The sequence below is a fragment of the Hibiscus syriacus genome, unplaced genomic scaffold (genome assembly GCF_006381635.1).
Source record: "Hibiscus syriacus cultivar Baekdansim isolate YM2019G1 unplaced genomic scaffold, ASM638163v2 tig00117000_pilon, whole genome shotgun sequence".
NCBI classification, from domain to species: Eukaryota; Viridiplantae; Streptophyta; class Magnoliopsida; order Malvales; family Malvaceae; genus Hibiscus; species Hibiscus syriacus.
In genome coordinates this window covers 121,893-187,965 of record NW_024063516.1, presented here as the reverse complement: position 1 = coordinate 187,965, position 66,073 = coordinate 121,893, and the positions used below count along the sequence as shown (strand labels likewise).

Here is a 66,073-nt window from a genome sequence, read left to right as displayed (position 1 = left end):
AAGTGAACACTGTTTAGGTTTTGGACAGCATTAGTGCTAACCCAATTAACTTTTTCAGTAGTGCTGATCCTTTCTAATTAATATTACTATAATTTGTGGTGATGCTCTTTTGATGTGTTTTAAACTTAATGTATGATCGCGTCCTTTTATTATTTTCTTTCAATCTAATGGTTCCTACGTGTTTACAACTGTAACCTTCTATTCTTTGGACTCAATTATTTGCACTTGTTTAAGATGTGTAGGTGCCAATGTCATTGTAGTCCGACATCATCTTCTGGCCATGCATGTAATACCCCACATTTTGACTAGTGACTAAAATGAAATTTTTGAAATTTTGTGGCTAAAGTATAAAGTTTGAAAAGCTTAGGGACTGAAAATATAATTTTAAAAAAATTATAGATTTTAGCTAGTAAATTAATAGTTTAGCTTAAAACGAAGATTTTTGTGGTAATCATATTTTTGGTACGAGATTTGTGTTAAAAGTAGAGTTTGTTATATGGGTTAAGGCCCGCGGGCTACCCGTATAACCCACGGTCCGTGCGGGCTTCGGGCCTAAAAAATAAAGCTCGTTTAAATTGAGGGCTTTTTAGCCCGGACCGTTAAACATGTGGGTTTAATGGGTATACCCGCGGGTAGCCCGCTTAATTTAATTATTTTTTCCAATTTATTTTATGTTTTACGGAAGACAATTCACGTTTTATGTGCATTTTAGCCATAGCCCAATTCACGTTTTATGTGCACTGAAATATGAAGCTCAATTCACGTTTTAATTTGATAATATCCAATTTTAAAGTTTGAACGTATTAATTATACATATGGTAACGTAATATGATAACATAAGCAAAAAGGTTTCCATCTTTTTATATACGTATTTACCATTTTATAATTAATACCATCAATATATATATATATATAAATAAGGCATAAAACGTTTATTATACTCCAATAATTAATCATAAGAAAAACTATATACATATACGTTAAAAAACAGGAAAAAAAACAAACCAAAGTATTAAACAATGTATAAATATAATAATTAAATTAAAAAGGTAAAGTAACATAATATGCAAATAATATATAAAACTTGAGGCAGTGATAAAAAACATACATAAAATTGGAGTGCAAAATTAAAATAATAAACTATATTTGAGGATTATGTTGCATTAATTCAAAAGTGGGTGGAGCCCTTACACGATTAGCACATTAAAACTTGTCATGGTTGCCTTAAATCCCTAAAATATGTTGTTTTGTATGACTTATATTATATGTACGCCGTTATAAAATTTTAGGAACCATAGCCTCATTTTTTTTTATTTCCCTTCTCTGTCGTTTCTCTCTATCTCTCAAACTTCTCTCTTTTTTCACATAAACAGTAAACGGGTTAGCCCGTTTAGCTAGCGGGTTAAATGGACGGGTCGCGGGCCTTAGAATTTAAGATCGTTTATGATTGCGGACTTTTTAAACCGCTCCGTTTAACCCTGCACCGTCAAAACCCGCGTGCTAAACGGGGCGGGTAGCCCGTATACCCAGCTCTAATTAAAAGCTATAAAGCGATAAAGTTTGGTATTAAAATCGGATAATCAGATTGAACCGAAATTTTACGAAAATTTGAAGGAGGTTAGAAAATGGTTGGAGATATTATTTTAATATTTTAGACAGAGAAATTTGGCTCATAACAGTGTAAATTTTCAGATTTGACTGAATAGTAAAATTTTAGTGACTAAAATGTAATTTTTGAAAATTGCATGGCTATATTAGAAATTTAAAGCCAAATTGATTTATCTTTGACTAAGGAATATTTTATTGGAAAAAAATTCCATGGAATTTGGTAATTATTAAGGTCCGTTAATGGTATTTTTAAAAATTTTCTTTAATTGAATTTTAAATTCAATTAAATTAACTTTATGTCAAGTTTATTATATATTAAATACTAGAACTATCAAGAGAATTAAATATTTTTCATCCATTTTCTCCTTAGGCTGAAAGTTCAAGGGTTTCCAGGTTAAGAGATTTATTTTTAATTTTTGAAGTTACATACTTGATTTTTGGATTAAGCTATTAGATAGAGAATTAATCTACATGAAATTCTCTATCATTTGGTATAAGTATTTCATAGTTAAGATACTTATATGTTGAAATTGAAAGTTAGGGTTTATGTAGGGTTTATGGAGATTGAAGAATTGATGAAAGATTTTTATGTTTTTGATGTTGTAGATTAATTTTAAAGCATGTATGGTGATTAATTTGATGTGTACATGTTTTGGCCTAATTAGGGTTTTTGGAAATGTTGGGATCTTGATGTAATTTGATGTTGTTATGGTTAGAATAGTATGCATTTAATATAAGAAAGTTGAATTCATGCTTGAAATTGAATGAAAAAGTTCACCCTAAGTACTTAGTGATATTCGGCCAATTGGGGAAAATTAGGGAAAATATTGAAAAAATTCCCTATGGTTTAGAATTGATATTAGAAGTGTTATAAGTGACTTGGAGATCAATTTGGAACCTTGAAAGTGAAAAAGGGCTAGTTTTCAAGTTTTAAGGATTTTGGGACATTATTGTATAAATGTGAGATTTGGAGTATTCAATGATAATATTTAGTATTTAGATGCTGGAAAATTAAGTTGGAAAGTTATTTGGAACCAAATTGAAAATTTGGTAAGAGTTTGGGTTGGAATTCGAAAGGTCCTAAGAAATAGGGACTTGTTTGCAAGTTAATAAATGTAGAAGTATCATTTGCGTAAATTAGGACAATTCTGGAAATTCTGGAAGATTGCTGAAATTTTTGTTTAATTATTAATTTTGAATCAAATTACAAGTTTACAGAGATTGGAAGTTGAATTGACAAAGTTTAAGAAAGTATATGATGAATTTGCAAGCTTTTGAATGTTTAAGTATTGATTTGAATACTTTATGGAGGTACTGGAAATTTTATGTTATTAATGTGAAATAATCATAATGGTGAAGGATCATTATGAAGTTAATAGAAAAGTTAAGGTGAATTCTAGAAAGAATTCATAATTAGTGGTTTGATTGTGTAGTTGGCAAAAATTAAAGGGTTGATAGTGAAAATAAATATTCATAGGGTCGAATGAGTATTTTTGAGAAGTTTGAAAGTTACGATGGAAGTACGATTTAGATTTATGTCGATTTAAGTATCATATTTATTTCTATTGATTTTTTATATTTAAGTTTAGATTATGTTAGTTCAATGCTAACATATAGTTTGAATATTTTATGTTATTATTTAATGTCGTCAATCAAGGTAAATTTAGTGATTTAAGTAGCTTAAAAGGAAAGGAAAAAGTGTGCGAATCGAGAAGATTAATGTGGAGAAGGTTCAATAGCGAAGCAAAAGTGAGTGCATTTAATTTGTGTTTGTGTTATCGTACAAGCACTGACTTGTGATGAGCCAGTGATAGAGTTACTACGGTTAGAAGTGGCTCCTAATATTGTGTAAATTGTGATTTTAACCTAAAGGTTCATTTATGTCGTAACCGTCTTTCGGTTGGGCCCTGGAATTGGGCTTCGACTTGAAAGATTGGAGTCGCCACCGACCATTTTAAAACGAATTTAGGTGGGTCAGACACCATCTCACCTGATCTGCGTTTTTACCAGAAATGTGTCGGGTTCAGGAGTCGGTTAATGTCAAGGATTAGCACCCTTGAACAGCCCTTTCGGTACCAATTAATTTACTGGTTGTCTTAGTTGCGAAAATTTGAAATTTAAATTTAAATTTAACAGACCTGATTCAAATTACTTACAATTGATTGATTTGAATACCCTTAAAAGATAAAAACGTTAGATTCGTAGCGGAGGATAAAATCGAATTAGGATAGCAAGTGTGCAAACGTGAGAATAATAAATAAAACAAGAAAAAATGAAAAATAACAAAACACGTAAAAAATAATGAAAAAATAATAAAAATATACAAAATGAATAAAATGTTAAAAAAAAGACACAAATAAAGGGAAAAAATTAATGGAGTAAAAAATAAAAAAAAGGTAAAAGGAATTAAAAAGGAATAAAAATAATGTGTACATATAAAGTAGTATTTACTAAAATAAATAAAAATAATAAATATATAATATTAAGTAAAACAAATAAAAAAATAAAGATATACATGATATTAAGAAGAAAAATAATAAAATAAATAAAGTAAAGTAAAAATATAATATATATATATATAAATAAATAAAAACAAAAATAAAATATTAAGAAAATATATATAAAAACGTATAAAATATAATATTAAGAAAAAATATATACATAGTAAATGGAGAAAAATTAATACATCTATACACACACACACACACACACACACATATATATATATATATATATATATATATATATATATATATATATATATATATATATATATATATATATATATATAAATATATATATAGGGGACGGAATTAATATAAAAGTAAAATTAAAGGGTAAATTTTAAGGTAAATTAAATATTAAGATTGACTTAGGGGGAATATTAAATACTTTAAAAAAATTAACATGTCTCGGGAGTAGATCTAGGTTCGAAACTTCGAAACCCCACCTTTTTTTGGTCATCGGCGCAACCCACGCTTTGGGTTATTCAAACCAAATCTCAAGAAAAATAACATGTACATGCGAGAATGAACGAATTAATGTAAAAAAAGATTCTACCTTTTATTTCCTTTTCGAATCGTTTACAATAGCTTTGCCTTTGTATTTTTTCGTGCTTTCCTCTCTATCTTGTATGTAAATCGTGTGTTACAAATGAAGAGGATTACATGAATTTATAGTGAAAAAAACTAATTATTTTTAGAATCCTATTAACAATAAAATCCTAATGCGACTAGACTCCTTACTCGGTTGTTGCACGATTGTTGGTATGGTTGTTGCTTCAAAAGATATGGTAGTGGAAGAGTCCTCATAGGAGAGAAACTCTTGCTAGTTCTATCTTTTAAGAAAATGGGTGTCTACAGCTGCCCCTCTTTATCCTTTTTCGTGGAACGAAAAATAGGACAAAGATAAAAAGACACAAATTTTCGTTCAGTGGAGTTGAAGAATAACTCCATGTCGAATTGAATTATGGATGGCTCATTCGTCGCGAAGTCGAGTCCATCTTGAAATGATTTGAATCAGAATGTGGCTTCTCATTGTAGTCCACTTTGGTCTTCTTCTCGAATTAAAGACCTTGTCTAAAAATTCGACTGGAAAGTAATCTCTTGACTCCATAATGTGGTTGATATGCCCTCGAGCTTAATGAAACCGAACTCGAAAAGTCTTCGTTGACAGATAGCTTTTCTCGACTTAAGTTATGTTGACGGAAAAAAGCTTATTGCTACTAAGGCACGACTAACCCAGATCTTCTTCTCGGTTTGAAAACCTCGATTGCAACCGGACAGTAGTGTGATTGAGGTGTCATCGAGCTGAATAGAATCAAACTCGACAATTTTATTGACAGATAGCCATTCTTGCCTTGAGCTATGCTATAAATGATGTGCCTTGGAGCTGAGCGTAGTCGAACTCGAAGGTCTTTGGTTGGCAGATAACCCTTATAGCCTTGAGTTATGCTGTAAATGATGTGCCCTCAAAGCTGTATGTAATCGAACTTGAGGGTTTGGTGTTTCAAGAGAAACATTTTCAAAGGTTTTTTTTGTGTTTCAAGAGAAATTGTATTCAAAGATTGAAGTTTCAAGGGAAACTGTCTTAAAACTTGTTTCAAGGGGAACTGATTCAAATATTTTATGTTTCAAGGGAAACGTTTTCAAAGTTTATGCTTAAAGAGAAATTGTCTCAAGGGAGACAAAATATGCTTCAAGAGAAACTGTCTTAAGGGAAACTATCTCAAGAGAGACAAAATTCATTTCAAGGGAAATGTTTTCAATGTTTATGTTTCAAGAGAAATTATCTCAAGAGAGACAAAACTTAGTTCCAAAAGAAAATGTCTCAAGGGAGACGAAATTTGTTTCAAGGAAAAGATGTTCAAAGATTTTGTTTCAAGGGAAACTGTCTCAAGAGAGACAAAACTTGGAAACTGTCTCAAGAGAGACAGTGGTGAGCACGATTCCCTTCGTCGTGAAGTTGAAATCGTGGATGACCCATTCGTTGTGAAGTTGAGCCTTGGAATTGGATATCCTTCGTTGTGAAGTTGAAATCCTAGTAAGTTGTATTGTTCCGAGTCTAATATCCTCCGCCGTGAAGTTAAAATTGGCTCTGGAACTAGGAAATTGTTTGTTGACAGCCAGCCGCCCCTTTCGCTGTGAAGTTGAGCTTGTGCTGTCTCGAGTCCAATATCATTCGTTGTGAAGTTGAAATTGGCTCCGAAATTGGGAAATTGTTTGTTGACAACCAGCCGTCCCTTCGTTGTGAAGTTGAACTTGTGTTGTCTCGAGTCCAATATCATTCGCTGTGAAGTTGAAATTGGCTCTGAAATTGGGAAATTGTTTGTTGACAACCAGTCGTCCCTTCGTTGTGAAGTTGAACTTGTGTTGTCTTGAGTGGCACGATATCCTCCGTTGTGGAGTTGAAATCGTAGATGTGTGGGTACGATATCCTCCGTCGTGGAGTTGAAATCGCAGGTGGCCCTTTCGTCATGAAGTTGAGCCTTGACTTGGATATCCTTCGTTGTGAAGTTGAAATCCAAGTATTGTATGTTGCGGGTGGACACGATTCCCTTCACCGTGAAGTCAAAACCGTGGATGACCTCTTTATTGTGAAGTTTGGCTTCGAGCTAGATATCTTTCGTCGTGAAGTTGAAATCTACTCTCGAACGAATTGTGTCGCTTTGAGTTCAATATCCTTCGCCGTGAAGTTGAAATTGACTCTGACTGAAACTGGAAAGTTGTTTTGTTGTCAGACAGTCGCCCCTTCACTGTGAGGTAGAGCAACCATCATGTGCTTTTGAATCGAGCATCCTTCATCTTGAAGTTGAAACTTGACTCTAAAAGCTGCAAAAACTTATGTATACAAAAAATGATAAATGCGGTGCTCTTAAGTATGTCTAAGATGCATGTAACATGAATTAGTTCTGTTTTATCCCCTGGATGGAGTCTCGTGCTTTGTGTGCTTGTTCCTTCATATGGAGGAAATACCTTCAAAAGGTCTGATAATTTGCATCAGGATGTTGAATTCCCAAAGATGCCCCAATATTCGATGTTGAATCTCAAAAAATGCCCCAACATTTGATGTTAAATCTAAAACATTGTCCCAACATTTGATATTGAATCTTCAAAGATGCCCTCATTGTTCCTGATTTCTTGCTTCAACATTGATTCTAAGCATGAATTTTGTTTTTGAGAGCCACATGTCATTTACCAAGATCCACTCTAGAGAGATTGTCTTGTTTTGAAAAAAAAAATATTTTTCTTTCTCTTTTATTTTCAAAGTTCTGAAAATATCAAAAAAGAGTTTCGAAAAATGTTTAATCAAAAGTTTTGAAAATATTGCCCCTTTCACGGTTTTACAATTGAGACAAATTATAAAACTAGAGTTTGATGGATATCAAAGAATTAATTACATTGTTAATCCTTCAATAAATTATAGTTATTTGACACGTGCCAAGATCAAATCTATTTTTGGGAAATGGTTAAGTAAGGAAAGGATAAAAAAGTCTCAAGTTATTGTGTTTGGTCAAAGGTTTGGCATTTTTGTTTATTTGATGCTCAAAGGTTTGATGGGGGTAGCTTGGATGCTCATATATTGGAAGTGTTCTCCAATTCCCAGCTTTCATAGTCACGCTCAGATTGTGCGATGCCTTATCAAGGAATTTGTGCTATCGCCTCAGCTGCCCAATTTTTGTATTCGAGTCGCCTTTTCAGGTTTTCAACTTGAATCCTCCTTTGGTTTCAAGACGTCATTCAGTAATTTATGTCTTGAACCCCCTTTGTTATTTTTCTCTATCATATATTAATTACACTATTTTTTGCAAATAAAGATTAATCCTGATGGGCGGTATGAAATATGAAGATAGTCTCTTTTGTTTAAAAATCCATGTATGATTAGAAGGGACTTTTAAGGCATGTAACGTAGGTCATGGTTTATGGTTATAAAATAAAGGAATAAAAGGTCCAAACAAGTGTTTAAGGGTGATTGAACCAAGGATCAATTCATTCTGATGTCTTCGATCATATCTTGCTCAATTTGAATATGCTCGTATGTGTCTCTCTCTTGATGCTCCATGATCTTCGAGTAGAGTGATGCATTAATTCAGAAATGATTGTGCTTGATCAATCTCATTTGATGCTCTATGATCTTTGAGTGAAATGGTTCAGTGATTCGGAAATGATTGTGCTTGATCAATCTCATAGTTTAAATCTAGATGCGTCATTTGAATCGAGAGAATCTTTGCATATGCATCTTGTCTTCTTTTTTCTTCAATTTTCCTTTTTTTTCTTTTTTTCTTTTCTCTTTGCTTTTTTTTCTTTTTGTTCTGATTGAATCTTTGCACTAGGCATTTGGTTCACCTTTTGGTACCTCATCTGAATCAATGTCTTCACTCATACGAGCAGATTTTCTCCACCTTGCCCCCTAGTGTGGAGGGTGATCCTTGGTTAGGGTTGAATCAGAAGAAAAAATACTATAGGCTCAAAAGGGGACACAAGGGATATATATTTTCTCCTGTTGTGAAAGGGTAAAGAAAGAAAGTTGTTCATCATTTCATACATGGAAGCTTTCACAGAAGAGGTATCCACAGGGGATAGATTTTCAGGATTATTTTTATTCACATGAAAACAGTGTAATTAATGCATGGTAGAATTATTTCGAGTGGATTCTTCTTTCTGCTTCTTGCCCCCAACATGTCTCAATGTTCAGGCTCCCTGCAAGATGCCCCAAGTTGTGTCTTAGAAGAATGCTCATGTTCAAAGGAACAACTCAATGCCTTGGGTTTTAATGGTATAAAAATGTCAAATTTGAGTCTAAAAAGACAATGGTGTGACTTTATTGACTCAAAGAAAGGTATGAGTGTATCAAAAAGATAAAGGCATTGTTTAAAAAAATTCAAAGGGAGGTAGTGTCAAAATTTGGTCTTTTTGGTAATGACCATGAGTTATTTTGGGTAAAGAATCAAGGTATTTTATTTTGGGGTTTGAGACAGGATAAGAACGGTATAATCTTACCATATGTCAAAAATCTATAATTCTTAAAGAATTAAAAGAATCCTTAATTCATTTAATAGTCGAAGAACTAAAGATTAAAATTTGTTCAATTGCTCCACCTTAGAAAGTAGCATAAATTCAATCGTTTAAAAGATTAAACAAACATAAAAGATCAAAGGCGTGTTCAAAAAAAACAATCCTCTAAGTGCAAATGGCATATGCAATGCCCCTTTCTTCGGCTGTCCATGCCCCTGAAGCCATCAAGTTTTGGATCTTGCGCTTCAGTGCCTTATAGTTCTCACAGGAATATTTGGGGGTTCCTATGTGGTAACTGTAAACAGCTTCAACATCGTAGCCCGTAGGAGATGGGGACTCTTTTCTCAGATCATCCTGGCAGGCTTAGTCATACAATCAACTGATCAAGTTCCCACTGTACTGATTTCAGTTTTTTATTTAATTGTTAAAATCTTGCTTCCATGTGGTGTTATGTGGTTAAGACCACTTCATCGAATCCTCCATGAAGAAATTTCATGTTTATGAAAATGCTTAAAAATGAAATGTAGATGCAAAATGCAAAAATGCATGAAATGTTCGAGGCATTGATCCAAAAACATGTTTGTTATTATAAATAATCTTTATTGGGACAAAAGTGTTTTATCTTTTAAGAGACAATAAACATATTTAAATGTACATCCGAATTAAATCCTCTAGACCCAGAACAGGTTGACTAGTCATTTGTCTTCATCTTTCGCCGGTTGAATAACATGTTGAACCGCTCCGACCTCTTTGGATGAACCGTGAAAATGTTGAGTTGTTTTTTTGTACTGGTTCCCAAAAGTATCGAATGACTGCATCTTTGGCTTTCATCCTTTTCTGAATCGGAAACTCCATTGAAATCCTCCATCAAAGGGATTATCCGAAGTTCATTTGCTTATTTCTTGAATTTGTCGGCAATAACTTGCCATCTTGTTCTTGTTGTCTTTGAATGGATTCTCGAGGTTAGTAATCTTTTTCTCGTCTTGCCCCTACCACCTTTGTCAACCCATTTTTGAAAAGTTAACTTTTGATGTATTTGATTGTGGGCACCACGTCTTCTTGATCGAATGTGACACATAGTTGCCTTGCAGATTGTCCTCCTTTTCTTTCTGAGTCTTTTCTGACTATAGTCGGACCCCTGCGTTCTTATCTCTTGTATTACAACCCCTTTTTCCATTAATGCAAATTATTTATGGTTAACGAACAAATTTTTTTGGTGGATCAACACCTCTTTTGAATGATACAGATGATTGAAATAAAAATAAAAGAGAGAAAAAATGAAAAGCGTTAGTAAGGTAAGGATAATAATCAAAACAATCATGAAAATAAAAGTCCTACCCTACATGATATCTACCCCACATGCTTATTATTCCTACCCGGTCATGATCTCCCGCAAGTTGATTTTGAACAAGTCCTAACCGCATAAATTTCTAGTTCACATGCTTTGAACAGAAAGTAAAGCATGAAACAAAACAACCTAGGATTTGGAATGAGGTTTTGGGGTGGGCTCTAATTCTCTATAGCCTCTCGATTTAGGTTCTAAAAAATGGTACCCGAGTTTTCCTTGCCGGTGCCCCCTTGGGCTTACCAGACCCTTAGTCCTAGGCCCATTACAAGCTCATGTGGACTAAGTTAAACTCGAGAGGAAACATTCCCTTATACTCATACAGAGAATAAATTCACACGAAGTCATAAGGTATATGAATCCTGAAGGTTACTTGCTAGGCCCATATGGAGAATAAATTCCCACGAAGGCATCGCTTTCGCCCCCACTTAAAAGGGTTCGGAGCTCGGGTATAGAGCCTGAGATGAAAATTTTGAAAAATCTGAAATCATTAAAAAACGTCAGTACAACTATTTATTTGAAAAATAATCAAATATAAACAATTAGAATCGAATAAATAAATTAAAATTTAAACTTGTAATTTTCGCTAAAAAAGACAACCAGAAATTAATTTCGGTCTGACTCACTTACCTGTCCCCAGCGAAGTTGCCAAGCTGTCGTAACCGTCTTTCGGTTGGGCCCCGAAATTGGGCTTCGACTTGAAAAATGTGAATTGGAGTCGCCACCGACCATTTTAAAACGAATTTAGGTTGGTCGGACACCATCTTACCTGATCTGCGTTTTTACCAGAAATGTGTCAGGTTCGGGAGTCGGTTACGGTCAAGGAAAGATTAGCACCCTTGAACCGTCCTTTCGATACCAATTAATTTGTCATTTGTCTTTGTTGCGAAAATTCAAAATTTAAATTAAAATTTAACAGACCCGATTCAAATTACTTACAATTGATTGATTTGAATACCCTTAAAAGATAAAAACGTTAGATTCGTAGCGGATTATAAAATCGAATTAGGATAGCAAGTGTGCAAACGTGAGAATAATAAATAAAACAAGAAAAATGAAAAATAACAAAACACGTAAAAATTAATAAAAAATAATAAAAATAAACAAAATGAATAAAATGTTAAAAAACAAAGACACGGATAAAGGGAAAAAATTAATGGAGTAAAAAAAATAAAAAAAAAGGTAAAAGAAATTAAAACTGAATAAAAATAATGTGTACATATAAAGTAGTATTTACTAAATCAAATAAAAATAATAAATATATAATACTAAGTAAAACAAATAAAAAATAAAGATATACATGATATTAAGAAAAAAAATAAAGTAAAAATATAATATATATAAATAAATAAAAACAAAAATAGAATATTAAGAAAATATATATAAAAACGTATAAAATATAATATTAAGAAAAAAATATATATATAGTAAATGGAGAAAAATTAATATATCTATACATATATATATATATATAATGATATAAGATATATATAATATAAAAAATATAATATAAATAAAAAAAGAGGAATATAGTAAATAAATAATAAATATAATTAAAAAAAATATATATATATATATAGGGGACGAAATTAATATAAAAGTAAAATTAAAGGGTAAATTTCAAGGTAAATTAAAGATTAAGATTGACTTAGGGGGAATATTAAATACTTTAAAAAATAAACATGCATCGGGAGTAGATCTAGGTTCGAAACTTTGAAACTCCACCCCTTTTTGGTCATCGGAGCAACCCACGCTTTGGTTTATTCAAACCAAATCTCAAGAAAAATAACATGTACATGCGAGAAATGAACGAATCAATGTAAAAAAAATGCTACATTTTATTTCCTTTTCGAATCGTTTACAATAGTTTTGCCTTTGTTTTTTTTTTGTTCTTTCCTCTGTATCTTGTATGTAAATCGTGTGTTACAAATGGGGAGGATTACATGTATTTATAGTGAAAAAAACTAACTATTTTTAGAATCCTATTAACAATAGAATCCTAATGCGACTATACTCATTGCTCGGTTGTTGCACGTTTGTTGGTGTGGTTGTTGCTTTAAAAGATATGGTGGTGGAAGAGTCCTCATAAGAGAGGAACTCTTGCTAGTTTTATCTTTTAAGAAAATGAGTTTCTACAATTTATTAAGCTTACAAAATTATGAAATTAAGCTAAGGATGCTAATTACGGAAAGTTGACTAAAAATTAGAATTCGAACAATGAGTTTAGAAATTCACCTTAAATTATACATAATTGATTAGGGGATGATCTCTATACAGTTAATTTCGTATATCAGTCTATGTTCGTTTGAAACATACGGTGACTAATTTGGCATGCCATTGTATGTTGCATTAAGAGTCGTAGGTACATTTGACATGCCATTAAGTGCATCATATCTCAGCTTCAGTTATGATTCGGCATCATGTTGTGCCTAGTGCGCACCTTAAACTCATGTACCTTATATTCTCTTACATATACATTGGACTATATCAGTAAATGTGAAAGTTATGACAATATATGAAATAAATGAACATAAAATTGAAAAGAAAGTATTGAAATATGTTCGAATGAAAAGAACAAAAATTATTTATGATATTAAATGTTGACTTACGTGATTTTTGATAAAATCATGAGATGATGATTTTCATGTTTTCAGAAGAAAAAACGACTTGACTAGCTGGGTTTGAAGTTTTAGTATTTTTATTTAAATTATAGTTGATTGCTTATATTTTATGGATTTTATATTTTAGTTACATTTCTGCCTCACTAAGTTTTACTTAGCGCGTGATGATTTTTATGCGTAGGTTCGAATAAAGTAGAGGTCGTGAAGTGAAAAGCTTGCCCGCATCTTATGCAAAATCAAACATACCGATAGTATTAATAAGACATCCTAACTTTGACTTATTAGTGGCATGTACATTATATTTGTTGGGTTGCTTTATCAGATTTATTTAAAAGGGTTTGTAATAATAATTAGAATTATTTTCTTTAGTTTTGTCTAATTTTAGTATTAATCGTATTTATGGGTGAATAGTATAAATATTATATTTTAAATGATTTAAAATCAAGCGGTGTTAGAAAGTTGTACTTGGATATAAACAACATTGAACTGTCTAATTACCGACTGAAATCATATTAGTTTTCAATGATCAAACAATATTTTATAAACTAATATGATTAAGGGGAAAATTTAAAGTAAAAAAGGAAATTATTAAAAAAATTAAACATTTAAGTTCAACATATAGGCTATGGGTATTACAGTGTCTGTCATCGTTACTCCTACCATCAAAAGCAAAAGGAAATGAACAACCGAAAAAGAGGCTTAAAATATATGAACTGATGTCCATTTATCTTTGCTTGAATATCTAAAAGCAAATCAGATAGGAAGTTACTATCTTGGCATTTGAAAAAGAGAGGATGACGATTGGGCTTATAAATCTCAATCTTATTCTTTATAAATCTTAGGTCATAAATAAATAAAAAGTAGGATTATAGATGAATGCAAATGGATAATTGTTGAAGTAATCATGTTTTGCTGACACTATAGATTAATGGACACCCATTCTCTTTCTGCGGTTTTTACTTTTTACTTTTATTCCAGCATGCAATTAAGAGAAGCCCATTTGAGTTTGGATTAATGAATAGTTTAATTAAAATAACTATTTGGAATTTGAATTAATCCAAGTTAAAAGAAGCCAATTTGAGTTTAGATTGATGAACAGTTTAATTTAAACAACTATTTCGAATTTGAATTAATCCAAGTTTAAAGAACATCCCCTCTCTCTTTGCTTACTCTTAGAGATGTCGCCCTACATTACAAATTACTTTATGTACCTAAATTCACCCACTTTGTAGGGTGCCTTATGGGTGCCTCCAGTTTAATTGGTGTAAACTCCATTAGCATTTCATGCAACATGAAACGAAAAGAAACAATGTTTCGACCTTCATAACCATTAGGTCATAATTTGTTTTTGGCTTAATACAAAAATAAGTGCGGTTTGATGTCTAAAAAATTTTTCGTTTAAAAAAAATTGGTGTTTAACGTTTTATCGGTTACACTTAATTTATTCACAAAAGAACCCCAAACTTTTAATGAAATTATAAAAAACACTCAAAAAAATAAAATATCTCATTTCAACCCGTTATCATGGTGGAACATCGGAGGAGCGACAACGAGGATGGGTTTTGAACGGAATTGGACGATGGTTCGAATGGAGGTGACGGGTTGAACGAAAAATAGCGAAAGTGACTTAAAATATGACGAAACTTCGAATACTTCTCCACGGAAAAAGGCGACAGCTTATGGCGAAAGGTCGCCGGGAGTTTGATCGAGAGTCGATGCCTGTATCGATAATGGTGGTGGTGATAATCACAGCTAAACGACATAAAAGAGGGAAGTGGGGAGGAGAGAAGGCACAGGCTTAACAGTGATTTTTAACAGATGACACTTAAAAATGTATAACTTTAAAAACATTATGCACCAATTTTTAACTAAAAAATTTTTAGACACTAAATTATTTTTGGAGATAAAATTCATACATTTATTTTCATATTATTAAATTTTTTTTTAAGATATACGATCTTAACGCATAAGCAGTGTACGATGATAGTGTGGCAGACAAGTGTGAACAGTTTTGCAGATGTGCCATTAACAGTTCATTGAATAGTAATAGCAGATATGCCTGGTGAACAGTACCCACGGATTTTAAATTTTGGGTAACAAAGCTTCCTTTTTTGAATAAAATGTTGGATTTTTAGACGCATGAAACATCTATTTTAATAGATTTAAAAAGTTTATGACATGCATAATTATTATATTTAATAGCCCTCCCTTTTTAACGATTTATTTAATATCGTTTTAGTTCAAAAACATTGATTATATAAAAAAAAAATTGATACACGACACGAGCAGATTAACGAATATCGGAGATTTATCTATAACTAATAACACGTGCTAAAAATGACGAATTAAAATCACTTTGAAATTATTGTTGCAAATTCAAGGTTAAAAGTATTAAATGTGCCTTTTTCAGGTAAAATTTTGTAGTTTTATTGTGTACCCAATTAAATCTTTAAAATATTATTTTTGATTGGTTAATATATAATAACGATTTAGCCCAAATTCAGTTCAAGGTTGAAATTAAGGTTATTTGGAAGGAAAGAAGAGAGAGAGAAAGGACAAAAGAATTACTCTCATTTGCAAACATGAGGGGATGACACCATAAATTATGACATGTGGAAGGAAACAAAAGACCCCAAACAAGTGAAGAAAACATAATATATAAGAGACCAGATTACACACATCCACATAGCCCTTCACACCATATTTGATATCTTAAGTCCCCATTTACAGAAAAAAAAGAAAAAACCTCATAGATTTATCCCCTAAGCAGTTTTCACCCGCTAGTTGCCAATTCTCTGACATCATCTTACCAAGCCAAGTTGTCAATAACACTAATATTTTACTCATATTAATGATGATAGCAATAAGTGAAAGGGGCAAATAACCCTCTTTTTCAACATGAAACAGCACCCACCAATGTAAAGACGTCCCTGGATTTTGACCATATTTTTTCATCCATTTATAAGTTCGATGATTATGGATCAGTAGTATTCAAAGATGTCTGGAGAGGCCATGATGGGTTGGTTAAGATAAGGCAGATTGAGAGGGTTGTTGAAACTGTGGTCACCACTTGCTTCAAAGCACTGATCGGTTTCATACACCACGGTGGGGGCGTTGATATAACTCAGGATTTGGGTCAGAGACTCGAGTCTTTGACTCAGTTCCATCATCTGAGCCCTCAGAACCGAGTTGTCTGCCTCAATGGACAAATAGTGGTGGGTGGTGAAGTTGATGCTCGTGAGAATTTGGTTATTGTCTTTGCTTAGCTGAGCCACTTGGGCCGTTAAATCATCCAAGTGCTGCTGTTTTCTCTTCCGAGATCTTCTGGCTGATTCCCTGTTTGATTCCTTCCTCTTTCTCTTTCTTTGATCCATCACGCTCATCTGATGCAAGTACTCCTCTTCGGACCCAAAATTCTGAAGCTGGGAGGAGCTTGTGGAATTGGAGTTTCCACTGGACGAGGCCATATTAATATATTTACACCAAAAACAAGGCTGAAACTTCAATAAAGATGAGTAATATTTCAGGATAACAAAACCTCAGAGGCGGCAGGACACCGATACTAGCTAATCAGTATGGACAGATAGTTATATATGTACATAAATAGTGAAAATCAAGCAATTACAGAAAGCTTATTCATGAGAAAACATAGAACCAATAGAGGAATACAACTGAGAAAGATTGAACGAGATGGGTCCTGCGTCTGAGGGAGGAATTTATCATAAATCCGGATCGGAGGATTTCACTGACAACTGGAGACATGAGTCTCAAGCAACAACAACAACTTAAGCAGCATGAAGATTTACAGTAGAGTGGAATAAGTAAAACTTATTTTTGGTAGAAACTATCACCAAAAAACAAGATATTCTTCCTTTTTCTGCTATAACATAAGAGTTGACTTTATGGCAGCAGGACATTAGCCCTAAGGAGGAGAAGAAGAGCGCCTAAATTCTAGAGGGGGGAAGAGATGAGAAGGAGAAGGGGATTTTTGAGAGTATTGGTAAGGGAATTTATAGCCGAGTAGGGGAAGTAAAATGCGAATAAAAATTGAAAAGAGCATTGGACAATCTTCTTCTTTGGGATTTGGGAGTTGGTGGAGGAGATGAGACGAAACTTACACCACCCTTCAATTTAGGCTGCGTCACCAACACATGCACCATACAAATTTATTTTGTTACTTTCATCTCCTTTTACTTAAGTCTCTTCACTCATAATTGTGTACTATAAAATCATTCCTAAATAAATTTTATGGGACTAATAGTATATATTCATATTTTTATGATATATATCATACTAAAAAAGATATATTTTCAATAAATATAAAATTAATACATATTAATAAATCTAAATCACATGAAAAGGAGATGAAATGACAAAGGAACAAAATAGACTTCTCTTCTCTATTTTACAGAGAATATCATATTAAATAAATTTGTTATAAGATTTTAACAGTCAAATGATAGTACTGTTACAAATAATGATATAACTAAAATTCAAATTGACTCAATAAACATATGATAAAGTTTAATTAGAAACTTTGATTCTTGATTTCATAAAATTTGAGTTTATTTTTTTAAATTTAAACGAATAAAAAGAGAGAATTAATGAAGAGGAGAAGTTTGCTGACATTATTGGTCATCGAATGGTTACCGCCAACAATAATGGTGGTTTGATTAATATCTTATTTAAAGTTTTCGTTTATAAGAAAAATAATTATTATTTCTAAAAATCAATAGTGACTATTGACGATAAACATATCTGGGAGAACTCTGAACGATTGCTCAGGGTTCTCATTTTTTAATTTTTGTAATTGGGGTTTCTATTTTTTATTTTTATAATTAGGTTTTTAATTTTTTAAATCTTATTTTTTACATTTATAATAGAGGTTATAATATTATTTAATCTTACTTTTTATTTTTATAATTAAAGTCTCTAATTTTTTTCAATCTTTTTTTCACCTTTATAATTGAAACCCTTAATTTTGTAATCTCACTTTTAACTTTATAATTGAGGCTTTTAAGTTTTTTCAATCTCATTTTCTACATTTTCAATTAAGGCCCTTAAGTTTTTTCAATCTCAATTTCTATCTTTATAGTTGAGGCTCCTAATTTTTTTAATCCCACATTTTTAACTTTATAATTGAGGCCCTCAAGTTTTCTTAATCTCACTTTCTAACTTCCTAATTGAGACCCCTAAGTTTTACGATCTCAATTATACCTTTATAATTGAGGCCCTATTTTTTAAATCTCGATTTCTACCTTTATAATTAAGGCATCTAATTTTTTAAAATTTCATAAAATTATTAATTTCTCATCCCTTTCTTCATCTCTTGTTAATTCAATTAGAATTAAATCTAATCATATTTGTCTCTTTTTTTTACTAATCTTATTTTTCAATTTACCAAATATTCTTTAACTCTTAGTCTTCTCCAATCTCAATCTAACGATACCATAATATGTTATTCTTTATTTTTTTTAAATTTATATAATAAAGCTTCATATCATAATTTATACACACATTCAATTTTTTACTCTCTTAATCGTATTTAAAGTGTTCTCTTAACAAAACAATGAAATTAATGTTCAGATAAAGTTTAATAAATTTTCTACGATATTAAATTAATTGTTTAAAGTAATTGAATAAAATTTTCTTCAATCAGAGCTTATTTTTTATTTTCGCTCAAGGCGCCGAAAATATTCAAGACGGCTTTTACGATAAAAACAATAATAACAATACATCTTTAATTTTTTTTAGCTGTTTTCTCTTCTTATTTTCTTTTTCCTTCTAAGTTTTGTAGTCTTTTTGGTCTATTAAGAAAAAAATATTTTTTAAGCAAACGAGATTAAAAAAGTAAAAGGAAAATTATTTTTTAATAAAATTAATTTTATGTTACAAATATATGAAAAACAATGAATTAACGTGTCACGTCAAACTTTTATTATCCGAAGAATAGATGGTGATGGTTGAATGGTCATTTGTTATCTAAATAACATTTGTAACAGTTTTATAACTTTTTAAACATTTGTGGTGAAAAAAGAAATTCGTCTAAACCTTGTATAGTTTACCATTGTAAAAACAATGCTAACCTCAACACTAATAGGAGGTGAGATCAAGAGAATATATTTGTCAAAAACAATTTCAAGAAACTCATAATATCGATATTCGGTTGAACCAAAAGGTCATAATTTTGGAATGTTATTGCACATCTCCAGAAGAAAAGGCCACCTTTTTTTTAATTTTAAATTGCTTATTCAATACCCAAAAAGTAATAATCGCCCCTTATTGAGAAGCTTCAAGACACCAAAGCGTCGCGCTAAGGCCTGGCTTGTAACCTAAAAGGAACCGTCAAGGTTTTGACTTCCTTTGTGCTACTGATTTTGCTTTGAAGACTCCAGAACCTGAAACCGCATAGTAGCAAATAATGAAAAAACTTAATTAGCAAGATTTTCCATTCCAGGCCTTAATCATAGTACGTATTATCTACCTACCACAAAACCAAATTAAAGCTCCGTGGCCCCAGCCTTAATAGGAAGCCACCCCAGTGGGTTGATGACACTAACACCAGTTTTGTTATGCCTTTTAAAGTTTTAGAGCTCCCAGAATCTATACTATTTTTTACTATTTTCTTCTTCTTAATTAGCCCAGCAGGAAAGATCACAAGCAACTAATATTTGCTAGAAAATGGAACACCAAGTTTTTTTTTTTTTTTGGGTTTAATATACCTAACAATTACCAGCTGCCAACTTGTTATGGATAAAAGAGATCATTCTTATCTTGTTCGTCAAAGAACAAGGAAAGAAACAATGATCTGTTTTCATCCGGTTGATGGGAAGAGATGCAAGAGGCACTGATCATTACAATTGATCCTCACAAGTAGTAAACCTTTTGCAGAGAGTTAATAGCACTAGCTTGAATTATCCTTAGTCTCCATTCTGGTCTAAAATATAAACACATTATGGAGAATATTCGATTCAGCTAAAACTCCAAATTAAATTCCCTAATTGATCCCATCAGGTTTCCCCCCTTTCAGTTGAGGCCATGTCAGACTGAAAATGACAACTTCCAATCCCATGCTTTTGCTTTGGTGCATTCAAAGTGGAAAAGGGATAGTAAAACTTTTTTTTTCCTCCTCCAAAGGCAAAAAAAGGGAACCCGAAAGTTCTAAGATGCTTACCTGTTTGTGCCCCATCATAATGCAAAACACACTAATCCAATCCCCCCTTATATTTAGTAGTTACACTTTATACTGAGAGGTGTGATTAGTAATAATTAATAAATTAGAGTTCGACCCATCATGTTCCTTATCAGAAATATTTTTTGGGTAGTCCTTTTTTGTTATGACCCACAATGATCTTCCTAATACTAACATCGGTTTGCCGACAATAATATGAAACATGTTAACAGCTGACAATAATATGTTCACAATTAGTATGATTTTCATAATTTTTTATAATTTATTTATTTTCAATGGAAAATAATAACATCAAACATGCTTTACATATGCGACACTAAATTGGTTCGATTGTCTACAGATAAAGCTCGTTCAAATTCAACAGGAGGGACATGAAAAATATGGAGACCAAACGGCCATGCCATGTTAATTTCGTCATGCAGTCTGCAACTCGGTTGTGTTCCCTTGGGGCAAAAACAAAACGGACCTCCCAATTGTGGTTCACAAGATCAAGAATATGGTGCAACATGGGGTAGCTCTCCCACGACCCTCGCCTAGATTGAAGAAACGATATGGCTTCCTTACAATCCGATTCCACAATAACCCGGCGCAACCCCATATCCCACGCCAATTGCAGTCCTTCAAAAATACCCCAAAGTTCGGCCTCCCAAGCTGAACAAGAACCGATGGATTTGGAAAATCCTGCCAGCCATGCTCCTTCATGATCGCGAATAGCACCACCGCAAGCAGCTAAATTAGGAACATTTCGGCAAGCACCATCTGTGTTCACTTTGAACCAATCACGTTCCGGAGCTGTCCAACACCCCGTACGATCCGCCAACCTGGACTGAGACCGCAGAACAGCTTGCCTAGACGCCAGAGCAGTTGAAGTTTCTGCTCGTAATCTCTTGCATTCAACCAGAATATTGTTTTATCCATAATTTTTATTGTTTATGATTTTGCATAAAAACTTTAAATTAATGTGCGTCGTGATATTATATAATTATGTTTTGATGTATATATATAGTTTGGAAATATATAAATGCATCGACCAATACAAAAATAAAAATCATATATGAATTACAGCTGAGAAAGAGAGTGGAAAATTACATTCTTCTATTTATAAAATTATTGTGGAAATACAGCATCAGCTATGAATCATCTTTACGTGAAAACTAGCCAACATTGGATGGTAGAGATGTACCTACGTGGGAACTCATACGTTCCCAACGTTTCTGGGACCATTATATACTAATTTAGCATCGGAATTCATCATTTATTTACCTAATCAGGCTGATATATTATTATTTTTTTTGCTTTTTTCCCTATCTATTTTACAATTTACATTTTAAATTTAGAATGTCTTTTGTAATAATTTTCACCTTTAAAATTTAAAATCAATTATTCAAGTTATATAAAAAATACTATACCAATTTAATTAGTTAGTACACATAAATAGGGTTAAGCTTGATTTTCTTTTATGTGAATAGAACTTGTGAGAAAAAAGTGAAATAAATGCTTCCATTGCCAAACGGCCATTACTAAATTCAAACAGTCTTCCTCCTCAATTGTCAAACAAGATCAGGCAGAGATGAGATAGGGAAATGAAGGTCGGTTTTTGTAGGGTCAAAACTGACAACACTTGTCTACTTCAGCTTTTCTACGAGGGGGTCCCTAAACAAACAAGCTGCATTTCTGATTTCCCATGCACATGATTTTCAGATGCTTACCTTCCCCCCCCCCCCCCCTTAATTTACTGGGGCTCTAGCTTTTTTAATCTCAACAACTTGCTGCCTGCCGTTTGGTCCCAGACTCTTTCTTTTCGCATACCAACTGACAGCACGTTAGCAGATGGATACCTTCTTCATTTATACATAAAAGAAAGGGCAAACTATATCAGTGACCACTTAACTATATCACCTTTTCATTTTGGTCACTGTTTTTGAATTTTTGTCAATCAGATCACCCAACTATTTAAATGCATTCAATCAGTCCACTTGACATTAACGGTCAACGGAAGTGCTGACGTGGTAATTAATAAAATCAGTACAATTACACATTTGACCCTCAATGTTTATACATTCGATCAATTTGGTCATATTAATAAATTTAATTAGATGATGACATGTGTCGCTATCAGATTAAATGATATTTTACTTTATTTTGCATCTAATCATGTGGTGATACGTGTGACCATCGTATTTGATAAGTAAAAAACTTTATAATATAATCTACTTCTAAGGAGGATTGAACCTGTAGCAAATTAAGGCACGTTTGAACCACTTATACATAAAAAAGGGTAAATTCTATCAGTTATCACTTAACTATAACCCCTTTTCATTTTAGCTACTATTTTTGAATTTTTATCAATCAATCACCCAATTATTTAAATGCATTCAATCAGACAACTTGCCATTAACATTCAACAGAAATACTGACGTGGTAATTAATAAAATTGATATAAGTACACATTTGACCCTTAATGTTTATACATTCTATCAATTTGGTCATAAAATTGATATAAGTACAAATTGACCCTCAATGTTTATACATTCTATCAATTTAGTCATATTAATAAATTTAATATCCAATTAGATGATGACATATGTCACAATTAGATTGGATGATATTTTATTTTGCATCTAATCATGTGGTGACATGTGTGACCATCGTATTTGATAAGTAAAAAACTTTAAACTATAACCTACTTCTAAGGAGGATTGAACCTATAACCTGGAGAAAATGAAGGCACGTTTGAACCACTAAGCTAAGCCTCCCAATTAATTAAGTTTTACAACATATCATATATAATCTGTTATAAATAATGAGAGAATTTAAGAGAGAATGCAAGCACTTTAACTCTTAAACCAAACCCTATATTCAATTAAATTGATGAAATTAAAAATTTAATTTTCAAAACTATAATATGTAGATAAATTTTATTATATTAAATCAATCGATAAAAAAATTAATTTATTAATTTATCATTAAATGTTTTATCTTTTTATGTACTTTATTTATATTTCTAATATTTTTGTAAGGTATACAATTTTCTGATAATTCAAATATATTTGTTTATATTTTTATTATTTTTATATTTATATTATTTTAATATTTTATTATTAAATAACATTCTTTTATTTTTTACATAAGAAACAAAATCATTAATATCAATTAAAATTTAAAATATTATTTATAAAAAAGTATGTCAATTTTTATATTGCTTTTAACCCTAAATTACGATTTTAAATATGTTAATTTTTTATATTATTTTAAAATTTATCTATATATTATAGTTTAAAAAATTAAATTTTAATTTTATTAATTTAATTGAATATAGGTTTTGGTTTAAGGGCTTACATTCTCTTTTAAATTCCCTGCCATTAATTATAACAGAATATATATGACATGTTGTAAAATTTAATTAATTGAGAGGTGTAGCTTAGTGGTTTAGATGTGCCTTAATTTGGTCATAGGTTCAATCCTCCTTGGAAGCAATTTATATTTTTAAGTGTTTTGCTTATCAAATAAAATAAAATTAATAATTAAAATTAATAAAATGTATAAATAGTGAGGAGCAAATGTGTAATTATACCAATTTTATTAATTGCCATAACATCACTTCCGTTAACTATTAACCGCAAGTGTATTTAAATAGTTGAGTGACCTGATTGACATAAATTCAAAAATGGTGGTCAAAATTAAAAGGGGCTATAGTTAGGTGATCACTTGTATACAACAACAACAACAACAAAACCCTATTCCTATATGTAATGGGGTAAGGAGGAGGTAGGGTAGTAGGCTGTCCCCTAACGCCATGTTGAGAGTAGCTTCCGTGGAGGACCTCCGGCAGTCAAAAAATTAAAAATAAAGATAAAATACCATGCATACTTAAATAAATAAATAAAATACGTAGTTGAACAATCTTCATATGCAGTCCTCATATGCACGTTTGTAATGGTAAGTAATCCCTGCAAATAAATCCCTGCATAAAAATATCTGCATATAGACAGAAACGTAAGACCCGACCAAAATTATAAAGAGGAAACATGTTGAGCAGTATACACAAAATTCAACGATAGCAGGCTTCGTGAAGGGATAAAGTCAAATGGGTTAGAACCTAAACTAAGGCAACACTACTCCGCTACCTCAGTTCTAGGCCTTCATAAATTCCAATGACAGAAACGTATAAAAAGTATAAGTAATGAAATTACTACAAAGGCATTAAAAGAAGACAAAGATGATACACGGATGTGACTCGCCCTACTCGGCTACCCTGGTCTTAAGTCGCCATAATTTCCTATCAGAGGTCATGTCCTCGGTAAGGGCTAAATCCTTCAAATCAGATCTCAAGCAGTCTTCCCATTTCTGCCTTGGTCTACCTCTCCTTCTGGTACCGTCGACTGTAATCGACTCTACCCTCCTAACCGCATCCGATGGTTGTCTTTGGACATGCCCAAACCACCGTAGTCTTCCCTCCCTTAATTTTTTGGATACAGGCACCACCCTCAAGGACATCCTAATAGCAGAGTTTGGTGTCATGTCCCACAGTGTCCTACCACATACCCATCGAAGCATTCTCATTTCTGCGGCCTCCATCTTCCTTACAATTTCCTTCTTGATAGCCCAACATTCTGATCCATACAACAGCGCTGGTCTTATTGCCATTCTATAAAATTTTCCCTTAAGTTTTAGAGGTACCTTCTTGTCACACAAAACTCCAGTAGCAACCCTCCACTTTAGCCATCCCGCCTTTATACGGTGAGAAACGTCTTCATCTACACCCCCATCTTTACGTATCATAGACCCTAGGTACTTGAAACAATCCTTTGAGGGGAGAACGTGTCCTTCTATGCATATTTCTACATCTTCATCGTTTTGGTTCCCACTGAAGTTTGAACATAAATACTATGTCTTTTCAATATTGATCCTTAGACCTTTTTCTTCCAAAGCTGTTTTCCAAGTAGATAGTATACTATTCAACTCAGTTTTAGTTTCAGCCACTAAGACAATGTCGTCAGCGAAAAGCATACACTATGGCACACCGTCTGGTGTCGCACAATAGATGTCGTCCATAATCAAAGCGAAGATGTAAGGGCTAAGAGCCGACCCTTGGTGGATTAGGTGATCACTTGTATAGTTTATCCTAAAAGAAAACATCCCTGAAACAGGCAGTTTAACAATTGAGATTGTAATGCAACAAATATCTGGTCGGGTTTATGTTTATACATGAGATGCTAAAACAATTTCAATTTTGATTGCTTCATCAACAAGCAGCAGGTCTCAGTTTTGGTTATGTCATAAGCTGGGTGGATTTGTTGGACTAGTGGAACTCGAGAACCAGGCTAAGCATAAACCCGTATGCAACTTTAAACGTTAAAAAAAGGGGGGGAAAAAGCAACCATCTCAGCAAAACTTAAAATCTAGACAAACCACCTTCAACTTTATCGTATTTACGACTCCAACCAGCTCTCGAAAAGAAGAAAAAGCAGATAAGGGGTTCCTTGCACCAGTCAAGCCTTATCGTACATGCATGCAAGGAACAGTGTAAAGGGTTATTATCGCAGTGAGGTGATGTTGTCGTGTCACCTATTCTTGGTCCAGTTTCGTACCAACTTCATGTTTGATCATGTATCCAGGGTTCTTTTTATTCCAACCCCAGAATCTGGAAGGAATCTGCCTTCACCATGAAGGCACCTGAGTGTGATATTTCTAATTTTGGTGAAAAAAAGGGTATCTGCAGTAACCCAAACATTCTTGTTTTCCATGTCAGATATTCTCAAATAAATCTTATCATATATATATATCAGATTAGATATATATGTACTGACAAAATCTAGAAGCAAACATTTGACAGAAAGAAGATTATGATACAATTTTAGTTCTAATTTTCCACTTGCCCCAAGAAGGGAGATGAAGTAAACAAATACGTGTTCTAGAAGTATGCTTTCTTAGAAATATGGTCATAATTATCTGCACGAAAGCATGGTCAGAGTAATTGGTCATATAGTGGTAGTGGAGCCCCAGAAATCAGCTCTCTTTATTTTAATTGTAATTTAAAATGTGATAAAGAATAATGATTTTATTATTAGGAGAATCACATTCAAAGTGTGCTCGATTAATATTATGCTTCTGATATATATATTATACAAAATTCAAGTTAATGAAAAGTAAGGAATCGAATTCTTGCATTCTTCATAACCCACTAGTGCTAAGCTGCCTATTCAAAACCCCATAAGGCACGTCAATGTAGTCCAACTGCTGTTTCTTTAATATATATATATAGCCATGTGAATATTACTTGATAAAAAGGAGTTCCAGTTCGAAAAAATTACAAGTAATCTTTAAACTCTACCTTTTTACAGTTCAATCTTATCACATCTGCATCCGATTCATATTCCCTAATAAACTCCCATATATCTCCCGGAAGATGTTAATTCAAAGGTTCACATTAATTAGCTTGCATGGGAGTACCATTATATCAATCAAGTAGGTGCTTTTTTATAGAGGTCCTATACATTTACTTAATTCAGCTCTTCCAAATGGCAAACAGAGCCACAAAGAACTAATTCTTCCGGGGGGGGGGGGGAACTTGAAGGATATATTCGTGAATCAACCCAGACCATTATATTATTCGCTACATAAGCTTAACAGTAGCTAAGTTTTTTGCATTATTCTCGAAGAAGAAAGTATAGATAACACAACAGTCTCAAAGTACTGTATTACACGAGAAGCTTTACTGACGAACAATAATATGTTTTTGGAAAATTTATCATTTGGATTTCGTGATTAGATTAGGGGGAAGTTATGCTGTGATTCGGTTAAAAAAGGCTAAAAAAAGTGTGATTGGTTAAACAAATGACCGGTTAAAATCTATACCGTAAATGTTATATGATTTAACCGGAAATATAAAATAGACGTTACATATTACATTAAAATACCTACCGATTTTTTTAAAGTTGCTAATAATGTAAACGGTAAAAAAAAATAGGCGCTACCTATTACATTAAAATACCTACCAGTTTTTTTAAAGGTTGCTAATAATGTAAACGGTAAAAAAAAATAGGTGATACCTATTACATTAAACTATCTACTGATTTTTTTGAAGGTTTCTAATAATATAAACGGTAAAAAAAATAGGCGCTACCTATTATATTAAACTACTTATCGGTTTTTTTAAAGATTGCTAATAATGTAAACGGTAAAAAAATAGTCGCTACCTATTATATTAAAATACCTACCGGTTTGTTTAAAGATTACTAATAATGTAAATGATAAAATAAAATAAGCGCTACCTATTACATTAAAATACCTACCAATTTTTTTGAAGGTTGCTAATAATGTAAACGGTAAAAAAAATAGGCACTATCTATTACATTAAAATACTTACAGGTTTTTTTAAGGTTGATAATAATGTAAACGGTAAAAATAGGCTCTAACTATTATATTAAACTACCTACCAAATATGTTGAAAGTATCGATTCCATTTAAAAAAGTATTGACACTTTTGAAATTTAAAAGAAAAGCAATAATAGCGCCTATAAAGTATCGGTACTTTTTAAAAATGTATCAATACTTAATAATATAATAGGTAAAAATATGACAAAACAAGTTTCATTATGACAAAATCGGTAAAGAACTACCAGATATGTTGAAAGTATCGATACTTTTTTGAAAGTTATGTAATTTATGTTTAAAAATTGTTTAATAGTGTTTCATGTTTTCCACTTACAATATTAATTTAATAATTTCATTTACACAAAAAATTATTTGATTGTTTAGATATTTTATAAAATATTATATATAATTTAAATTTAACAATTTCAACCAAAGATAATAATAAATAGGTAATATCTATGTTTATTATTTTTAATTTAATAATAATATATACCGTAACATAAAAATAAATCATTACAAGTATAATTAATAAATTAATATCTTAAAACTCACTCAAAAGATAACCCTAAATTAATATTTTCCACAGTGAAATAAATATGACACTTATATATATGTATCGATACCTACCGATAACCAAAGATTACTGATTACCAAATTTTTTAATAGTTTTTCATGTTTTCTACATACAACATTATGAGTCTGTCAACATAATAGTATCACTTTACCGAATTTATTAATTATCTTATTAAGTTTTCGGTCACGCTATTTTTTAACTTATATTAATCCACTTTTTTTTAGACAACACCGATTCAGTGGAGCATTTGCTTCAGGAGAAACTTCATAGGACGTGGGCCTCTCATAACCAAAATGAAGGAGAAAGAGAAAGGTGGCTGGTGTTTGAAAAAGGAGCCAACTTGTAACTTGGCCTTGTCATGCCGTTTAATGTAACACAACAAAAGCAATAGAAATCCAAGCCACAACAGCAAGCAGGGCGTGGAAAGAGACCAACGAATCAAGGGTGGACCCATCTCTATCTTAGGGCTTTCTGTCCACAAGATATGGCCTTTTTCCCTCTTTCCATTTTTCTCCAGTACATGTGATACCTTCATTTTTTTACAAAGATGTATCCTCTCTCATTAGATAAAACAGTTGAACTTTGAACTTATTGAGTGGCCTCATTGATAAAATAATAATATTATTCCCCCTAAAATTCTCTGGTTTAAGCAGATGTGAGCTTTAGATTACTGATAAATGGAAATGGAAGATAATACTAAGCCAACAATGAATATATTTGTATACATAATGTTGCATACGTTCATTCCCCAAATCCCCTTCAAACATGCTTCTCAGAGCCAGAAGCATAAGCGAGCATTTGTAAATCAGCAAAATGTGAAAATTCAACTGCCAACGAGGAAACGGTTTTTCTCTTCTAAGCACACCACATAATAGTAGTTATCGATTTCTAAGCATAATTTACATGAAAACATAAGCGCTCATAGTTAGACGCATACAATAGCACCCTTCTATACAAGTTTGTAAAGGAAACAGGGCTTCTACAGTTAAGAGCTTGAGCAGTAAACGAAGCTCCAGCTCTTGATGCAAAATTTAGTTTACATATCATGGTCCCCAACTGACAACTAACACATAACATATGTTTTTCAACATTATGGGAAACATATAACACGTTGCAAAGACATAAATATAACATCTAATATCACAAAGAAAAACCAGACTCATCAGCAGTAGGACAACGTCACTGGCTTAAAAAATGATTAGACTCACACCCTGCCATTGGCTGTTGCAGCTTCGGGATGGTAATGAAGCATTTCCTTCCACATCATCTCTCTGATCATTTCTTCCCCCAAATCCTCATCTATGTCAAGATCGAGTGGCAACTGGGCTGGTGGATTAGAGTTTGGATCGTACAATGGTGCCATATAAGGGTGTTGGAGTGCTTCGGATTACACTAATCCTTCTTGAAGGGTCAAAAACAAGCATCTTTTGCAGTAAATCAATTGCCAAAGGATGGGCATTCGGATAAAGATGGGAAAAGGGGCTTCCAAGGGAATATGGAAGTTATTTTATGTATTTCCTTGCATTGGGGTTATCTATAAATTCAAGATCCTCCTCCTTCTGGCTGCCAAGGATGTTGATGATATTTAAGTTGATTGAGACACTCTGTACCGGGGAAGATAGGTTTCCGTCGAAGAAGCTCCGCTAAGATGCATCCAACAGACCAAATATCAATAGATGTCGCAACAGAGGAGAAGCTCAGGGGCCCTGTACCAGCGAGTGCAACTTACTCTGTCATGAATTAACCCTTAGCATTGCTACTGCGAGCCAGTCCAAAGTCACAAATTTTAAGGTCACAATTTGCATTTATAAGAAGGTTTCCGGGCTTCAAGTCTCGGTGGAGAATATTTGCTGAGTGAAGATATTTCAGGCCTCGAAGCAGCTGCAAGAAGAATAATGAATTACAACTGCCCAAAGTACAGAATTTTGTAATATCTGATCGTTTCCAAGTTACAATAGAAGATTTAATGCAGAATACAGAAGCACAATCCCATCATAATTATCTCAACTGAATTACTATATAAACTTCATGCTATATACACCGAAATCTCTTTACATCCAAATGACTTTGAAAGGTGGCAGTCAGACAGACCAGAGATGCAGCTAAAATGGATAGGCTTCCTACGAAATAATTAATGAAGAATAGTACGCCAATATTAATTTGAATAAAGCTTGTCGATGCATAACCATACCAGATCCATTACTAAATAACTAACTATACTTGCAATATCAGGTCACTGCATTAAGGCCCAGCTTGAATGCCTAGAACATGTTTCTCCCTAAACCTACCATTAGCAAACTCCAATCCCTAACTGTTACCTGTTACCTAGTCATGTTAAAGCATCAGAGATCAATTAGCTGAAACAAACGTTTTCATCCACCAACGGTTCAATCAGGTGCTAAGAATAAGATTAACATTCCATGTATTCCAGACATAGAACATCTAAACTAGTAAAAGCTAGTGTAACATAAATCATCAAATGTTATTGTTAGTCGAAACACAAAAATACAACATGGCATCCACTTTGCGAATACGCAGATTCAAAATTCAACCATTTAATTTATTGTATCTTTGTCTAAGCCTCATTTAACGAAATACAATGGTTTATACTTTGATGTAAAGTTGATATCAAGGAGTGGTCTGTTAATACATCCAATAATAAACTATCTAGGCGATAAGCACACGCATTTGAAATTGGAACCCCTCAGTTTCTCACTCGTCTATATAAACTTCGTTCAACTTAAATGTAATGCCACCTAACAAGAAAAGTTATGTGTATAACAAAATCAACTAATATGTGCCTTTGCAAGGAATTGGTGGTAGATACCTGGAAGAGGAAATACTGACAGTGGTCATTGGTAAGCACTTGAGGAGACTTAATGATTTGATGCAAATCGGTATCCATAAGTTCATAAACCAGATAAACATCCTTGAAGCTTCTCCTATGAGGCGGCATCATGACATCTTTCAAAGCAATCACATTTTCACGTTTAAGATGCCCGAGAAGCTTCAATTCACGCAGTGTTCTCAGGGCATCAACACGTTTCTCAAATGCATTGTGTATCTTTTTAATGGCAACTTTCTCGTTGGTTTCACGATTCACAGAGGAGCAAACGATCCCATATGCCTCTTCCGATAGGCTTGATGGGCACATATTTGGTGTCGATTTCAAACAACGTTTGCCACATGGAATAGTAATGTTTTCCTTGGTAATGAACACCATTTGGAGGCTCAACTGGAGTTGCCATTTTTCTTCCCTAACCAACAATTTTGAAGGAAAAAAAAAGAAAAAATTAATTGAATTACTAACGAAATTCTAGTATAAACAAAACTGTCCTGAATAAGCAGAAAAACAAGTTCCTATTTTGTTTTCACTTTTTTAATGATTAATATACTAATCGAGTGAGAGTCGGTCCACTTTATCATACAATTAATGGAATTTTTAAAAAAAACCCGTGAAAAAAGATGAAATAACTAAGCATAGTGAGATATTTAAGTAATACCTGTTTTGGTAAAAAAATTCTTATCGATTCTTCTTTATTCTAAAAGAACCGAGTTTCAAAATTTCCCGCGATACAGAGGCATCACACCTGATACTATTGACTAATCCACCTCCGAGTTTATTACAAAATTTCTTAAAAACAAAGGGGAAAACTAAAGCTCCGTTAGCTCGACGAAACCCTAATTTAGACAACGACAAGGTTGGATTTTGAGCAAGAAGTCGATCTCGACTATGTAAAGCGACGCCGAGCTCAATACAGAAGCCTTCAGGGTGTCGAATATTCAGAGGGAAAAGAGAAGCTTTATAATGCCATTATCTTTCGTCAACGATGACGATGAGGTGGGATGGGATCTTTTCAAAAGTTAAATATTCGTTATCTCATCGCCATCCCATCAGATCAGAACAACGACGAAACAGAACAAATTTTAGGTTTGATTTATTTTTTATATTTTGATTTTATTTTATGCTTATTAATAATACTCCTCATAATGTATTTTTTGCTTAATGTTTCCAACAGTCTGGATTTTGGATATGCGTTCCTCTGACTATGTAGGAATTAGGATAGGGACCCGCCGTAGCATTGCCAAAACCAATTAAGCGATCTCTTTATTGGATTCTATGGTAAATTACGTCAAATACCATTAAATATTAATTATAAAATTAATACATTTTTAATTTTATCAATATGGCCATATAACTATTTAATTGATTTTAATCAAGTCATCTGTCGTTATCATTTAACAGATGATAATTAATAAAATTGATATAATTATACATTTAGTTCTTGGTACTTAAATATTCTATTAATTTAATTTTAATTTTCGTTTAATTCAAAAAAAATAATTCTTTAATCATATGATGACACATATCAATGGTAAAATGTGTCATGACATGTATTAATACATAATTGAAGGAAAAATAAATTAAAGAAGTAAACTATTGCTAAAAAGGTTTGCACTTAGGTCCCCATGGGGACAAGGTGTGCTTCTACCATTGCACTAATAATCATATTTGATTAAACTATTATAACACATGTTATTTATCATGTATTAAATGAAAACAAAAATAACAATAAAATAAATCCAACCTAAATTTACTAGAGAATATATAAGCATCAAAACCAAAGAAAAATTGATCATTGATTTATAGGTAAATATTTTATATATATTATAATATAGTTATTTAAAATATTTTAGAAAATAGTTAATTTAGGATTTAAAATAAAAAATCAATATTTTTAAACTATTTTAAATATATTTTTATTTTCTATATTTATAAAAATAAATTTAATATTTTGAATTAAATTTAACTTTTAAATTTAATATAATATTGTACTTGAATTTAATTTATAAAAAAACATATTCAAATTAGTTTTAAAATATTTAACTTATTTTATAAGAATAAAATAAAAACATTAAATATATTTTACTTGAATTTGATTTAAAAATATTAATCTTGTTTTATGAAATTAGTCTTAAAAATAAAAGTCTTATTTTAAATCCTACATTAACTATATTTTGAATATATATAAAATATATTTATCTATAAACCAATAGTTAATTTGTTTTAATGATTTGGGTGCTTATATATTTTCTAATAAATTAAGATTTAATTGGTTTTATATTTTTTTAAATTTTAATACAACATAAATAAGACATGGTGTAACACTTCAACTAAATATAATTGTTAGTGTAGTAGAAGCATACTTTGATATCTTGAAGATTTAGGCTTGTACCCTTTAATAGCATCTTATTTTTTGTAAATTTATTTTTCTTATATCATATGGTGATACATGTCACCATTTGATTGGTTCAAAATTTTATTTAAATTGAAAATAAATTAAATTAAAAAAAATCTTTTAATTGTGACATATGACACTATTAACACGTGTTATCATATGATTAGCGGATTAAATTAAAATTATGACTATATTGATAGAATATACAAATATTTAGAATTAAATGTATAATTATGTCAATTTTATTAACTGTCATGTCAACTCTTTTGTTAAATGTTAACAGAATGTGACATGATTGAAATCAATTAAATAATTATGAGACCATATTGACAAGATTGAATGTATGATGGTCATATTAACATTAACTCCATAATTAAGTGATTATTTAATAATTTACTATTGATTTTATTATTAAATTTAGGATTATATCGTAAATAAGTACCTAAAGTGTATATTCTTTTTCATTTAAGTACTTAAAATATTTTTTGGTCAAAATAAATACTTAAAGTTATCATTTTTTGTCAAAATAAGTATATAAAGTATTTTATGTCAAAATAGGTACCTAATTTATTCAAATTGTTTCATATAAGTTCTAAAAAAGATGACACGTGACATTAATTAAAGAATACTTTAAGTATTTAGATGAAAAAAATGGATACTTTACGTACTTATTTTTATCAAAAAATACTTTAAGTATCTATTTTGACCAAAATAATAATTTTAAATACTTATTTTGATTAAAAATATACTTTAAATAATTAAATAAAAATATGCTTTAAGTATTTATTTATTATATAATCAAATACTTATTTTGATTAAAAATATACTTTAAATAATTAAATAAAAATATACTTTAAGTATTTATTTATTATATAATCCTTAAATTTAACCTTGCTACTATACATACTACTTTATTTAGTTGCTAATTATGTTAGACTCCAACTTGGAAACCAAATGCACGCGCTCAGAAAACTTACTTCACGCGCATACTTAGCTGCCAAGCGACGCTTTCATTATTAACAGAAAAGGAAGACTTAAAAACTGGAGTCAACTCTGTAGGCCTGAAAACCAAACAAACAGCTGAGTTTCAAGTTTAAAGTCAACGGGAATTTAGGGTTTTACCGTTCACAGAAACCGTACCAATATTCCTTTATCTTTTTAATAAAACATTCCTCAGGTAATTCTTCCTTTTTTCCCCTTTCTCTGTTTCTGTTTTCCATTTTCCCAGATCACTTTATTGCTTAATTCGTTATGTGTTTTGCGTTATTTTAATTATGTTTGTATTGTATTAGGTGACAAAGCGTTGAAATTGTTTTGTATTTAACCCAAATTGGAAAATTTCTTTTCCGGCTGAGAATTTCCAAAGAATTCAAATTAGATTTGTTAGATGCTCTCTCTCTCTCTCTTGTTTAACATAAATATGTTAAATTATGATAGTATCATTGCTTTTATTGAGCGGCTCGTTATATTTTATTGCAGTTCTTGCAAAACAGCTGCACGTGGATTTGGCCTGTGCAGCTAGCATGTGTTTATCAGAGCAGCCTCATTCATCAACACGCAGGTGGTATTTCAGCCGAGAGGAAATCGAGAATCATTCTCCATCCAGGAAGGACGGAATTGAACTTGGAAGAGAGGAGCGGTTGCGGAAGTTGTATTGTTCGTTTCTTCAAGAGCTTGGAATGAAGCTTAAAGTGTGAGTGAAGGGACTATGTCTATTTTGAAGTTCTTTTCTCTGACTTAATGAGATTTAATCACATTCCTATATCACCATTTAGTCCTTAGTTTGGTAGTTTAGTGGTTGTTTCTCATATTGCTTTTGAAGCATTAACTTTCATTTTGTGTTTTAGTGTGTGTAACAATTTGTTAAGGTGATTGACAAATTTACTTGCAGGCCTCAAGTAGCAATAGCATGTGCAATGATGCTGTGTCACCGGTTTTACATGCGTCAATCTCATGCAAAAAATGATTGGCAGGTAGATGCTGTAATTATATTACTCTCTTTTAATGCTTGCTCGCATCTTTCTCATTCTAAATTTGGAACTCTGCGTTTGAGTCCATGGGTGCTAATAGTGAAATGATGCAATTGTGATTTACTTTTCGCAAGAGCAATTATTAGCAAGTAGTTAGATTATCATTATCTGCATTCTTTGGAAGCAGAATATCATTGATTTCATCTTGAAATGAATGATTATAGCATAGTATCTTTACATGCTATTGCTTGTTTTTGGATATTTATTAGTTTTTGCCATGTTTGATAATTGCCTCCTGGAAAACTTGGTTATTCTTAACAAGGAGAAAGTGTATATTAAGTTGTTAAAATATAGAGCTGGGATTAGTTTTCTCATTCCTAAACATGTTGGTGAACTCTGCAGACTATTGCAACTGTAAGCACATTTCTCGCATGCAAAATAGAGGAAACACCACGCTTGTTGCAGGATGTTATTGTTGTGAGCTATGAACTTATCCATAAACGGAATCCTTCTTCTCCAGGAAGAATCAGACAAAGAGTAATGTCGATTTGCCTAGCTCAGCTGAAGTACGCTTTTTCTCCATATCATGCTTGCCTAATGTATTTCCACTTTTGCCATCAGGAAGTTTATGATAAGCAGAAGGAATTGATATTGGTTGGGGAGAGGCTTTTGTTGGCAACAATTGCTTTTGATCTTGATATCAAACTCCCTTACAAGCCCCTTGTTGCAGCTTTTAAGAAATTGGAAATTTTTCCTAACCTCTTAAAAGTGGCTTGGAATTTCGTTAATGATTGGTGAGGACTTGCTGATTTGTTCATTCTGAGGAAACTACCTATATTTATGCTATTGTTGACTTTTTTTAAACCATTTTTTTGTGTCTTTATGATATTAAATACCTGAATGAATTGAACTAGCAGGCTTCAGACAACCTTGTGCTTGCAATACAAACCCCATTACATTGCAGCTGGTTCCATGTGTCTTGCTGCTAAATTTCAAAAAGTAAAGCTTCCTATGGAGAAGGGCAAAGTATGGTGGTTGGAATTTGATATTTCACCTAAACAATTACAAGGTTTGTACTACAGATATCTTCCTAGCTTCACGTGTATCAGCTTTAATTCTTACTCGTGGTCATTATATTTTGTAATGAACAGGAACTATAGTTGATAATTAAAAGTGCGGCTGTGGTAATATACTCCTTACAATGTAAAAGTGGTACACATTGATCACGCAGAACTTTCTTTTTCATATCACCTTCCTTAACCTTAACCTGTGTTTTTTCTATTATTTAAAAATATAAATGACACAAGCTTATTGGAACGTCTCTCGAACATAACATGCATGGTAGTTCTTAATACTTTTTTCTCCTGAAAAAGGGGAAAAACTTGGGATGGTCATCTTTCATTGCTTTTATGTGTGCTTACGCCAAAAATTTGCAGAGGTCACTCAGCAGATGGTGTGGTTGTTAGGGCAAAACAGAAGTCGACCTTTATCATCAAGACATGAGAGGGCCAGTCGATCAGCTTCTTTAGCTGGAAACAGTCAGTTTGTTGCTGGAGCTGAGAATAGTAAAGTTGGCAAATCTATGGACAGTTGTGTCAGCCAAGTTAGAGTGAAAGAAGTTTTCCCTCATCAAGCAAATGCTAATGGTGCAAGTAGTGTTGTTCAGGATGGCAATGATAGGGGTCAGCCAAGAACCGAAGAATCTGACCAGAACTAGAGTTTTAAGACCGTTTCATCTGTAGCCTGTGACAATAAACAAGTAAGTCCAAAAGAAAATTTACCAAGTCAAACCAGTGATAGTGGTGCAAGTACTGTTGTTGACAGTGGGGAAGGTGAATGTGAGCTAAGAACAGAGGAATCTCATCCTCTGAATCCAACCGTTAAGATTGTATATATTCATAGTACCTTTAGCAAGATTGATGCCGACCGAATTCAAGAGACCTTCAAGAGGAGAAGATGTGATAGAGATGCAAATTTGAAGTTCCTGGAAGTTAGAGATGACGAGGTAGATAGTGAAGAATGGATAGAGAGGGAGGAGCTGGAGATTGGAATAGAGCTGGAATCTGCCTCTTCCCGAAGCGAGGGAGGGTGTGCTGAGGTTTTGAAATTGGCAAAAGTAGCGCACTGATACGCGCTAATTGGATATCTTCTTTTACTCAAGTGCAGCAAAGACTGGATTATTTCATTGGCTTATTTATGGCATTACAAGAAACGCTGGATTCTGTTTCACTTTTAGAACTATATTCTTTCCACGTTGTAGTATACAATAGAATTATTAGAACATTTTTTTTTTCAAGAGATTGTATATGTATTTCAGATTCATTCGTGCAAGAATCACTTCCATTCTTTTGCGTTGGATTCTAAATGTATAGATGACCTACAACTTGTAAAAAAGATTCATTCTTGTACAACTTGGATTCTAAATGGGGGGAAAATGGAAATGGCTTCGTTACTAGAAAATGCACCAGAAGTATCTTCTCTTGTTTATTCATTTTGTTGAGTTTTTTTTTTTTGGAAAGCAGAGAATTATATTCCAATTGCATCAAGAAGGATTACAAGCTTAATACATTCAGGTTCATCATAATAAAACCAACAAGGATTAGGTCTCGACAAAGCCCAATGAGAAAGCGTATGAGCAACACATTTTGGTTCACGATTAACAAAAAAACACTTTCAGGTCTTTGTTAGCAGACAGCAAAATGGTTGAAACGTCCTCCTTATGGTTGACGAGTCTGTTCATGAATCATGATTGTTATTGCATCCCCTTTTATTGTAGCATTTGTCCATCCGTTCTCCACAGCAAATTTTATCCATTGTGTGAATACTTTTGCCTCAGCCGATTCCGCTGTGAAAGGTTGATCAATTTGTCTGCACATGCCACCTAGAACTAGACCATTATGGTCTCTGGCCACTATTCCTATTGCTGCGGCTGTTACCGTTTGAATACAATCCCCATCTACATTGATTTTTACTATATTCGTATTGGGCCTTTTCCAAAATGCCTTTTGTGATGACTAGGAAGATTAGATGAGGGTCTTCTATCCATGTTTGCCACGTTGTAATCGGCGAGAAGACTCCACACTGATATGACTTCTTCTGTTCCACACAATCCATAGCAGTGTGATCAGTTTGCATAGTCCCTCTATGCTGAGTCTTTTGCTAGTCTATTCGAACCAATCTTTGCATGAGTTTCCTTGCCAATTGATAATCGTCGCTTCAAGCCCAGAAGTTTGTAAAGCTGTCTTTGCTTTTTTTCAATCCTTAAACGCATGCATTAAGCTTTCAGTCTCCTCAGAACACATAGGGCAGATTCCCTCAGATAGCTTTGCTTGCTTCAACTTTTCCCCAGTAGGGAGAGCATCATGACAGACTCTCCATCAGAAAATTTGAATTTTTGGCAAAGTAGGGAGTTAGCATTTTTCAATTTCCTTGTTCCACCGGAGTGTTCTTTCTCAGTAAAAGCCAATTATACTCCGACTTCGCGGAATATCATCCAGTGCTATGGTGGCTCCAAATTAATCTGTCTTCATGGAATGGTGCTATAAGAGTTGAAGTGACTTTATTTGTATTGTCCTGAAGGAGAATTTGATTCACTTTGTTAACATCCCATTTAGCAGAGTTTGGGATCATGACTCCGTACATTTGTAGGGAGAATCACAATTATCTCTATAAGAACCAATCTAGGAGATGGGAGATGAGTCCCCCCAATCATCTAAAAACATACTCGTTTTGCCTCCCGTACTGATTCTCCAGAAGAATATGATGCTCTATCCCTGATTCTAACAAAGAGAAAATTCGAATGAGGGAAGTATTTTGCTTTGAGCAATTGGAAAGCCAACGAAGTTGGATCCTAGATAAATCTCCAAATTTGATTCCTAAGGAGAGCTAAGTTGAATAGGTTGAGGTCTCTGAAACCAATTCCTCCCAGACGTTTGAATCTGCTTAACTTATCCCAAGACACCATTGCTCATCCTTTTTTTTTTCTTGTGTCTTCCCGACCACCAGAAGGATCTGATCTGTTTTGTAATTTCTTCAGTTATACCATCCGGGAGAAGATAGCAAGACATATCATACGTGGGGAGAACCTGCACAACTGATTTGAGAAAAAATTATCTACCTCCAAATGAGATGATATTCCTAGTCCAACCTTGTATTCTTTTGGACGTTTTGTCTGTGATGGAGTTGAACGTTGAGATTTTCCCTTTTCCCACGATGAGGGGAAGACCAAGGTATAACCCTGGGTCTTAATTATCCTCGACCCAAAAACACTTCTTATTGCACTTCTATGGTCAGGATGAGTGTTCTTATTGAAGTAAATACTGGATTTGTCAAAGTTTATCTTTTGGCCTGAAGACTCTTCATAAATTTGGAAAAGCTCTTTGATTTTTTGCGCCTCCCAAAGGGAATTCTTGAAAAATAACAAACTATAATCCGTGTAGAGCAAGTGTGTAATTCTGGGTCCTCTCATGCTTACTTTAACACCCTTTATAAGACCATCTTGTTGCGCCTTTAGTAAGAGAGCTGGCAACCCATGCGCACAGAAAAGTAACATATATGGAGAAAGGGAGTTTCCCTGACGAATACCTCTTTCAAGAGTGAAGCTATCTGAAAGGTGGCCATTGATTCTTATTTGAAAGGAGAGAATGCTTATGCAATTCTTAATGAGTTGAACAAACTCCTCCTTGAAACCCATTTGGATCATAACATCCGCAACAAAGTTCTATTCTACCTGATCATAGACCTTTTCCATATCAAGCTTTAGCGCAATCTCTTTGTTGGGGCCGTTTTTATAGAGCTTTCCAAGTAGTGAAACAATTCGTGGGCGACAAGGAAGTTATAAAAAATCCTTCTTCCTGGTACAAAAGCACATTGATTTGGCAATGCATTTAAACATGATTGATTTCAGGCGATTGACTAAAACCTTAGACACAACCTTATAGTCAACTGTACAAAGACTTATGGGTCTATAATTTTTTATTGGCTATGGGTTATTAACTTTGTGGATGAGAACAATGACGGTTTTATTGACATCATGAATACTGGTGGAACCATTAAGGATATCAAGATACATCTTAACTAAATCATCTCCTACAGTATCCCAAAAGGACCGGTAGAAGAAACATGAGAGACCATCAATGCCAGGGGCTTTAGAAGGGTTGACTTGGTTGAAAGCTTGAAGAACCTCCTCGGAAGTGAAATTTCGACAGAGATTAATGTTATCTTCAAGAGATACACTTCTATTGATAGCTTCCAGAATTGAGGGAGAAGTTTCCATGTTTGAAGAGCGAAAAAGCAAGGAAAAGAAATTCGTAGCCACCTTAAAATGTCCTCCAATTTCTCAACTTTGTTTCTACCGTCGTCATTGATCCCCTCAGTCCAGTTTTTCTTTTTTCTACCATTAGCCCTAGCGTGGAAAAATCGAGTGTTCCTGTCCCCCTCTTTCAGCCAAGCAATACGAGATCTTTGTCTCCAGTAAGATTCATCTTTATCCACGAGACTTTTAAGGTCCCCTTTAAGTCTAATCAGGGTCTCCACCGAATCCTCAGTTATAGGCTCCATTTCGATTTTTTGAATTTTCCCCCCAAAGGGATTTCTCCTCCTTTCTAGCCTTGGACCTTCTTTGTTTTTGCCATTGACCCAATCGATTTCCAACCTCTTTCATTTTGATTAAGGTGGATCCCTTGGTGTCTTTCCATGTATCCTTGATGATATTAATGCAATCCTCTTCCTTTGCCCAACAAGGTTCAAATTTGAAGTAGTCGTTTCTCGGACCAGGACCGTTATCGAAGTGGTTACTTAGGAGCTCGACCTCAATCAGCGCATGATCTGAGGTGACGGTACCTTCAGAAGAGACCGTGCAATTCTTAAAGCAGTGGATCCAATCAGGGGAGGCGACAAATCTGTCAGTACATTCCCGAATATGATTAGCCGCACGTCGACCTGCACTCCACGTGAACCAACCAGTCTTGGGTTTTAGGTCCCAAAGATTGGAATCACGAAGGCCATTTTGAAAGTCTTGCATGTTAACAATCGATCGTCACCGGCCTCCTTTTTCGTTGTGGTGCAGAATTTCGTTAAAATCGCCACCTACGATCCAAGGTAGGTGCGAAGTTCCGGCCAGCCTTTTGATTAAATAATTTTGTTGAGTTACATATATATATATATTTTTGAGATGTTTCGCTTCTCATGATACAGCCTTAAGGCTTGGGTATCTGGGAAGAGATTAAAAGAGGAGAAAAAGGTGGACCAGAAGCTCTCTCTTTGATCTTTCCTCAAAATAAAAGCCCATACGTATTATTTGTTCTACTCTTTCTTTTATAGCAACGTGTGTTCATGGCCGCTCTACAGTTTACGAACAATCCTGGGAGTTGGGTGGTATTTTTTCCAACAATAATGGCACCGGGATTTGAACTTGGTTCAAGTTTCATCTTTTTCGAATGCAAGTAAACACTAGAATTAGTGTATGAAAACATGAGGTCTTTCTTATTTGGCTGATACTCTCAACTCCCCCTCCTCGACTATTCGTTCCAAGCAGCAAGGAAGTATACTAAAATTTGTGCCTTTTGCATTTTGGTATGATTCGACTTCATCTGAAAAGATCTCATTTTTGCAGGCGTACATACATTAGCATGTACCCTAAGTTCAAATCCACTAGTTCCCAAATTTGCTTTACTTTTTTTCCCTTTAAACCAAAGGGTAACATGTGCCATCCTATTATTGGTGAAAAATAAATATATTAACTTAAAATAAATGAAAATAAATTTAATTGGTGACACATGTCATTATTTGATTCGATTATTAAATTTATCTTAATTTATTAAAAGCATGACTAAATTGAGAGAATATATAAATAATAAGAATCAAATATGTAATTATATCAAAATATTTAAATGTCATATCACATAGTCGTTAAATTTTAACGGCAAGTGACTGATTGAGATCAATCAAATAGTTTAATGGTTGATTAAAAAAATTGAAAGATCGGTGATAAACGTAAAACGGCTAAATAGTAGATGGGTCAATGATATAGTTTACCCATACAAATATATATTTCTAGAAGTGTATATTAAAAAATAATGATTTTGGTTGATTGGATTGCTTTTATTTTTATCATTTTCGTAAAAATGAAACAAAAGAAGAAGAAAAAAAAGACTTGGTTTACGTTGAGTACAGTAATTCATAAAGAAGGCCAAACATTGGTTTTTTGAACTAAATGACGGGAAAGTTTCTTTTCGACAACTTAATTACTTTCTCTGATGGGTTTATTTGTTCTGCTGAAACTGATATATTTTCTAATGCTAAATAACTTGGTTCAAGTTAGAAGCAGGAAGCAGAGAAACATTGAAGCACGCATCTTTTCAAGTGGAACCCCCCATTGCCGTGAAAAGCAAGCCTATGAAGCTCTTAACCCACCATAATCTTCCTCCAAAGCTCCGAGCAGCAGCCATGTGGGTGTTTTTTTTCTCTTCCAAATTTCTCAAGTGCTCCAATTAACTGGAAAAGGAGATATGGTGAAAGGAAAAGAATCTGGTCAAAACTGTCTTATATAGTGATCCTTGAAACAAAGCTCCTTTCTTTTCTAGATTGATTTTAATGGAGAACATGATCCATCAAGATCTCATATCGGAAGAATCAAAGGATAAAACTTTGATCAAAGTGGTCTGTTCATAGATGGAAACTGAAATATGTACAAGCTAAAGTGTTTGAATAATTGGAAAGTCTTCACCATTATTGTTGGAAAGATACCAAAACCATCATTGTAAATAACAAAGGAAAATAAAGGAATGACTCAATGATGACAGAAAAAGAAAATATGTATAATACAGAAGCTCCTCCACTTTTCAAAAAATAAAATAAAATTGATCTCTCATAAAAAAAAATTAAATATACAAAAGGGTGTCCAATCTAGGTCAGTTTAGTGTCTAACCTTTATTTCATTCCAATTTGATGTCTAACTTTTCATTTCATAACTCAAATTGGATCAGGCTGTAACAGACCGTTAATTTTGGTCTTAAGTGACACATGTCATAACTTGATAATTTTAAAAATTTTATTTAAAATTTTTAAAAATAAAACTATATATATATATATATATATATATATTAAAAAGAAAACACAAATTTTGAAATCAACCAAAAACTCCGAAAACTTCCATTTCAACCCCTAAACCCATATTGATCATCACTTTTTGCCATCGAAGAAGCTCCAGCCGACCTCCCCTCCCCCTGACAACCAAAAATCCCATAAAATTGTGACCGATCGACGGTCGATCGGCCGTCGGAATCGCGTGGGATCGTGAATTTCATCCTAGGGTTCGTAGGGTATAAAATGTTGATTCATCATTGATCGACTGTCGATCGATCACAATTTTATGGGGTTTTGATGCCGAGGGAGGGGAGGTCGGGAAGGTGGCGGCGACCGACGTGGGTTTAGGGATTGAAATGAAGGTTTTCAAAGTTTTGACTTATTTCAAAATTTGTGTTTTTTTAAATATATAAAATTTAATTTTAAATGAAATTTTTAAAATTACCAGGTTGTGACACATGTCACTTAACAGAGAAATTAACATCGTTGACGGCCTGAGCACCTAAATGAGTAACGGAATGAAACGTTAGGCACCAAACTGGAACGAAATAAACGTTAGGCACCAAACTGGAACGAAATAAACGTTAGACACTAAACTAGAACCAAAGACAAACGTTGGACACCTTTTGTATATTTAAGCCTATTTTAAAACTAAAACTATAATTATAAAATAGTTAAAACTAATTCAAAATAAAAAATTAAAATATCATAAAAATAATAAAATACTTAAATTTAAAAAATATTCAAGAAATGGTTAAAATTATATATATATATATAATTAATTTTTTTAAAATGAACACGTTTATCAAAGACCGTCTGTCGTTAGTTCAATCAACTCTATTACCATTAAAAAAAAACTATATTACGATTCTTGAAACACATTTTTAATATCATCATCTTTGTAATGATGTAAACATAATTTTTATGAGTCTATCTTAAAATTTAAAAATAATGCGATGAATATGGACTATTGTGGTATTGATGAAATTTATTTTGGAGTCCGAAACTGAGTTTTTCATGATGCAACTCTCGGTTTAAGTTTCATTTTTGTGGGTTTTTTATAGTTTAAAATTTTGTTTTTTAAAAATATTTAATAATTTTGTTATTTTTAATATTTTTAATTTTTAATTTTCAATATTAATTATTTTTTAAATTATAAAATTTTAATGTAATTTTAATTTTTATATATTTTTCACTTTAAATTTTTGCTTGAAGCATAAATAAGTCTTTCTGTTATATCACATGATAACACATGAACTATCACATTAAATTATCATGTCAATAAGTGTAACGACAGATATTGTAGTGATTAAAATAAATTTTATTAGTCAAATAATTTACTTGATGCATTTTTAATGTACAAAAATTTATTGAAATTTATTTTTTTAATAATTTCTTTTATAAAATTAATTACACCTTAAACCTAAAATATATGAAGATATAGGAACCTAAAATATTGATCGGGTGGGGGTGATAGAAAGCATATATTCTGCTTTGATAATGTCTTTTTCTTAAGACAGTACCTTTAAATCTTACAAAAACTTTAAACCCCCTTTTAAGGGCTTTGCCATTTTTTTGGACTAATATAAATATAAAAGCATAAGTAACAAATGAGGCTAAACAACTAAAATCACAAGGAAAAATAAAGCTCCCTATACTATGTGGTAGTTTATTCATTACTTGGGCCAATTCTCTTTTACAAGTTTGCTTTAATAATTTATGATAATTATAAAATTAATATTTGTTCAAAATATTTTTTAACTATTAAAAATACTTACACCCTTTAAGGCAACTACTCAAATTCAAAACCTCACAAAACAAAATATTTTCTTAAACACCGAAACTATTTGATGAATTCCCATAAATTTTTTTCCCTCATCAAATATATATATATATAAACTAGAGGGACATGCTCCAAAATTTAAAAAATTATAATTTAAATTCTTAAAATTTGCAAAAATTTAATTTGTCCCCTAAAATTTTAGAAATTCATATTAAATTTTAATTTTTTTAATGTTCTTAATTAGGCCCTCTCTCATAATTTTTAGTTAGACCCTAATTTTTTGGGGAAAAATATAAACTAAACTCTTTAAAAATTTTAAAAATATTAATTTAAACCTCTGATTTTTTTGAAGTTTTGAGTTTTCAAACTCTATTACCAAGTTCTGCCACTATAATATATAAAACATTTATAAAATAAATACCTAAAATTAACTTTTATTTACGCATGTCGCATTTGGTTGATTCATGAACCTGTTGAAACCATATCCGTCATCTACGAAATTAGAAATCAAAATCAGATCTTACACTTATTGAGCCAAACTATAATCCATCCATCATTCATCATCATAAATCATGTTAAATTACATTTCAAGAAAAAAATATCTTTTTCAATAATAATAATGATAACATTCAATATGATGTTAGATACTAAAATTATTAAGATAAAAATGATTCAAATTTTCTCATGATTATAAATGATTTTTTTCAAATTGATTTCTCAATTTCAAGTTGTCTTTTGTTTGGACTAGTCGAGAGACTAATAATATGGTTCATGCTTTTGTACTAGTACTTTTATCATACGTGGATGACAAAAATTGGGAGAGGATCGCTACTAGTCTCTGTTTTATTGTTTTGAAGGACATTTCTCATGTAGAAGTAGAAAGATAATTAAAACAAAATCAACATGAAATAAAATATGTGCAAGAGATAAATTTAATGTAGTTCGATCTTATTTACCTCCTCGAATAAGAGAAACAAATAATTTACAATAAATGTGAATATCACAGAGTACAAATAAGTAAAATTTGTGTATTTCATATGTAACGCCCCAGATCTCGGGTTAGGAGATTTGGTCTAACCTGAGGTAGGGCTTGGATTAAATCTCTAGCTTGTAGGAAACTTTGACTCAAATTGAAGTGGATTGGGCTTGAGTTAAGCCCAATAAAGAGTAAAATGGGTATTTTTAGTTGTAGTCAGAAATCATAGGGGCCAAGGGAGTAATTATACCATTGTTCAAAATCAAGCCTGAAAATCAATTAAGATTGGTGATCTCACATTTGAACTCAACTTCCTCTTTTTCACATTCTTCTTTGTCTTCTTCTCTTTTTTTCTTCTTCTCCGGCTCTTTCCTTCTCCCTTTAGCAAGAAAAAAGGTGGAAGATTTGTGCTTCGTGCTTTGTAAGCTCAGTTGAAGAAAACTAAGGTAAGTCTCATAATCCTCATCACCTCAGCTTCATATTAAGCTCTCAACTCTCCCATTCTACCAAGGTAACAAAAACGGGTTTAGTGAGGGTTTTAGAAACCCAAGTATTTCCATATTGTTTTGGGGAAATTTAGGCCTCTTAGAACGTTTTAAATTCTTGTCTAGTGAGAGAAGTTGGGGAAAACGCTCAAGCAAGCGGAAAGAAAAGCTCACATTGGGATGACTTTTGGGCACCCTTAGTAGCTTAGGATCATCAAGTAACTCATTTTTAACTCAACTATACCATGTGTAGCTCATTAGATGAGTTTTGATAGATTTCATAAGCTTGATGCATGCCATGGTAAATTTCATCATTTAAGTGTTTTTAGCATGTTTACAGACTCTTTATGACTCCTAATAACACATAAAATACTTAAACATCAATTGGGGACCTCAATGGGACTTCTGGGGTAAAAAGATAGGATTTTTCGTGTCAAAACGAGGCACCCTGTAGTAGTATAGATACTGTAAGAACAATATCGATAATGATCTTCATTCAGGCTTAAAACAAGCAATTTTTAAAGGATGTATCGATACTCATTCATAGAGTATCGAAACTGATGCCCCGATTTTGATACCTCCTGGCTTGGTATCGAGACCAATATAATAGTAGGCAATTTTGATACCGATACTCCCAGTAGGGGTATCGATATCCAATTTTGGTATCGATACTCATTCTGATATTGATACCCCAACACCAGAGTATCAATACTCATCCTTGAGTATCGATACTACTTTAATCAAACAACCTTATTCAGTTAGGGGTTTCGATACCAACAGGTGGGTATCGATACCAAAGGTTCAGTATCGATACTGAAGGGTCAGTATTGGTACCCACAGACATTTTTGGATAAATAATCCAATGATTAAGGATTAGACTCGAGGTACCTAAAATACACTCTAATACAACAAATAAGACTTCAAGCGATAACAATAATTACTATCAGAACAGTAGAAATAGTAACAATTAGGTTACATAAAACTAGCCTTGTTTGACGCTCGGGAAACAACCATAACACCTGAGTTCCTCCTTAGTAGAATACGACAGTCAGTGGATATCCAAGTCAGTGCCAGACACTTAAACAACCAACTGGGCGCAGATGCCCCAAGACTCGACAGAGTAAGTTGGTGGGTGTATATTTTCAATGCAGCTCCAGATCTTACCCTAAATACCCGAGGGTATCTCAGAAAGGCTAGAGGGGTGCGTGAGCTCCGAGATGCAGAACCCTCAGCTGCACCATGATGCCTACTTAGTAGTTAAATCAGTAGTTTGCATGTTCGGTCATGTGCCACCTGCTATCTCATTTTAGTGAATGCATGTAGTATAGTACATTTATTAGTCAGACACTAAGCTCGTAAGCTCAGCGTTTGGAATGTGTTTCTGTGCACAGATTCTTAGGGGCAGATCGTGGGGAGTTATCGTTGCCAGACATTCAAGTGCAATAGTACAGACCAACAGTGACCACCGGAGTACGTCTTGAGTCATCTTTAGGGGGCATGTACTATTTATGGATACTTGTGTGTATTCAGTCGTAACTTTGTATTGTATTTGGTACTGTATTATTTTGAGATATATTTTGGGAGCTCCCCATTATTTTGTAAACGGGGATTATCATGTTTTATTTTTATTACTATGGATGGATTATTTCAGTAATTATAAAAAAAATGTAAAAGAAAAAAATTTTAGGTCACTATTTCAATATTCCCGTGTAACATTGTAATCCATGTATTTTCGGGTCAAACTAGATTAGATTGTTACATCATACGTTAATATATATCCCAAAATTCTCTCTCAATATCTTTATAATATATATTCCTGCAATATATGACTCAATAGTTATAGAAATGACAAAAGAAATTGAATATTTTCAAAATAGTTATCTCTCAAAATTCTAAAAAGTTAAAATATATTATAATTTTATATTTACAAATAAAATATATTTAACCACCAAAATATTTATTTATATTCTTATCAAATAAACTTAACTATCAAATAATATATAATCATTAAAATAAAATTAAAATTTAACTTAATTACTAATTATATTTTGATCCAAAATATAACATTGAATATAAAATTTTAGGACACTAAGATCAAGTTTAAAGGGTAAGGAGAAGCTTAAAGACGTAATATGAAGTGCTAGGAAAATATAGCATGAAAAATATACCGTGTAACATTGAGATATAATTGTTTACTAATGTGTCTGGTTCCTTTTCTTAGATTATGATTGAAGTCATATCAAGCAATGTTAAAACTAAGGAGAAGCTTAAGGACGTAATATGAAGTGCTAGGAAGGTATACAAGCTAAGGACGCTAGGTGAGTCATATTTAATTCGTATTTGTGTTATCGAGCAAACATTGGCTTGCGATGAGCCAGTGACGAAATTACTATGGTAAGAAGTAACTTCTAACTATTATGTGAATTGTGATTCATATATATATGTTCAGTTAATATGCTAATAAAATTAGTGAATAAGCTGAAAATATAAGTTAGTGAAATCTACCCATATTTGTGTTATGAATAGTAAGTTTAGAAAATCATCGTAAATTATACATAAATGATTAGAGGATGATTTTTACACCGTTGGATTCGTATGTCAGTATAGTTTTGGTTAAAACAAACGGATATTGATTTTGATAGGTATACAAAAAGATATAGATTTTTAATTGAGGATAGGTAAAAAAGTAGGACAACCGATTCTACTCAAAACAACTTCTGTAGGTCAATTTTGAAAATTCACTACAAATTGTATAAGATGAACTAGAAAAAGTGCCTTATATAGTTAGATTCTTATTTGAGTATAGATTTTATTAGTATAAACAGAATAATTTTTAAGTGTGTAGATTAATACAAAATAGTATTTCTTTGCAAGTAGTGCATATTGTTAGCATATAAAACTTGTCATAAATTATGTTTTTATATTACTCCTATGTTATAGGTTATTATAAATGCTCGAAATAAGTCAACTTTATTACAATTGGTATGATAGTTACGATATTTATAACATGATGAATATGATGTTTATATGTTAAAGAAAGATAATTGACGATGATTATGATATATAAATGTTATGTGGAAATGAAATGTTTAGGGTATGAACTGCCCATTATGTTATGATATGAAGAGTTGGATATGTTGATATATTGATATCTTTGATTTGAATAATATATAATAATTAATGGAAAAACCCATTGTATGTTGTATTGAGAGTCGTAGGTACATTTGACATGTCATTAAGTTGAGTAATTTCCAGTTAAGTGATGGTACATTCGTGTACATTATGATCTACACAGTTGGTCCTCATGTTATGATTGCACTTGGAGTGCATTATATGTTTCAGTTAAGATTGACACTGTGATGTGCCCTGTGCGCACCTTATGTTCTACTCACGTACCTTGCATTCTCATAAATATGCATTGGGCTATGAATTTGAAAATAAGCTATGAATCTAACAATAAACTATGAGTTTGAAAATAAGTTATAAATATGGAAATAGGTTCTGATTTAGAAAATAAATTATGAAATGTGAAAGTATTTATTATGAACATGGAATATGAAAATGAATATGTGAATGAATATGAAAGTGGAAAATGAGAATAAAATAAGAAAGTTCTGAAATGTATTTGAATGAAATAAAGTATGACATGATTGTTATGATTTTTATTGATTATCATGGTTTTGACAAAATCATGAGATGATGATTTTAAGGTCTCTGATGAGGAAAAATAGCTTGAATAAGTTGGTTTGGATATTTAATGATTTTATTTGAATTTAAGTTTAATGTTTTGAATTGTTATGATATTTTAAGTTAAGTTTTATATAAAGAAAAATCATGTTATGATGTTGTTAAGTTGTTTAATATTTTATGTCACCTTAATTTGTTTATAATGCCTCACTAAGTGAATACTTAGCGTGTGATGATTTTCACGCATAAGTAAAGAAGGGCAAATGAAGTAAGGAGTCAAGTTGTCATCAATCAACAAATAACAACTACACGTATCAGTAATGACATCATACTATTTTAAATTTTCTAGATGGCATGTATACAAATAAGAAATGTTTAAGATATATTATTAAGGTTATAAATATGAATCGAAGTTTTATATTTTAGATAAAAAATTATATTTTACTAGAACAAAGAAATATTTTAAAATTAGGAAGTTTTTAAGCAGCATTGTTCACTATTGAACTACTAAACTTCTGCCTAAAATTAAACTTGATTTATATGATAATTATTATTTTATGATTTTACACGATTAATGGAATAATTGTAAAGTTAATAATGGACTGTTTTATGTTTAATGTATACGGGCTATGAGTATTATATTTTTTGATATCAGAGTAGTATGTTTAACCGATTCTAAGCTTAAACGAAATTTATTTCGAGCTCAAAAGTGTATACATATTACATACCACTAGGATGTCATTGTTACTGATCTGTTATGTATATGATTTGATTGATGCCACTCCTTACTAAGGAAAATGAATAAGTATAGTATATGTAGAAAATGTATGAAATAGAATGTTTAAGGTAAATGATCGGACAAGAGGTTAAAGAATAGAAATATAGTGATAATAATATAGTTAATTATAATCCTCCTGATTAATCTGATTTTGATGGGTCACCAGCACCATAGGAAGTGCCAGTGTAAGATTAAGAAACCCTTGTTCATATACAAGTACTGAATTGATTAAATAGATGGACATTCTGATAGAATAGACCCTAATAACATGTGCATGACTAACCCTTTAGGCCAGAGTACGAGGGTGAGTCGTATTAGCAAGCAGAAATTGTCTGTTAAAAATTCAAAGTGATGAGTCTTGACGGACTTGATAGAATTATCTTTCAATGGTAATTTTTGGTATTGATTGATTGTGATGCAAGCATGCTTTCATCTACAAAGGGAGTACTCTTGAACATCTTTATATTAGTTATATACTATATGCTTTTATAATACATTTTATTATAAGAATACTTGTTATGTAGTTAATGAATAGCTTAGTATGAACACAACATGCACATTGATATTTAAACATGTTAGGATAGTCTTATAATCATATTAAGCATGATTATCATATATATACATCAAGGCAGCATCATTATAAACCATTTCATTAGTTCACATGCATTTATATTAGCTCTTAAGCTTCATACATTATCTTACACATATTTTGAGATGATATAATTAGCTCATGACCTTCAAACATAGCTCACATCACCATAATCATACATGGCAGCAAGGTATTTAGCTCATAACAACTCAATATCATGAACTTACCTTGTTTCCTTACACATATAGGTACATTGGAGTATGATGCATGTTGAGGTAGCTTGGTGAATGATTTGGACGTCATATGCAGCTCACAAACAACTCACAAAGTACAAGGCAACTCATGGAACACTGAGGAAAGCTCGATTCAGCTGGAGGAGCTTAAGGCTAGCTAAACTCAGCTAGTTGGACTATTTGAAGCTAAGTTGCCAAAAGTGATGTCAAAGGTAGCTGAATGTAGCTGAACATACTGTTATGGAGCTCACAAGGACTTGGCTAGGAAGCTTGTTCACAAACATCCCATGCTTGCTAGCTAGCTCCACACTCAAGCTAGCTTGGAAGGAGACACATGCACACCCAAGATGGAGCACATGATCAGCCATCATTCCATGTACAAGGCTGCACCACAAGGTTCCCTAGAACACCCATGTGCGTGCCATATGACCAGCCCTCATGTGCCTTGCATGTGGTCTCATTTAGGCACCAAGATGAAGAGTCATCTCCCTATTCGGCCAAGCATCATCTCCCATCCAAATTGGCGCCAATATAAAGGGATATAAGAGCTATTCGGCCAAGGGTTATCACCCTCTATTTAAACTGAACCATCATCTCTATTTTTGTAATTAATTATGACTCTATAGGAAGGCACAAGGCTGGCTGAATCCCCTTGTAACTATTCATCCATGCCTCTCCATTTCCTATAAATAGGAAATCATATATCATTTGTACCCAGACCTTTTGATTAATATAAGTGAGATTATTCTCTTCCTTAAGTCCTGGTGACTTTTATCGACTTATAAAGTATTTTATACTTGTGGCGTCAACTCCTTTCTTTTCACCTTGATACTTTTGGTTCCTAGTTTATATAACTAGTGGGTCAAAGTACTTAATATCACCCCTTGAAGAAGCAATATAAAGTCTGGGTCTTTGCTCTCTATAGCATTGGTTCTTCTTTGAGTCTTCTTTAAGATACTATCCTTACAACCATCCCTTTGTTTCATAAGCCCTAACCATAGCCATATCAACCATCTTCTGCTTCCATCTCTCATTTTAAACAGCCCACCTATTCACCATACGTCTACCACCCTTAACCCTCTCTTTTTGAGCCATTCACTTGTGCATGTTATTTTGCTTCCTTCCTAGATCCACAATCAATTGTTAAGGTACAAGTGCCTTACATCAAGCGGTAATTAGAGCTATTGGTGGAAGAAAGCAACGTTCAACAACTACAACAACAAAATACAAAAAGAAGTGCAAAGTGAAGTGCAAAGTCAAAGAAAAAAGAAAAATCAGAAAAGAAAGTGAAGTACTTAAAAGAAAGAAAAATCCAGCACTCAAAAGAAGAAAAAACAAAGAAAAGAAAGAAAAGAAGTTGAAGCACTCATCAACAATTATCATCACCAAGAAATTCAAGTAAGCCGTTTAAATTGATTGTGGTGATAAAAGGTTGTGAAGTGACTTGTGTAAGTAACCCTTTATGTTCTCTTCTTTCTATTTCTAAGCCACCCTTTCATTATATTTATTTTTTTCCATTCCTACTAACCCTTTTGCAGCCAACGCCAAACAAGTAGAAATTTACTTGATACGGTCTTGAGTAAAGTTATCTAGAACTTGGGACAAGAGAATTGAGAGGAAAAAGGCTGGAGCGTGTGTGAGATAAGAAGAGGACAAGTAAAAGTCATTAAGTCCTAGAGTGCAAACACGAGCGGATTGAGTGACATTCAAGTTTCATTGGAGTGACTCGTGAGGCTTTGTGAGAGTATATTCTGGTAAGGTCTTTTACACATCTTATTCTTTTCTTATTTCACTAACTATGTCTCAAAGTCCAGGACGAACCTCTAAAAGAGAACCCCCTAATTTGCAAACTCAAGAAATCATGCATAAAATGGCCAGATTGCTGAAATTAGAATTGGAGCCTTTGCATGATCGTATGGACTAATTTGAAGAATCCCTACGCAACCGAAGAGTAAATCACCCTAGAATGAAAGAAGAAATCGAAGAAGAGGAGGCTGAAGTAATATCAGTAGTAAGAAGAGATGTTCATCGAAATCAGAATGACAACTTCAGCAACATCAAAGTGACCATTCCTCCATTTCAAGGACGAACTGATCCAGAAGCCTATCTTGATTGGGTAATCAAGATTGAACACATTTTTGAATGCCAAAATTATACGGAGTAAAATAAGTCAGGTTTGCTGCTATGGAATTCGTGGACTACGCCTTAGTTTGGTGGGATCAATTGGTGAGTTCAAGAAGGCAAAATGGTGAACGCCCCATCAATACGTGGGAAGAAATGAAGGCCATTATGAGGAAAAGGTTCGTGCCTACTCACTATCATTGAGATCTTTACCATAAATTACAAAATTTGAAACAAGAAAGCAAGAGCGTTGAAGATTATTTCAAAGAAATGGAGATAGCCATGATTCGAGCCAATGTTGATGAAGACAGAGAAGCAACCATGGCAAGGTTTTTATCTGGCCTAAATCCTGATATTTCTAACCTTATTGAACTTCAACATTATGTAGAGATTGAAGAGATGGTACATGTGGCCATGAAAATTGAAAGACAATTCAAAAGGAAATCTTACACTAGGAGCAGTCCAAGTTCGGCCACCAAATGAAAGCAAGAGCTTATCATCTTCTGGAAACCGATTCCAACACAAGCAAAGGATCATATAGAAGTTTCTAAAGCAAAACAAGTGGGCGAATCTAGTAAGGGTAAAGAAAAGTAAACCGGTACTTTCGAGAGATCCAGAGACATTAAATGTTTCAAATGTTTTGGGAAAGGACATGTTGCTAGTTAATGTCCCAACCGAAATGCTATGATGATACTTGATAATGGAGATATTGTATTAGATTCTGATTAGCCTATTTTTGACGAGGAACCTGAAACAAAACAAGAAGAAGAAACTGAAGAAAATGCAAACCATGGTGAGATGCTTGTTTCGAAAAGGTGCCTACAATCACAAATATCCCAAGAGGATATTCAAAGAAACAATATCTTCCATACAAGATGCCATGTCAAGGACAAGGTTTACACAATGATCATCGATGGAGGAAGTTGTACAAATGTAGCCAGCACTCTTATGGTTGAAAAACTTGGATTGGCAACATCAAAGTATCCCACTCCATATAAACTCCAAAGGCTTAATAAAGGAGGTGAGTTAAATGTTACCTTCTAATTCCTTTTTCAGTTGGTAGGTACAAGGACAAGGTGCTTTGTGACATTGTTCCTATGCATGCTAGTCACATCTTACTTGGAAGACCATGGCAGTATGACAAAAGGTCCATTCATGATTGTTATCACAATCAATACATTTTTAAGCATGATGGACGCAAGGTAACCTTGATGCCTTTGACGCCAAAAAAGGTACAACAAGATCAGTTGCATATGCGAAAGAGTGTACAAGCATGACGCAAAAATAAAACCCCATTGAAGAATGAAGAGGAACGAAACATGACACCAAACTTCTTCATAGAGAAACACGAAGGTTCAAGGCTGGAAAATGAAGGGGCTCCTACGAAAATTGGTGATGATTGGAATTTAAAGACACAACTTTTCACCAAGGGTTTTAATCGCCAAAAGATAAGTAACCCTTTATTTGAAACCTCTTCTCTCCTCACTTTTTAGGACCAAACACGTGAAAGGTCACTTCCAAAAGGGATATCCTTAAAGGAAGATCACTCTCAAAAGGTACCTGTTGGTAAGTCATATTACAAAGAAAGGCCTAGAGGGAAATTTTATGAAATGATACCTAATGGAAGAACACAACCGTTCAAAGGATGCTTTCTTTTAGCAAGGAGACATGACACTATGCAAGGAAAGAATGAACTCGATTTGAGGACAAATCGCCCTAAAGAAGGGGGATGATGCAAGCACATTTTCATCTACAAAGGGAGTACTCTTGAACATCTTTATATTGGATTTACTTTATATTAGTTATATACTATATGCTTTTATAATACATTTTATGATAAGAATACCTGTTATATAGTTAATGAATAGCTTAGCATGAACACATCATGCACATTGATATTTAAACATGTTAGGATAGTCTTATAATCATATTAAGCATGATTATCATATATATACATCAAGGCAACATCATTATAAACCATTTCATTAGTTCATATGCATTCATATTAGCTCTTAAGCTTCATACATTATCTTACACATATTTTGAGATGATATAATTAGCTCATGACCTTCAAACATAGCTCACATCACCATAATCATACATGACAGCAAGGTATTTAGCTCATAACAACTCAATATCATGGACTTACCTTGTTTCCTTGCACATATAGGTACATTGGAGTGTGATGCATGTTGAGGTAGCTTGGTGAATGATTTGGATGTCATATATAGCTCACAAATAGCTCACAAAGTACAAGGCAACTCATGGAACACTAAGGAAAGCTCAATTCAGCTGGAGGAGCTTAAGGCTAGCTAAACTCAACTAGTTGAACTATTTGAAGCTAAGTTGCCAAAAGTGATATCAAAGGTAGCTGAATGTAGCTGAACATGCTGTTATGGAGCTCACAAGGACTTGGCTAGGAAGCTTGTTCACAAACAGCCCATGCTTGCTAGCTAGCTCCACACTCAAGCTAGCTTGGAAGGAGACACATGCACGCCCAAGATGGAGCACATGATCAACCATCATTCTATGTACAAGGTTGCACCACAAGGTTCCCTAGAACACCCATGTGTGTGCCATATGACCAGCCCCCATGTGCCTTGCATGTGGTCTCATTTAGGTGCCAAGATGAAGAGTCCCCTCCCTATTCGGCCAAGCATCATCTCCCATCCAAATCGGCGCCAACATAAAGGAACACAAGAGCTATTCGGCCAAGGGTTATCACCTTCCATTTAAACTGAACCATCATCTCTATTTTGTAATTAATTATGACTCTATAGGAAGGCACAAGGCTAGCTGAATCCCCTTGTAACTATTCGGCCATGCCTTTCTATTTCCTATAAATAAGAAATCATATATAATTTGTACTCAGACCTTTTGATTAATATAAGTGAGATTATTATCTTCCTTAAGTCCTAGTGACTTTTATCGACTTATCAAGTATTTTATACTTGTGGCGTCAACCCCTTTCTTTTCACCTTGATACTTATGGTTCCTAGTTCATATAATTAGTGGGTTAAAGTACTTAATACCACCCTTTGAAGAAGCAATATAAAGTCTGGGTCTTTGCTCTCTATTGCATTGGTTCTTCTTTAAGTCTTCTTTAAGATATTATCCTCATAACCATCCATTTGTTTCATAAGCCATAACCATAACCATATCAACCATCTTCCGCTTCCATCTCTCATTTTAAACAACCCACATATTCACCATATGTCTACCACCCTTAACCCTCTCTTTTTGAGCCATTCACTTGTGTAGGTTATTTTGCTTCCTTCCTAGATCCACAATCAATTATTAAGGTACAAGTGTCTTACATCATATTGCCTTCTACCATGCCACAATGAATTATCACTTAAAGTGATCAATTTAAAAAAACTCGAAAGGTTCTGAGATTATAGTGGTAAGTAAATCCGTTATCTGATGTGATTTTAATAGTAACTGCCAAGAAGTTGTTGTTACAAGGTTCTTAAGTCTTCTTAATAAATGTGAAGGATATGTAGAATTTTAAGGTTAGGTTGGGAGATATTCCAACTATTTGAGAGTATTCATATATGTTTCTAGTATAGTTACCTGAATTACCTCTAGATTAAGGTGTAAAATATAAAAGCAAAGATGTTATCAGATACTATGTTTATTTCTATAGCCTCGTATTGAATGGCTCCAAGTGAGCCCAGAAAATTAAAGGTGTAGTCATTAGAATTGTTAAGATTGGGTACTTACAGAACCAAGCTTGTCATCTGGGATGTACTAGGGTTAATTGTGAAAAAGAAAGATGAGTCTATGCAATTATGAATATATTATTATCATTCAAAATAAGGCAAAGAATAAGTATATTTTTTCGAAGATTAATGATCTTTTGATCAGTTAAAAGGTGCATTGATGTTTTCCAAGATTTAATCTTCGATCTGGATATTATCAGCTAAAGATTAAGAAAGAAAATATTCCTAAGAAAGTTTTCGTGACTTAATATAAATGCTAAATGATCCTGTGGAATTTATGGTTTTGATAAACTAAGTATTTTAATTATACTAAGACTAATTGATTGTAGTGGTCATCGATGATAATATGGTCTATTTTAAGACTAAATAAGAATACGATGCACATTTTTGCATGATTCTCCCAACTCTTCGAGAGAAAGAGTTGTATGTTAAGTTTATAAAATGTGAGTTCTGGTTGTCTAAAATTACATTTCTTAGCCACGTGGTTTTAGCTAAGTGGATAATAATAGAATTTAGGAAAATACAAACCATAGTTGAATGATAATTCCAAAGAGTGATTCTGAGACTCAAAATTCTTAGGGCTTGCTGGTTATTTTTGAAGATTCGTAAAAAAAAATTGATGATTGTCTCCCCTTTGATCAAACTATTGAGAAAAGATGTGTTATTCAATTAGGTTGATAGGTGACAAGAAAATTTCAAGATATTAAAGAGAATATTGATAAAAGCCCAGTGTCAGTGTAATCCAATATGGAAAAGACTATGTGATCTATAGTGATGTGTTTCATAAAGATTTGGGATGTGTGTTTATGCAAAAAGACAAGTTATGGCTCATGCTTTATAGAAATTAAGAATCAGGGAAGAAATTATCTGACTCACGATCTTGAGTTAGCATGAGTTGTGTTCATTTCATAGATATACTGTCGGTGATTGATATTATATTTATATTGATCTCAAAAGACAAAAGTATGTGTTAACTTGAAGGAGTGAAAATAAAGGAAATTGATTGAATTTATTAAAGAATGATGATGTTCTTATTGACTACCACCAAGAAAGACTAATGTGGTAAATAATACGATAAAGCTGAAAGACATTTATGTTATAAGTGTTTGAATACGTGATTATCTTTAAAGAAAGATGGTGCTTTGATTGAAGAATTAAAGTTAAATTCTATGTTGTTAGGTTGAGTAAAGGATCTGTAAATAAAAGATGGAAAGTGCTTGTCAAAATTTAATCAAGTAGGGGAAAAATGAAACCAAAGACTAGTATGATGTATGTTTATATTATCGAGGAAAGAGTTGATATTAATGGCAGATATGAAAAGAATTAGCATCGAGTATGTTTCTAAATGTTTGTCATGTCAACAAGTTAAAGTAGCACATCAAGTGCTTTCTAAATTATTGTAACCGATTTCCATCACTTAGTGGGAATTGGAACGAATTACAATGGACTTTGTAATGGGTAAATATTATTTAAGATAATTTCAAGATAGTTGCCGATCGACAGAAGTTTTATTCAGACTTATAAAGAAAATGGATTTTTTATCAAGTTGATGATAAGTGTTTCTTAATGTATCGATTAAATCCTTCTCATGATATCGCACTGAAGGATGCTAAGATTCAGTCATAATTTAACTTGTGAAAAAGGACAATACTTATTAAAGTACGTTAGAGAAATCAAAGGTTGAGGAAGCTAATTAAAAAATAGAATAAAATACAAAAAAATGATATATTCATCTTTTTACATTCAATACATATTGAAAATTCGAGGATGAATTTTTCTTAAGGGGGAAGAATTGTAATACCCCAAATTTTGGTTAGTGGCTAAAATATAAAATTTAGAAGTGTAGTGGCCAAAGTAGAAAGTTGGAAAAGTTTAGGGACCAAAAGGGTAATTTTTAAAATTCGTTGACCCGTAAATGAATAGTTAACCCAAAGAATGATGTTTTCATGGGAATCAGAATTCTGATCCGGAATTTGCGTTAAAAACTATAAATTAGTAAAGTCCGAAAGAAAATCGGATAATCGGATCGAACTGGAATTTTACAAAAATTTTAAGGATGATATATGAAGGTTGTAAATATTGCTTCCAAATATTATAATAATGAAATTTAATTTGGATCAGTGGAATTGAAGTCGATTTTACATAATTAGTTGAAATTGGAAAATTTAGTGACTAAATTGTAGTTTTTGAAAATATGCAAGGGCAAAGGTGGAAAGTGGATTTTTATATGTTCATATTTTAATTTGGAATATTAAAAGTGATGATAATGCAATGTCAAGTTAAAATTATCATGTTTCATTAAGGGTAAAATGATAATTTCATAATTATGGAAAATTATGGGGTTTATGTGCAAATGCTAGAAAGATGATGTACTATGCTGAAATTGAAAGTTAGAATATTGAATTTGATGTTAGAATGTGAAATATGACTATTTTGGAATGTTGGCAAAGTTTAAGTACTAAATGACAAATATTGAAGTGATAGGAAGGTTTACAGGCTAAGGACACCAGGTGACTGTATATTTAATTCGTATTTATATTATCGAGCAAACATTGGCTTGCGATGAGCCAGTGGTAGAATTAATATGGTAAGAAGTAACTTCTAACTATGATGTGAATTGTGATTCATACATATATGTTCATTTAATATGCTAATAAAATTAGTGAATAAGCTGAAAATATAAGTTAGTGAAATCTGCCTAGATTTGTGTTCTGAACAGTAAGTTTAGAAAATCATCATAAATTATATAGAAATGATTAGAGGACGATTTTTACACCGATGGATTCTTATGTCAGTATAGTTTCGTTTACACCGATGAATTTTTAATTGAGGATAGGTCATAAAGCATATCAGTAGATTATGCTCAAAACATCTTCTATAGGCAACTTTGAAAATTCACTATATATTTTATAAGATAAACTATAAAAAGAGCCTTATATAGTTAGATTCGTATTCGATCTAGTTTCTATTGGTATAAACATAATAATTTTTAAGTGTTTATATTAATACATAATAATATTTCTTTACAAGTAGTGCATACTGACATCATATAAAACTTGTCATAAATTATGTTTTCATGTGACTCATATGTTATAGGTTATTATAAATGATCAAAATAAGTCAACTTTATTACAATTGATATGATAGTTATGATATTTATTACATGATGAATATGATGTTTATATGTTAAAGAAATATAATTGACGATGATTATGATATATAAATGTTATGTGGAAATGAAATGTTTAGGGTATGAATTGCCCATTATGTTATGATATGAAGAGTTGGATATGTTGATATATTGATATCTTTGAAAATTGAATAATATATAATAATTAATGGAAAAGCCCATTGTATGTTGCATTGAGAGTCGTATGTACCTTTGGCATGCCATTAAGTTGAGTAATTTCTAATTAAGTTATGGTGCATTCGTGTACATTATGATCTGCACCATTGGTGCTCATGTTATGATTTGCACCATTGGTGCTCATGTTATTATTGCACTTGGAGTGTGTTATATGTTTCAGTTAATATTGGCATCGTGATGAGCCCTGTGCGCACCTTATGTTCTACTCACGTATCTTGCATTCTCATAAATATGCATTGGGCTATGAATTTGAAAATAAGCTATGAATCTGATAATAAGCTATGAGCCTAAAAATAAGTTATGAATATGGAAATAAGTTCTGATTCAGAAAATAAATTCTGAAATGTGAAAGTATTTATTATGAACTTTAAATATGAAAATGGAAAATGAAAATAAAATAAGAAAGTTCTGAAAAGTATTTGAATAAAATAGAGTATAACATGATTGTCGTGTTTATTATTGATTATCATGGTTTGACAAAATTATAAGATGATGATTTTCAGGTCTTTGATGAGCAAAAATGACTTGAAAAAATTGGTTTGGATATTTAATGATTTTATTTTAATTTAAGTTTAATGTTTTGAATTGTTATGATATTTTAAGTTAAGTTTTATATAAAGAAAAATCATGTTATGATGTTGTTAAGTTGTTTAATATTTTATGTCACCTTAGTTTGTTTATAATGCCTCACTAAGTGAATAATTAGCGTGTGATGATTTTCACACGTAGGTAAATAAGGGAAAGTGAAGTAAGGAGTTGAGTTGGCATCAATCAACAAAGAACAACTACATGTATCGGTAATGACATCCTACTATTTTAAATTTTCTAGTTGGCATGTATACGAATAAGAAATGTATAAGATATATTATTAAGGTTATAATTATGAATCGAAGTTTTATATTTTAGATAAAAATTATATTTTACAAGAACAAAGAAATATTTTAAAATTAGGCAGTTTTTAAGAAGTGTTGTTTACTACTGAACTACTAAACTTCTGCCTAAAATTAAGCTTGATTTATATGATAATTATTATTTTATGATTTTACACGATTAATGGAATAATTGTTAAGTTAATAATGGAACAAAATTTTAAGCATTTATGATTAGTGAATGTTGGTAAAGTTGATGTGAAATTTTTAGCTCGTATTTTGAGACGTATACAGTCTATGGTTGTTACAACTTAATTATAAAATAAGTGCTCAAACTATATTTTTCACGAATAGGTGCCTAAATATTTTTATGAATGATTCTGGTGTCTAACGTTACAAACGCTACCACTTTAGGTGTTTGGGCCATCAATGGTGTTAGTTTCCTCCGTTAAGTGACACATGTCACATTATGGTAATTTTAAAATTTTTATTTAAAATTAAAATTATAAAAGAACATATATAAAATTTGAAATAACCCCAAAACTTTGAAAACTATCATTTCAACCTTTAAACCCATATTAGTCGTCGCCTTTTATCATCGACGAAACTCCACCCGATCTCACCTCTCCCCCGGCGAACAAAACCCCTATGAAATCGTGACTAATCGATCGCGAGTCCACGTTTTATACCCCGAGAACCCTAGGATGAAAATTGCGACCCCACTTGATTTTGACTACCAATCCGCTATAACTACGGTGGTGCATGACTAGGAGGATAGGAGAGACCATGTCGATGACAGTGGTCATGGTCGGAAAAGGCAGTGGTCGGTTAGGGTTAGGATTTGAGGATTTTTGGGTTTTTGGGCTTTTGTAATTTAAGAGAATTTAGACTTTTATTATAAATATAATAATAATTTTAATATTTTTTAAAAAATAATTTTTGAAATTATCATATTTTGGCATGTGTCACTTAACAAAGGAAATTAATTTCATTCACGACTCGGACACCTAAAGTGGTAACGCTACACTAGCAGAGATAGCTTAGTACGAGGGGTGTCATATTTTTGGGAAAAATAAATATTTATAAATTTAATATAAAAATATTTTAAGATAAATAAAAAATATATATATTTTTAAAAAACATTGACACCCTTAAACATAAATTGATTCACATTATTTATTTTCATGTATTCAAAAAGAATTTATTCGTACAGTTTTTATGTTTGACACATCAAAATAAATTTTCTAACTTCACCCTTATAACGTTAGACACTAGAGTCATTCAAAAAAAATTTAAACATTTATTCATGAAACGTGTTATAATTTAGAAACGTGTTATAATTTAGACACTTATTTTATAATTAAGCTATGTTAGAATAACTTACCCCACTATTATATAAAAGTTTGGATCAATTTATAGTTTATAATATTTATTTTTGTAGGAAGTGGATGTCTGACCCGTGGCTGGTTGACTACCTACTCTAAAAAAAAGGCAACGTAGGCTCGAAAATAAAAAGATGATGGACCCCAAAAGCGATTAATCATAGCCAAAAAATTCTTTTCAAAGGGCTAACAACTTGTTTTTAATGCAAAGAGATGATGACAAAACTACACGTACTATTATAATTCCAATCTTAAATTAATTAATTCAGTTAAAAAGATTACTCAGATGACATCTATTTACAAATAATGCAGCTGAAAAAGGGTCAACATTTGCTGAAACCCACCACTCTGCTTTTAGATATTGACCACTTTTAGTTTGGGTTTGAAGAGATTGAAAGTAGCCCAAGTCATACTCCACAACTCATCTTTTATGTTCAATCACATATTTGCATTTCAAATTATGTATCCAATTTGCTAACCGTTAGCTATCTATTCATCACACTACCACTTTTGCTCATTATTTAGTATCGTGAAGGCAACTCTAACGGTCATTCTTTTTTAAATAATTGAGATTGAACATTTTGACCTAATTATTCAAATTACAAATTCGGCATGTAGATGATCATATGCAAAAGTGAAACCTGATGTAGAGGCAGCTTTTTAAAATGAATATTGGAAGGTAATGAAATTGGGAAATGTGGAAAAGGCCACAACTCACAAGTAAAGGAAGCTGGGGAAGGGGAAATATACCATCTTTTTACTTTTGCAACCTTTCAGTAAAGAAGAAAGAGTAGGGATCGAGAGATGAACAAAGATTCATAAACAAAGATGCAAAGATGGGGGCGTGGAAGCGAAGGAGAAATGTTTTTATTAGTTATAAGTTAATATAATGTAATATATGTTCATAATTTTTTTTAATTATTTAACAAAAGATAACTCTATTTGTATAGTAAAATGATAATTAAAAAAATAGAGGGGGTTGGGCTTTGGGCAATGCATGCCCATACTCTGCCCCCGAGACTCCCATCAACTTTTCCACTGATGTGAAGTATTGTGGGGACTCATGCAATATCAATCTCTGACTCTCAGGTCATCACAGCTAAAGCGATTTTATTAAAAAAAATATATATATATATATTAAATGAAATTATCATTGCATATACCAACTTTAGATCGATGTATAGAAGCAACAAAAAGCACCGGAGATAGAATTGTTTCATTACCAAAATTAAGTGATTAAAAAACATACACGATTCTATTAATTTTTATTATTGAACATGGTATGATGGGTCTTTATCGATATTTTAACCTACATTGAAATACTAATGAAGTATCTATATAAAATAAATAAACAAGTGGCTAATTTACTCAAAGATATGGAATTTTATATAAACACTTGATGGATTATATAAAAATACTTGCCCGCATGTATAATAGTGTTAACATGAATTATGCAACAGAAAGAGAGGGGAGTGAATTGAGAAATTTAAAATGCAGAGAATGAAAAGAGGTGGAGGGAAGCATACAGGTTGTATATCACAAAGGAAATAATATGTTTATTTACGGGAAGGCCTACAGGCTTTCTAGGGTTATTGGATGTTGTTGTTTGCCACTATAGCCTATATATATATATACACAGAGAGAGAGAGAGGAAGAAATACTCTGACAAATTAATAAAGAAATTGACGGTACCAATACAATGATTATGATTATTGAATTCGAAATGAATGATATTTAAGACTATAGATATTTCTTTCAACATTTAATTTTGGTATTATAAGATATATTAGCCTAGAGTATTAAAAATTATTTTTATCTCTTTATAATATTCAAATCAACAATTAACAATAAAATCATATAAAAGTTGGGAAAATTGGTCAAGATTTTCTAAAATTAGTATAAGAACTCAGTTGTGCAGAAATATAGTATAAGAATTAAATTTTAACATTTTAAATAGTTCATGACCTCTGATTTAAATGTATGTGTTTGTCTAGTTCGATATATGGTATTTAAATTTTATATAAATTCATCTATTTTTGTAAGCGATTAACTTAAGTTTATTTTTTCTCTGTCTTTTGATAGCTTATGATTTTTTTACCGTTGTTTTTGTTTATCTTTTTCTCATGGTTGGATTTGATATCGTCACGACTGATCAAGATGACGTTTATTTGTTATCATGATGATATTCCCTGCTTTGGACTCTCGGATTGATTTGGATACACGTTTTGCATTCGTGGATAGTTTTCTCACGTCGCTTGACTCTGATTTGCGATTTATCGGTGGTCTTTCAATAGTTTGATCCACTTTTGTGGTTCGTTTACCAATACAGTTAGATTTATTCACATCTTTATTTTATTTGAGGGTTTTTGTTAGGTTTTTTAACCTTTTCATTCTTTGGTCCTTATGTGACCTAGGTGGTTAGTTTTTATCTCAATAGTAATAGGAAAATGTCATAATTATATTTTAAGTTTACGGTTATGCTTGTAAATCTTTATTATAATTTTAAATATTTTCTATTTTTAATAAAACTAGCGGCTTTCTATCAACAAAAAATT

At 32.4% G+C, this 66,073-nt stretch overlaps 1 protein-coding gene and 2 pseudogenes across 1 annotated transcript; 1 reads left to right on the top strand and 2 right to left on the bottom strand.

Annotated features, from left to right (window-relative positions):
• Positions 1-15,765: 15,765 nt before the first annotated feature.
• LOC120194577 (bZIP transcription factor 44-like) lies at positions 15,766-17,073 on the bottom strand. The gene has a single exon (XM_039196843.1). The coding sequence runs from the start codon at positions 16,553-16,555 to the stop codon at positions 16,070-16,072; it is 486 nt and encodes a 161-aa protein (XP_039052774.1). The 5' UTR covers positions 16,556-17,073; the 3' UTR covers positions 15,766-16,069.
• A 12,083-nt stretch (positions 17,074-29,156) lies between these two features.
• LOC120194576 lies at positions 29,157-32,138 on the bottom strand (annotated as a pseudogene).
• A 2,400-nt stretch (positions 32,139-34,538) lies between these two features.
• LOC120194768 lies at positions 34,539-37,901 on the top strand (annotated as a pseudogene).
• The last annotated feature ends 28,172 nt before the right edge of the window (positions 37,902-66,073 follow it).

Bases quoted from the DNA above. Each gene is read 5' to 3' on its own strand.
- LOC120194577 (XM_039196843.1), bottom strand. From the start codon at position 16,555: ATGGCCTCGTCCAGTGGAAACTCCAATTCCACAAGCTCCTCCCAGCTT.